General features: G+C 38.8%; 1 protein-coding gene across 1 annotated transcript; it reads left to right on the forward strand.

Moving 5' to 3' along the window:
* The first annotated feature begins 6,042 nt into the window (after window positions 1-6,042).
* LOC124258329 (probable G-protein coupled receptor 83) lies at window positions 6,043-24,550 on the forward strand. The gene is made up of 2 exons (XM_046692413.1): window positions 6,043-6,255; window positions 20,957-24,550. Coding segments are annotated over exons 1-2 (1,362 nt in total). The 5' UTR covers window positions 6,043-6,253; the 3' UTR covers window positions 22,317-24,550.
* The last annotated feature ends 47,539 nt before the right edge of the window (window positions 24,551-72,089 follow it).

Genomic DNA, 72,089 nt, shown 5'->3' on the forward strand with positions numbered 1-72,089 from the left:
ATGTTGTCGTTTTGCGACAAAAATGCATTTTCAAAATTAAGATACTCATATATTGCATATATTAGAAAATGTCTAATGCAGATGTCTGTCAAACAGAAGTTATGATGTCATATTACAATAAAAACATCATTGAGTTTGACCCTCTATTTGGTACCCGGTACCGACAATCTGAGGTGTCTGGTCCATGGACTATGACAGAAATGACTATTCAATGGAACTTGACTGTGACACGTTAACCATAGATAAATCCGTAACTCAAGAAGAAGGTCAACGACTGTATGTACTGTCTTTATCTGCATGTACTAAAATATTCAGCTTGGAAAGAAATTTTGCTCGTGTCCAAATGTAAGATGAATAGAGCTAACAAAATACATTCAAGTAACTACTGCCATTTTGAAAAAATAATGCATCTCAATATGACAATGATGGCGCTCTTTCACTGGTTTTGTTCGTTATTGCTCGTTCAGATGGATAGTTGAGGGCAAATGGTCACTATTAAATGGTATCAGACTATAAAATGATATCAGATCATTGATTTTCCTGAAACTGAAGTTAAACGTCTTGTAAACCTTACGCACATGAATAGGGTATGAATTATACTTGTCTGGAATATTGTCTGTGAGTATGAAGAGTTTTGAAGTGATTGTTAGGTATAATGGTCATGGTATTTGAGCGTTTGTCCTTTAGGACAGCGAGTCTTTGAATGACAGCTGGCTGGTAAGGAACAGAAGAATTCTATTTCAGTTCCATTTCCCCCTTTTCACTTTGTGCAGTCTGACCACATCACGCACTGGGTTGGCCCACTTCCAAAGCAATTGAAAGGTTCATCTCCATTGACGGCAATCTGGAAAGGGCTTCTTAAAATCTCGGAATTAACCTCCAAAGCACTTAACTCAACAACAACTGTTCAAATCTGCATCTGAAAACTCACGTACTCGGTTCCTAAACGAAGCAGCTCCTAGACGAAAGAGGGCCCTTCATAGGCCCTGAATTATACAGGCTTCATAAGCTTAAAACAGTTAAAACTACTATATATCAGGGTCGGATACATATTAATCTTGCCTTAAGGCGAAGCCTAACACTAAATCACCCAGTTGTCTTTTGATACAAACACCGTTTCAAATCGCCAGTCGAGGGCCAACCTGTGGCACTTTGGTCCTGTACTGAAAATGTCTATTAACATATTTAACTTAATACAATACAAAAGCAAGGGAAAATAACAGATACACTGAACATAAAAGATATTCGTTTTGATGTTTTTCTGAAATACACATTTCAGTTTTTGTGTTTAGGTTAATCCTTAATTCATGTCCATTGTTACAATGCATATGTCCGACGTTAATTATAGATATCTTCATTGATAATGAGGCTTCAATATGCCAGTTAAAGATATCGGTTGACTGTTTGAAGTGGTTCAAATGTCAATAAATGTCTCTAGTGACATGGCAGGTGTCACTCGTTTTGTCGATGTAATATTTTTTGCCCCTAAAATTTGAATAGCCGGTGTCACTCGCAACATGAAATGTGACGTTTTATTTCACATAAAGAACAAACGATGTTTAGATTATATGACCGACAGGCCTTTAGAGGGGGTCGAACACATACAATCGAAAGTCTTGCTGAGATTCAAGCTATATTTTCGTTGAAACATGTTTTCTGAGGTCAATGGACACAAACACCTGGACAATGTTGTTGTTGCATAAGCTTTTCAATGATTCGTGAACGTGCCCTTGTCATGTGATGTTAGGGGCAGTGGGGTAGCGTAGTGGTCTAAGCGTTCGCTCGTCACGCCGAAGTACCCCACATGGGTACAATTTGTGTAGCCCATTTCTGGTGTCCCCCGCCGTGATATTGCTAGAATATTGCTAAAAGCGGCATAAAACCATACTCACCCACTCACTCATCAGGTGTTACTGTGTTCAAAGTAGCTGAATGTCTTCTGAGAAGCATTGCTTCCTATGGATTTGTCGGATCGGCGGTTCATTTCAAGGGTCCTCTGCACTAATCCATGTTTGTTAGCTTGACCATGGTTTTAAGACTTGTCCTACTGTTCTGTTGCATTCTTAATGACCTCGTCTAATACTGTATACATTTTTATATGTAAAGTGAAGAGGATATCTCTCACAATCCCGATATATGTTTGCTTTATATGATCACATATAAACAGAATGGAAACAATGCCCAGTATACAGTTTGATAATTAATTGTGGGGCCTCATCGTGTAAGTGCCTCCCACATAAAGATGGCGCACCTCGATATGACTGAAGTACAGTCTGGAGCGACATTAAACCAGGTCCAGCCACTCGCTATTGACTAGCCTTATGTTTTGAAGTAGGTTCCTATCTTTGGAGATACAAAGAGAGAATCTCAACCGAGTGTCTTTTGATATCAAATATATCACCACGAGTTGATAAAGTTACAAATATCCCAGGCTTGCCGAGGGTATTTTTACTTTTATCAACGAGTGTTGATATATTTGATAACAGAAAGCACGAGGGTGAGATTAAATTTACCATCACAAATCACTCTTCATTAGTTTTCAATGCAAAACTGTGCATCTCTGAACACGGTACTGCCATAAGACTTGCAGTGCAGCGATGTCATAGCATTGTGACGTCATTAAGTTTCTGACGTCATAGCATTGTGAGTCATGTAATTGATGATGTCAGGGCATTCAAATTGTACAAAATCTACTGTCAAAACGAAATGTTCTAAGAGATAACGTTTGATCTCACACAAACAATATCTCCTGTGGAACACAGTTTTGGATGATAAATCTTCAAAATCCCCATTATCATATGCAAGACATTCCAACAAAGATCTTTCCCTCACCTTCTCATCCCTGGCAACTTTGTGCCGTTCAGCATCAGTTAGTTGACTTTCTGTGCGCTACGCCAGAGAATTGTGTTGTCCGTAATTTTCATTTTGTAGAATGATATTGTTATGCTCTTATCATGCGTTGATTTGTTATATGATATCTTCCATCAGTTTTGATTGTTTATTCAGCAGTATTCCAGCTATATGGCGGTGGTATGTAAATAATGGAATCTGGACCAAACAATCCAGTGATTAACAGCATGAACATCGATCTATGAGTTAGAATTGGTCTTCAACAACATATGTGTGTCGTAAGAGGCGACTAACGGGATGGGGTAGTCAGGCACGCTGACTTGGTTGACACATGTCACTGTATCCCAATTGTGTAGAATGTATTGGTCGGTTTTAATTAGCAGTCTGTGGATTTGCTGACTCTGTTGTTATAGATTGATGCTGTCGCCATCTTTTGGAAATGAATGGTGTTCGGGTTTACAGTTATTTTGAGTTGCATATTCGTTGGTTCTTCATTTATCAGAGATCCTTGCCACTACTGTGCTACTGTATGTGACGCATGCTACTTCTGTGTAGAAATGCGCATTGTACAGGGGCCGGATACAACCTCTTCTTGAGTTAAAGTTCAGTTCAGTTTATTTCTCTGAAAACCACCAGCGGTGGAACAACTGATGCCCATCACTCATGGCAAAAAGCAACATTTATTCTGCATATGACGTTGAAAATTAGCATTTGTTATTTTTTGACATGTCAGATTTGGTTTTATGAGTTGTGAATATGTAAATGTGTTTGGTTGAGTGACAATTAACATGACAGGCAACCTCGTGGGCTCAAATGTGAAACAAGTAATGAGTTCATAAAAAGGAAACCTCGTGTGAAATGTATCATGGCTCACATAAGGTTAATGTAGTTGGATTAACGCTTATAAATCTCAGTGCTTAACAGTTTGTTGTCAAACAGGCACGAAACAGGACACTATCGGAAATGCTAACTCGTTGTCGTAAATAATGCCAAGAGGCACGACAATGCTAGCCGGTTTGAGGCATTGGGAAATGTAACAACATGTTGTGTTCCGCTATAGTCTCTTAAACATGGAATGAAAGGAATCGAACAAAGTCATGACCCCACATTTCTTTGAATGAAATCCGAATATTTGTTAGCTGGCTCCGATGGGTCTTCATTGACAAAGAGCATCAATATTGATGAAATGCCATCTCGGTCTGCAGTCGATCGTTTGCTTTTTAGGGGAGGTGTTACGAGATTGGCCAGTACGACGCCATAGGATGTGTAGGCGACGGTGAGAGATTATTGTCAATAGAATTGGCCGAGAATTTAGATTTCTTCGTGAAGGAAATATTTCACATAAGAGTACAAAAGCTACAGGTTTATCAGTAGCAGAATTATGAGCTGATAAGCACAAACACATTTTTCAATTGGGTATATTGTCTCCTTGGACCAATTTCGTTCATATTACATTATGATTTGATATTCTATATGACTTTATCGTGAAAAAATATCATCATATTAACTATCATATTTATCACAGACATTGGTGCATTTATTTTCAGGACAACTCAGTACATCGTGGGCAGAAAATCTGCAATTCCATTTTGGGCCTTCTATCAATACGTCTGAATGATGTATGAGACCCAGGTTCAGACATAGTAGCAAACATCCGGTAAACAACTGCATAACAACAACAAAAATAGACAACAGAGAGAGAGAGTGAGGGAGGGAGATATATATATATAGAGAGAGAGAGAGAGAGGGAGGGAGATATATATATAGAGAGAGAGAGAAAGAGAGAGAGAGAGGGAGATATATATAGAGAGAGGAGAGAGTGAGAGAGAGGGAGAAAGAAGGAGGGAGATAGAGAGAGAGGGGGAGGGAGAGAACTGGCTTTCAGTGAGCAGAATAGGTAAGAGTGGGATACTCACTACTTTGTTATGATACAATATCGCCATAATTGCCAAATAATGTTTCTATAGGAGGTAAATCGACGAGAAATGACACGTCGCGAGGTACAAGACTAAAGCATACCTATATTTTCTGTTCTTGTAAAGTAAACATTGAATATATATGGAAAATATATGGTTTTCAAAAATAAAGTAGAAATGTTATAATAAAATGAGCATAGTGTATTCTCTTGACAAAATTATCTAGGGGTTGCTGTCTTTTGCATCAGATTGACAGTTGAACATATTATACTATGGCTGATGGTATTGCCAACATATTACTAGTATTCATAATTATTAGATCAAGGAATCCGTACAAATTTAAGCTTGAACACTAGATCCATCCTAGTTTTGACCCCCACCCCAATTATTTTTAGAAACAGTAAGTTTCTTTACAAGGGCACCTGAGCCTTAACAGAAACACTTTTCTTTTAAAACATCCCTGGAAAATCGTTGTCGATAGTCAAACGCTTCCTTTCTGCTCCCGTAATCCTCGTGCAAAGCAGGCAAGGTATTTCTACAGACACTATTCAAGATCGTTTTCAATAAGCTGGGAGCCAGTCACAGATCGATGAGGAAGGATCGTCGCAGCTTATGGTCGGACTAAACAGACATGTATTACAAAGCGGTAGCTCACAGAATACATCACGACAGTCTGCTGATTCCCTGCTGTGGTCGTAATATTTACTGTGGGGTAGCTGGAAGGGAACTATCGAATGTCATCTTTGGAAAGGTAGTTTAACGAGGAGGAATTAGTAGTTCAGTCACAAGAGTTTTACGTTGTCGTCAGGTTACCGTATGGTTCATAGCAATGATTATTGGGACTGAATGCCTCTTGTCGTAACTTTGTATTTAAGAGTTAGTAATTTAAGCTTTCGGTTGTTGAGATGTTTTATCGTGAAATTATTTTTCTGAATTTTCCATTTCCAGTTTCATTGATATGTCAATGTGTTTGTGATTGTATTATTTATTTATATTTCCATCTTGAAGTATTGTTGAATATATTTTTTCCATTGCCATGTTAAATAAGTTACGATAAGCAAGTGTCAATGAAAGTATTTTATCCCTTGTATGTTTTTCTTGTTATTGTTTCATTAACAGAAAAATATTTTTTTGAATGATATACACTTTTCAATTTCATTTAACGTATCATTAGACATGCACATCGTATAATATTCTGGATAGATCAATAAATGAATCTAAAACAAGATTTTATAACTGTGTTTAGGTTATTCGGTTGTCAACATCCAACGGTGCCTCCCCAGGGCATTAAGCCACCACCAGTGCACTTCCGTCAGCAGGCGTAAGACATCGCCTTATTGGCAGCGTGTCCAACGCGTCTGACCAGTCATAATGGATACATGCCATGTACATGAGACGGTGAAGGTGTTCCACTGCATATAGCAGATAGACTTGTGCCGTGTTTCTTGGCAGCAGGTTGTCTTGGATAGGACACAGCACCATATCACATGTAAGTATGATAGCGGACAAAATAGAATTTGTGTGTGTTGATTCATCGGTTAATGGCTAAACGAAGACCGTTCACCTTTTTGTCGTCTTCCATCGTGGTACAATGTGTAACCGAAATACACCCAAATGTGGCGTACAACCATTCAGCCTGGGTACTTTTAGATGTAAGGTAACTTTGTTAGATGTGTTATATTTGGGGAAATATTTGGGACAATATGTTGAAGCTGCTTTGGCTGAGTGGGTTAGATGGCTGACTCTGTGTGCTGGCGATAAGGTACCCGACTCTGAGAGTGTGGGTTCGAATCCCGGATCTGTAGTTTACTGAGAATTTGTAATCCCAAACATAACATGCGTTGCATCTGACCACTTTCTAAAATGAATTGTATATTCATATTTATGTAAGGCTTTACAGTTTATTGCATGTCAGTCACACATACACATGCAAACACAAATTCATTCGCTCTCTCTCTCGCTAGCCCGTAGCTGGTAAATACCCAGTTGGGCCAGTAAATTTCCACAGTCACTGGTCCGACTTGCTAGTGAATTTTCATGGGGGTCATATATCACTCTCTCCGACTTGTTAAGTTAATACACTTGCAATCATTGCAAGATTATGACCTGATAAATATGTTTATGATATTAGCAGCCTAATGATGAAACCCGTGTCTACATTCAAATTAGTGAATTATTTTATGGGCGAGTAACTTTCAGGCATAGCTAGCCCGACTGGCTAGCAAAATTTGGAAACTATTTCGCACACCGTTGTGCAACCACGTGCGGTATGTTTGCTGATGGCATTGCCTATGCATGGCATCCTGCAGAGACGCCATAAAATGATTCTGAGAGCCACGGGTTCCAACAAATGAACCCTCTTTGTATTCACACACACCCACATGTTAACTCTATGTGTCTTTAGCTCGAATAGAAGGCGACATGTATAATGGCTTTTTCAGACTTACGCGAAACAAATGGAATCGTTTCTAATGTTTTAGGCGGAATGGCGATAAGGAACTGATCAATCAGCATTAACTTCCTCGCAAGTAAGAATCGCTGTTGATTTCGTAGAAGACAATTGGACATGCAGTTTGAATCGTTTTCACTTGATTGCGTGATCGTATGAATTCGTACCAGATCATTTGAAATATCCAAGTCGTTGAATACATACATACACATAGCTCTGTATAAATGTACCCGTGAAGGTCCGGGTTAGAATGAACCTTCAGTAACCCATGCTTGTCGTAAGAGGCGACTAACGGGATCGGGTGGTCAGGCTCGCTGACTTGGTTGACACATGTCATCGGTTCCCAATTGCGCAGATCGATGCTCTTGCTGTTGATCACTGGATTGTCTGGTCCAGACTCGATTATTTACAGACAGCCGCCATATAGTTTTTCGGGAGGACTATTGACTAGCCTTTGCTTGTATGTTTGACACGGTCCCCAATATCAGGATTCGCTCACCTTTTCGCGATGAACTGGTATCAGCACTATTGAAAGTGATTCATAAACACAATCTAAACCTTGTTTGGGACTTTGATCCTTGTCACTAGTTAATGTAAGCTTGGTATAATGGGACTTGTTACCACGTGTTCTGGTATTACTATATTTCTATACTCTCCCAAAAAAGAAACGCATATATGAATTTCAACTGTATTTTTATGTTTATTTTGAAACATCTTGTAGGCTTTATGAGTCAATGAAATATAGCGAAATTGCACACTGGGAATGCAGACTTATCCGTCTTTGGCACCAACTCGAGGAAAGTCAGTTTGAGTGGCACATGGAGACGTGTGGTAGCGCTGAAGTCAATACCTCGTGTGACCACCGTGGGCATCCAGAACTGCACGGCATCGCCTCGGCATCGAACGAATAAGTCTCAGAATTTCGTGTTGCCCAATCGCAGCCCACTCTGCTTGTAGTGCCTGTGCGAGTTGCTGAAGTGTCTGGGGCTGAGGGTTACGGCGTCGCACCCGTCTGTCCAGGGCATCCCACAGCTGTTCGATCGGGTTTAGGTCCGGTGATCTTGAGGGCCAGGGGAGATGTGTGTGGTTCTGGAGGAAGTCCCTATTGTGACGTGCTGTGTGGGGCCTGGCATTGTCCTGTTGAAACAACTCCCTCTGGCGATCAATGATTGGAAGATGGGGTGGGGCGGCATAGATTTCGTCACAGTACCTTTGGGCTGTCAGGTTGCCCTGGATCATCACCAAATCACTTCTCCTACGGCAGGTGATCGCCCCCCACATCACAACACCGCCCCGGCCGAATCTGTCCACCTGGGGAACGCAAGCGTCGGCGAAACGTTCACGTCGACGTATGTACACCCGCATTCTTCCATCGCGTCGTTCCAATAGAAATCGTGATTCATCACTGAACCAGATTCTACGCCAATTCGGTAGGTTCCAGGTCTGAACGTTGGTGCACCATTGAACTCGATGTCGACGATGTTGTTGTCGAAGCACAGGGCCAAAATAAGGTCTTCTGGCACGTAAACCAGCCTCTCTCAACCTGTTCCTGACGGTCTGTGCAGAAAGCCTCCTCAATCCGGGTATTTGTCGAAGGTCGCCGTAGCTGTTCGATGACGCATGTGATGTACCCGGATGTCGATCCTGCGCCGCAGTGGTACTCGAGGTCGCCCACTACGAGGGGCATCTGCTACCGCATTCTGCCGGCGATATCTCTCCCAGAGCCGTGAAATGGTGCTTTGGTGAACATTCATGCGTCGGGCAACTGCACGTTGAGACTGGCCAGCTTCAAGCAAACCAATGGCGATATGACGGTTGGCTTCACTTAGACGTGGCATTTTGCGTTCGTCAACAATATTCCAAATACAGTGAATAATCGACAGACAGCGATCAACCTTTTATACCCATCATTGAGACTATCTGATCCCCAACTTTCACGTGCATTGCATGCGAATTGTGTATTCTGTGACACTACACGCCGAAATTGAAAATCATGCTGTTTAATACGGGTATTTTACGGATGGTGCGTTTTGTTGTGATGTTTCAAAACATAATCACCATAGGACTCATAAACAGAGCAAAACCTTTTGTAAAACGAATCACGTCTTAATTCATTGCTACATGAAATTGCTATTTTCATGATGCGTTGCTTTTTTGGGAGAGTATATTTAATGACACCCAGATCACAGGAACACAGTGAGTGAGTGAGTTAAGCTTTACGCCGCACTCAGCAATATTCCAGCTATATGGCGGCGGTCTGTAAATAATCGAGTCTGGACCAGACAATCCAGTGATCAACAGCATGAGCATCGATCTGCGCAATTGGGAACCGATGACATGTGTCAACCAAGTCAGCGAGCCTGACCACCCGATCCCGTTAGTCGCCTCTTACGACAAGCATAGTCGCCTTTTGTGGTAAGCGTGGGTTGCTGAAGACCTATTCTACCCCGGATCTTCACGGGCGCAGGAACACAGCTCTGTGACAGCTGCAGTTGTCAGTGACGGTATGCTGATCATCAATCAGGGTTTTTGGGTAGACCAGTGGGTAAATTGTCACGCCGAAAAACCTGGTTCGATTCCCCACTTGGGTACAATATGTGAAGCCCATTTCTGGTGTCCCCCCGCCGTGATAGTGTTGGAATATTGCTACCCATTCACTCACTCACTTATTATTCGAAATTTAATTATCTCCACTATATTATGTTAGACAGGACTCGTAATTCTTTAACACTGGTCATATGAATGTGTTTTCACATAAAGGAGTGTGCATACTGAAGATTTACCGACGAGATTAGTGATGCAGTCCTTTTATTTGTTATAATCATCGTAATACTTTGGAATAGTGTAGTGACATGCTCAAATCTTCTTCCTCCAGGGGAGTCTTTGTAAGTGCTTAAAGTTATGAATTTTACGAAAGCATTGGTTTATCAGTATTCTTATTATCATCACTGATATACTTCCATATATAAGGGGTAAGGAAATATGTACAAACAGCAGATATAGGAAAACGATCATGTCTCGAAAATGAAAAGACGGGAAAATCCAACGTATACATGATACAAGTCAGGTTTAATATGAATTAAATAATGAAATAAATATAAAAGTAAATTATGTTTTCACTTTCAACGACCTGTTTGGCTAAAAAAACTATTGATGAATTCAGCTGTTTGCAATTGCCACAACACTTTCTACTTTATCGCTACGTCTTAGAGATAATTTGTAGCTGGAAACTTAAAATTTTCATTTTGAAGCAATAGTTTGAAGCGCTGACATATCTCACCCGTTATTGCGTTTCCCTCGATTGTTAATGACAGTTTCAAATTAGATGAGAGTTCCAGAAGTTGTGTCAGTATTTTAGCTGATTTGTAAATAAATAAGAGTTAATGGATGTCATCAACTTTCAGCTCAGAGAATCAACCTTGCTGTATTGTGCTTCACGTGGGTGTTTTGATCGACGAGGTTGACATTTCTGATTGTCAGTTTAGTTTAACGTCATCGTTCCCGCGTAGAAAATATGAAGCTTTCTAAATCTTTTAACACTACACTGGTGTCCACGCTGCGATAAAGTATATTCAAATGAAAGGAATGGTTTCAGCTTGAGGGGGTGGTGTTGCTTTCGTTGCCACTGTCACGAAATGGTCAATGGTGTTCAAGATTGAGCCTAAATCAGGAAGACCATTAACTGGTACTAAGAACACTGTAGATAAGATACATGAATATAGATAACGTACATAACCGATGAAATAGTCATCTGTTATGGGAGATGGCAGAAATGAATATGACGTGACACAGGTTTCATTCCGCTTGGTCCCAAGGCTCAGACGTTTACCATTTTGGTGGACCTCACACACTCAGGTCGAACCGGGATTCGTTTCTGACACGCAATAGCCACGCAAGTAGCGTTGCGGCACCATCAGTGACTTAAATGATACAGATACACAAAGTAATTTACCATATGACGTCGGTGGCGAATAAACTTCCGAAAGAAACCTCAAGATTTTCGTTTATTGTGATCACGGGTGGCCCATTCGTCTCAGGCGCAGTAGTGCGTGAATGAGTGGGTGAGTGAGTGAGTTTAGTTTTACGCTGCTCTCAGTAACATTCCAGCTATATGGCGGCGGTCTGTAAACAATCGAGTCTGGACCAGACAATCCAGTGATCAACATCATGAGCATCGATCTGCTAGCTGACATGCGGCGTTAAAAGCCCTATTTACCCACCCATCCACTTTTTGTTTTTGGTAATAAAGTGAGAGTTTCAACTTTAACCGACTAGCGGTTTCAGTGACATCTAAAGGGGATCTTTTAAGCGCATCGATATGGCTGAGTGAGTGAGTTTAGTTTTACGCCGCTTTTAGCAAAATTCCAGCAATATCACGGCGGGGGACACCAGAAATGGTCTTCACACATTGTACCTATGTGGGGAATCGAACCCTGGTCTTCAGCGTGACGAGCGAACGCTTTATTCGATATGGCTTAAATACTGCCGATGTGACTATAGATTTTAACTCGTAGGAGCAAGTCTTGTCGTGACTAAAGCAATACAAATTACTACAAAGAGAACACTTGGAGCCAAGTCGTCATATTGTACCTCATATTTGGGTTGATGATGTTTGGAAGTGGGATGGGGGGTGGGTTGGGGTTGTTGGGTGATGGGTAGGAGCTTGTGTGGGTGGGATGGGCTTGTCGGTTTGGATGACTGAGTAGTCGGAGGGGGACATGCTCATGATCGTGTGCTAGGATTCCTGATTTTCTCGGTCTTTTATTAGGTTGTCCACAATATGCTCAGGCGCGTTCCTTTCATTAAGACTTCGATCTGCATTTGCATTGTGATTTGTGCCGAGTGGCACAGGTGGCCTTGGGGCAGGATACGCTCACCTTTTCCCGTACGTCTGGTAGAAACATCCTACGTGCATATGATACAGTCGGAGTTTTACACAATGTATAAATGTAAAGCAATGTATGAATATCAATATTGAAATGTTTTGTCCAACGAGCACTTTAATATTTCAGAATTACTCCCAAGTGATATTGATATTCCTTTGACGTCTTCTGCTTTATTTATCTAATGCACAGATCACGCCAACAGTAACACGGAAAACAGCATCCTTATCTTAAATACACAAAAAGCCATGAATAATATGAATGAAATTCCCAATCAATGGTTAATTAAGCGTTAATAACAACGAAACAGACCACAAGACGCCGGGTTTTACTGAAACCCGGATTTAACTTCCATACATGTCAACTAGTATTACTGGTATTCGGGTTTCAGATTGAGAAATGGGCAGATTAGTCTTTGCATTCCCTACTTTGTGGAATTGTTCTTGGACCAGGTCTGCAAATTTAGTTTTTTGGTATCCGTTCCGTAACCTAGCTACGGCTTCACTGAGGACGTGTGTGCGGACTTTACACTATTTTGGCAATGCAGGAACAATTCAAAAAGTCACTTAGCCATCAAGGTTTAACACAGGCTGTCACAAATATTCAAATTCAAAGTCACTTTTCCATGTTTTCCTAGAACATAGACGTAACATTTGTTATTCATTAGAATTATGTTTGTTTATAGAAAAAGGTAATCATTGCTTTGATTGGCATTGTTTGTCAAATATCTTGCGTTCAATGTAATCCTTGTCATATCAGTTTATATAGCAAGATGCTATTCATTGTATTTGCCTAATAATTTGCATGAGACTTATTTTCCAGTAGGTAGTTTGAAATATGTTCTTCATACGTTTTATGTGATTTAATAAGAAATATCTTTGTCTGAAGAAGAAATACCACATAAAAGAATCCTTTCTCTAAAGTGCACAATAACATGTGTCTGCATTTGTTTTGTAAATCGCATCCTATTTTCTAAATGAGTTTACAAAGTAGACAGGTATATACACATTATCAGGGGATCAGATGTACTTATGTAAATTACTGATAAAATTGTTTTGGGGAGTTTTTTTAAAGGATCACAATGTACGCAAACTGGGAGCTTGATTTCTTGATTTTTGCAGCTAAAAGGTAACGAATACGCCCATTACACAGACAGACCATCTCCACACATGGGTCCAAGAACCGCACATCTTTCGAAGAGTGCAATTCAATAGACCGTAACATGAATGAGTGTCTGAGGAATCTGGATGGTCGCAGAGCGCTGTTAAATAGCAGACCGCCTCCGTGGTGTAGTGGTTAGCGTCCGCTCGGAGAGCGGAAGGTCGCGGGTTCGATCCCCGGTCGCGCGATACCAAAAGACGTTAAAATATGGTACTTGTTGGTCTCTGTCTGGCGTTCGGCATTAATGGGTACAACAAGGACTGGTCGGTTCGGAGTCAGTATAATGTGTCTGAGTGGGGTATTCATGCTTCACTGCGGCATGGTATCTCAGTGAGCTAGCACTATAAAACCAGCTTAAGTCTGGGCTAGTACAAGCAGCCGCACATACACACACACACGCATGCACGTCGTCATATGAGCGAAATATTCTCAAGTACGACGTAAAACCCAATTTCACCTCACCTCACCTGTTAAATGGCACTGGTTCCTTCGATATCAACTTGCCTTTTCACTGAAAGTTACATTTATAATTTCTCGATGCAAAATCTGAAAACAACTCGTGGCGTTCTGTTCTGAAATGAACACCTCATTACTTAAGCATTATGATGTTTATCAGATTAATGTTTATGAGAAAAGACTGTGATGTGGTTGTTTATCATTACATTCTGTTCAACGGGATCTGTAATCGAGGGATCATGTGACGATATTCATCTTATGAAACAGCTACCTGACACTGTCTTTTAATGTCGGCGAACATTTTGGTGATTTTCAGATTTCCCGATTTTAGGTTTTTGATGCGCCAAGTTTTTACTAGTTGAAACCTGTGGTTAACAACATCCGTTCCTAACAAAATGTCGGGGCGTCAGAATTTCACAAATAACGTCAACGAACGAATGTTCAAAGAAATACGTAAACATTGTTGCAAAGAGTTTTGAGCGATAAAAATCATCTACACTCTTTCACAAACGAGACTCGAACCCACAACAATAGACTGAATGCGTGGCAGGCAGCTCACAATCCAAACAAAATGTCGAGGCATACTAACAAACAACCACACTTCTGGAAACTCATAATGCATATCCCCAACATGCAATGTTGCATAACAATCGAGTGAAATGCGAGATAAATTACTTCTGAAAATAGGCCAAATTAAAAACGTTGCCTGCGTCAAGGATGTCTATTTTAGCAAGCTGTTTCTAAAATTGCTCGATTTGACGTGACAGGTATGCCAGGAGTATAATGTTTGAGGTTCGCTGGGGGACATCGATTTCTTAATAGCACTATTCCTAACCCCAGAAATTAATCACTCTCATGTTGGTAATAGTGACACCAGTTACAAAAGAAAACTGTATTAGTTTGCTCGTTTACACAGTTTGACCGCGAACTCACCCAGGGAACAAACAAACTGGATTCCTTCATCAATCTGCTTGAATAGTTATCTGTGGGCATCGACTCATGTCAACACTTCAGACGCAGATTAAACCGTCTGATCATGATACCATTTAAGTTCAAGCTTCACGGCAACGTTTGGTTGTTAAAGAGATAGTTGATTGCTGCAAAATGTTCTGAGTGATGAAAGTTATCAAAGGTTTTCAAAACAAATAATGAACTTTAGGTCACCTATGTCACAATAACTTCTATCAATGTTCATATAATGTGTTTGAAAAGTGAGGGAAGTTTCAAATTACAAGTCATGAAAGCATACAGCTACTTCATAATCTGTTTAATGTCTGTGTTCATTTTTATTGTCCCAAACGACATTGTTTACACGAGGCTGATACATCGAGTTAAGGAATGCAAGACGAAAACATCAATAAAGATATATCAGATGCAGAGGACAGTTAATACATCGTGAAATATTCTCCTACAATTTATTATAATCAATTGAAATGTATAGTACCTTAACCGACGAAATCATTCAAACTACGAACTTGAGCGAGTTCGGTTTAATGTGGCATTTAACAGCATTTCATCACGGTATGTCAGATTAATGGGGTAGGAGAATCCGAAGTGATGCATGTCTCACCTTTCTTTGGTGAAACTCAACGGCGCGAGGCTCACTAAGCATAGTATTATTAATATTTCTAGTTGAAGGTTAGCAATACATACTAAGGGGGATCACTCTCATCTCAGTTCCTGTTCAAGGCTTTGTGCTCATAGCACCTGCCACTGTAAGCATCAAAGTTCGTAATAAAGCTTTCTAACACGAAACTCGACCTTGTAACTTCATTACAATAAGCACTTACATACATAATCAGGGCGAAACGGAATTAAAACCCAGCGTCATAGATTTGGAGTACCCAAGGGACGCAACTCTGAACAACGACATGTATTGACTAGACCAGCCTGAAATTCGAATTTTTACAGAAATGTTAATTTTAACGCCAAGCGAAAAATCGAAACTGCTTATTTTTCAGTGTTGACATTACGTATGGTATGAGTCATTAAATAATAGTGATGATTCCTGGTGTTCGCGAAAAGACATTACGAAAAGGAAAAATCGTTGTTTATTGTTAATTCACGCAATACTTCAGATATTTTGTTGGTTGAGTTCCATCGAGCGTCTACATGACAATGTGTATGATTTAAAAATTGAGGTGTGTTTGTAAAAAAAACAGTAATAACTTATTACTTTGAGTGAGTGGGTATGATTTTACGCCGCTTTTAACAATATACCAGCAACATCACGGCGGGGGACACTAGAGATGGGCTTCACACAGTGTACCCATGTGGGGAATCGAACCCGGGTCTTCATCGTTACGAGCGAACGTTTTCACTATCAGGCTACCCCCCCCGCCCTCTATTTCTTGAGTATATTTTCCCAAATTCAGAATGTAACAACCAGTATTTTGCCAACAAATAAAGATCGATTTTCTGTCTGTGATAGGCTTGTTTTAGTAATTGATTCCGTGCAATGGTAAATGTTAGTATACGGGAAACAAACATTGAAGGTATTTCTGTGTTGGATCTGCTTTGTGAGACAGACTTTCAGCAATTTCATTTTGTTTCTGATTGTGTTTTTTGAGAGATGGACCAGGAGTACACTCCTTTCGTTTTAGGTTACGTTTTTTGAGACAAGACAGGAACAGAATCCATCAGTTTTAGTTAGGTTTGGTGGAACAAGTCTCAAATAGATTCTTGTACTTTTAGGTGTCTTTTACACAAATACGGGTATTTGGAAACAGTTATGATTCTTAACATTGACCTGAGTTCCCCTGCCGGCAGCCCTCTGCCTTATCTGTGTGTTTATTAAAGTTGTATCTGGTTGCTTTTGATTGGCATTTTAGTTGTTCATTAATGATTGCAGAAGCAAGCCCTTTTTAATTGATGACAACTTCTTTATTATATATGGTGCAACGTTTCGGTTTAGATTCTTATACCGTTGTCAAGCTTGTCATATTCCGGTATAAGAATCTACAGCGAAACGTAGCATCAAATGCAATAAAGAAATTGTCATCCATTAAGTTTCTTGCGGTGTTTTTTTTTGTTGATCCGCAGTAGATTTCTTGTGTAACGTTTATTACGAGAGGTGCGACGTGTCGGGTTTTTGTGTGTGTCACTTTCATAAAGATTGATCCAAAATTGATTTCGTTGATGACATTTTCTGTGTTTTGTATCACTCATCCGAAAGACTTTCTGAGGTGAACGAAATGAAATTAAGATATATCCATGCTGCTGTTAAATGAGATTTAAACCAACACAATCTCCCGAGTTGAAGAGAAAGTATCAATTGTACCACCAATGATCTGAAAACAAAAATATAAAAACAGAGTATATGTGTAAGAAATTACACCCCCCCCCACACACACACCAACAAAATAACCACCACCCCAAAAAGAAAAGCAAAAGCCAAAGCAAAAAAGAAATAAAAAATATAACAACCCACCCCCCCGAAAACAACAAGAAACAAAAAAAGAACACCCAAAAAACCCAAAACAACAACAACACAAAACAATCAAATACACAAATATGAATACCTTATGTATTCATGCTACGAATATCATTTTCACTGATAAACCCAGGATCCCGCCTTCACCTGTAAAGTAACAAGCGCATAGACCAAGTTTCAATGACAAGAAAAGCATTCCTAATTCGCATGTGCATCTACTTTTCAGTCGTGTATATTTACACTCATACCTTACAAGAAGCTACAAGCGTACTGCAATAAATCACCTATCTTGGTTAAAAGCCATCTGATTGTTAGGCATTGAAAGGAGAAGACTAATAGCGGAATGTTCTAAGGTCTCGGAAGCTTACTTGGACCAAGAAATGAGACAGTGATTGATCTAACGTGGGTTTAGCATTACTTCAGTTCTACAGTGTCAGTGAGTACACACGCTGCAGTTGTTACACAAGGCACGGACGTCAGTGATCGTCTCGTAACCTTGTAAAACCTCACGATGACAGACGGTCAGAGAGACAATCACAGTTCATGGGGTTTATCCGATCATGGAACATACAGACAGGTCCCTGTCCCGGAAAACAAAACATGTTCCTAATACAAAATATTTACCTCTACAAAACTATATACAGATTAAATTACAAATGTCTATAATGTAATGTTTGTTGTTATATATTATTATAAAGGAACTGATGATGTGAATGGAGCTATCGTTGAGATGTGCATGCACAATACGGTTGTTGCATCTGAAGGAAGCATATAATCACAATAACGTGTCAAGTCAGGCACGTGCAAACAGCAATTGCTGTTGTTGCTGTTTTACGCTGCACTCATCAATATTCCAGCTATATGACGCGGTAGTCTGAACCAGACAATCCAGTGGTTCACATCATGAGCATCGATCTACAATAGCTTGTAAACTAAGTGGGCGGTGGGTAGCCTAATGGTTAAAGCGTCGGCTCGTCACGCTGACGACCCGGGTTCGAATCCCCACATGGGCACAATGTGTGTCCCCGCCGTGATATTTCTGGAATATTGCTAAAAGCGGCGTAAAACCCAACTCACTCACTCACTGTAAACTAAGTCTGCGAGCATATCGTCTAAACACCTTTAGTCGCCTCTTAAGACAGACATGGGTCGCTGGGGATCAAACTGACGCAGGGTTTCACGGATGCCAAACAGATGTGTTCGGCGCTATCTCGGAACTGTGCTGATGAGGTCAGGGTGTCATAAAATGAGGATAAATTACAAGGAAACTAAGTAAAGGTTAACAGTTGTATTATTGTCAGTTGGCAGTATCTGAATACAAGCTATATAATGGATGAATCCCCAATGAACACTGACCAGTATCGCTGGTTAACTGAGCGGGTGCCACTAGTGAAGCTGTCCAGCTAAGCAAAGGATAACCGCTATTACAACGACAAGACAATCGACAAGATGCATAGACATCCAATTTAGTCGGCCGTGACCAGTAATACCTAGCAGTTAATTAAATCGACACTCAAAAGAGCGAGTAAAACCCCAATATTTAAGGAGAAATCAGCACTAAGCCTGCCCCTAAAAATATTCCTCCTGGGCAATTAAGATCAGACGAACCCACCTAGATATAAGCCCTGTCTTACAGGATAAAGTCACTTAGACGGAGCACAAAAACTTGAACATACGGGAGCTCGCCCAAATGAGTCACATGACTTACGGCCAAAATAAGATACATGACCTAAACTAGCACTTCCGGAAAAAACGTTATCCACGGATTACAAGAAATAAGGAGAATGATATATAACAACCTACCCAATAAGTTTAGCTCGGTAACACCAGACGTAAGTCAGTACGAGGACACTGAATATTTACAAGCGATACTAAGAGTTGACCTGACCTCAAAGTAACACTGTGACTCTTTAGGGCCTAGCGATGCCTGGTGATGATAACGCTCGAAAGAGACCCGATTCTTACACCAGACAGGCGGACGTCTTGAGAAGACATTTTCCGTAAGCTAGCAGGGACCAATAAACAAACGACCCAGGGAATAACGAGATTTTTATTTTAAAAAACCCAAGTTAAACAGGAGTAGGAAACTAATTACATGTATATGCTGAACCAATAAGGGAGATCAAACTAAAGAGCTGAACATAAACTATCCAAACGCTCCGCAAAGAAAATAATAAGGAAAACAGGAGAAGAAAACTAATTACATACTCAACGAATAGGGGAAACTGTAAGGGCCAAACTGAAGTGCTGATCATGAATTCCATATAAAATAAAATTACAGCCAGATATGTTCTATTCGTAATAAACCATATCGTGCAAGAGCAAGATAAACCCGTTACTGCATAAGAATCAAAACTACTACAACAGCCTCAAAATATTAATTAAAATCTATTTGATTGAATAAATTCTGTTAATATTGTTCATGCGAATGTTAAATATTTGATGCTGATAACACATAGACACATTAATTTACGAAACTGACTTTTTTCAGCGATTCAAACACATGTGATCAAGAAATTCATGACCCCCGCTGTATTTCTCCACTTGTTTGATAAAGAACAACTATTTGTTTACCCAGTTAGGACATAGGATATAGATATCACAAATACGATTGTCAAGCAATGACTCCAACTTTACTACAGTCTTTCTATTTACGTTAACATCTTCAACATCTGTGGTACTATAGATCAGAAATGTCCTTCCTCCGAAGATTGAAAAGAACCTTACATTACCCTTCTTCAGGATTACAACAACGAAGGTCATAGTAATTCGAAAACGATCCACCCGTGAAGGTCCGGGTTAGAATATTGATCTTCAGTAACCCATGCTTGTCGTACGAGGCAACTAACAGGATCGGATGGTCAGGCTCGGTGACTTGTTTGACATATGTCATCGGTTCCCAATTGCGTAGATCGATGCTCATGCTGTTGATCACTGGGTTGACTGGTCCAGACTCAATTATTTACAGACCGCCGCCATATAGCTGGAATATGCGTTCAAGGGGTTTTATGGTAGGCATGTGGAAGACGTTCCCAATTTGGTGCTTCAGCAACAAAAGAGATGTCCTATGCAATTCCACATTTGGACTTTTATCATGTTTCCATGTTTGTTGAGGTATACACTTGATATGCCTTAACATGTGACGAGCATTTGCTATTATACCTATTTGAGAGTAACTAATGAACCCCATTGTGACACGTTTCAATTGTACAGTGGAATGTTTTTTAATTCTGAAATATGAAGTGAAACTGGCTATCACTGTCTTTTTGTCGTCCTATTTGTACATGTATCTTCACAAAAAAGTAAACAGAAATACGATTTACGCTCATGTCATTGTAGGTAACATTGTGTTAAAATATTGAATGGATAATTTAATGTGATTGGAGATATGTAATATATTCGTATGGAACGATCATATCTTTTCATCATGTGACTGGTTGGTTATGACGTAACTTTGTAAATTTGAATGTTTTTAAAATACTAAATTGATAACTTGATGAATTCGATGTTGTTGAAGATATGTGATACCTTTCTATGAAACAATATAATATGTTTTCATCATATGACTGGTTGGTTATGACATAACATTGTGAATTTTAATGCTTTAAAAAATACCGAATCGATAACTTCATGAATTCAATGTTGTTGAATATATGTAATATATGTGTCATCATAACACACCACTTACGCAATGTCCAAGAGACCCTACGAGTTTTCTCTTGAAGCAATGTGTACGCTCGTATATGTTTCGATATATCAGAGTTTGTTATAGTGTAATGTCTCAGGAATCACTGTTTGTGTGTTGCAGGGTTTTCCATGAAGCAATGGCGTACGACGATGTGTGGCATCTCTTGGGACTTGATGACAAGAATGTAACTCGCACCGACATTTCTCTATGGCTATCCAATCAGTCCAATGGGAGCTCTTTCAAGTCCCAATCCTTCAAACGTGACCAGACAGTAGAAAACATCATCATCGTCATCGCATACAGCATCTTAAGTCTCATCTCCTTCTTTGGAAACTCTCTGGTGTGTTATGTGATTCTGAAGAACAAGCGACTTCACACAGCGACCAACTTCTTCATTGCCAACTTAGCGGTCTCGGACCTTCTTATTACATGCATTAATGTTCCATTCAATATCCTCAGACACATCTTGGATGAATGGCCGTTGGGGGATTTTCTGTGTCACCTTGTGAACTTTTCGTTAATGACGTCTGTGTATGTGTCAACCTACACTCTGACTGCGATCGCCATTGACAGGCATCGAGTCATTCTGACTCCTCTAACAATTCGCATGTCCAAGCAACTGGCAATAACGGTTCTGGTGTTCATATGGGTATTGGCCATCTGCCTCTCCTTACCATATGGCATCTACACAAGCGTACAGGAGGTCAATCTTTTCACGTCAAAGCTCCGACGCTGTCGATCATCATTTCCGGATACCCTGGATTCATTTGAACAGTACCTGACTGTTGTCACCATCATCATGCAATACTGCATCCCTCTGGCCTTCATCGCCTTTGCGTACGGACGTATAGTACGTAAACTATGGGCAAGAACCCATGTCGGCGCTGTGACGGAAAATCAGCACCAATCCCAGCAACGTGCGAAAAGAAGGAGCATTAAGCTTTTGATCGCAGTTGTGATTGTGTTTGCCTTGTGTTGGCTGCCACTTATTCTGTACCACCTTCTGACTGACTTTCATCCCAATGCTGAAGTATTCCACCATGACAGTAGAGCCTTCTTCATCTGCCACTGGATCGCCATCAGCAGCACTTGTTATAACCCCTTTGTCTACTGTTGGCTGAACGAGAACTTCAGAGAGGAAGTGAAAGCAAGATTTCGTTGGTGTGGATACCGAGCCTTTAAAATTTACCCAGGGTGCTCCGAAGTAGATGGTGGGCTGTTGCGGAATGACCGTGGAGATCGAAAACGAGGAAGAGGCTTGCCGAGCATCACACGCTCAAGCATTGCATGCTCAAGTAGATCGACCAGTGTTAAAAGGGATACGTCTATATCGCCTGATGAAATTGAAAACTTTTGCCCCTTCAAATTAAACGGGTCTCCACCACGAATCGACGAGAAGGATACAATTAAGGAGGAGACGACAGAACTTATTCCCAAATGTGACATATCTAACGGAAAGGTCGAATTGCATTTGAAGTAATGGAAATCCCAGTACCACAGGTAATGGAGAAACATTAACTGTCAACAACGATATTTCTGGACATTGCTACCATGCTAGCAGGAGATATTAACATTGTCAGGTTGCAGTAAACTTGGAGTCATCCGTTTGATGGGGAAGTAAAAACTGAAAAAACAAGCAACGTCAATTTTTGGAGAAACTACGGATGAACGTCTCAGCATCTAAATTGTTGAATATATCTGTCGAAACTGCATGAAAACGGTTTGAGGAATCGGTGTTGATTCATAGATTTGCCGTGTCCTTCAAAGCCTCTGCACCAGCATGACTGACCGACACATTGGATGAAACTGGAATGACAAAGCCAATAACAGTTTGTTTGTTTTGCTTCTAACATGTTTCGGTGTTTATAACGTAATTGCCACTGGTTTAATGATTGTTAAAGGATTTTGCCATGGCAAGGGGAAAATACCAGTCCTTAATCGTGTGTACATAGATCATCTGGTGTATGATGTCATCACACCTTGTTTTTCCTGCACTTGAGATTCTAGAATGAGGAAATTCGTCGTGATGCTGTGTGGAGTTAATCATGAATACTCCCGTGAGGTGAAGCCATATACCACAATGGCCATTTGTCGAACAGAAATGAGAGGCAGGCTGGTCAAGTTGTTTAAGGAGCCGTGGTTTCATTTACAATTGAATTGCTACTTCTTATTTTTCCGTTAAGGTCACACGGAGTACAAGACTAGAAAAGTTGCGCAATGACAATAATTTAAATTTCTATTTTCAGTATACAATACATTTGTCGCTGATGAAACGTACTATATACAAATAAAAAAGAGCGTATTTTGAGTTCAAAATATAGTAACTCATTACAAAAACAACTACAAATTTGGTGATCAAAACCCTATTATTGTAAACATCCTTGATTATCCTCATATGTTACATGGGTATCAGTGTTGTCATTCTAGAGCAGTAGCGACTTCAACTACTAAATGCATATTGACAAATAAGTATCGGGTGGTTACAACCAGTGGCTAGTTGTCTCGAGACGTTATTTACGCTCAAGTTAGCAAACAGGTATTTGACAGGGTAAGACTTCAGGGTTATTCAGAGGCTGTTGTGATATAGTTGGATACTCTTTGCATGATATAATGCTATGAAGCAAGGGAACATATGGAAGCTGAATCAAATACCCATTTACATTGGATAAATATATATGATAAATACGTACATGGTCCTAAAGTAAATATAAATGTGTTTCATCAAAAATGCATACATATACAAGTTGGATTGACTTGAAGCATGCTACCGCTGCAAATTCGAAGCACCCTGTACTTTCTAAACTCGTATTCAACAATTTCTTGATGCATCAATAAATTCTAAATAGAGACCATCGCATCAACATATATACGCATATTTAACAATTTCTTGATAACAACATTACATTCCAAACAAACACCATTGCACTAACATTTAAACTCATATTCAACCATTTTTGATGCGTCATTGAATTCCAAACAAACACCATTGCACTAACATTTAAACTCATATTCAACCATGTTTGATGCGTCATTGAAATCCGAACAAACACCATTGCACCAGCATTTAAACTCATTTTCAACCATTTTTGATGCGTCATTGAATTCCAAACAAACACCATTGCACTAACATTTAAACTCATATTCAACCATTTTTGATGCGTCATTGAATTCCAAACAAACACCATTGCACTAACATTTAAACTCATTTTCAACCATTTTTGATGCGTCATTGAATTCCAAACAAACACCATTGCACTAACATTTAAACTCATATTCAACCATTTCTTGATGAAAAAGAGAACACTGCATCAACATTTAAACTCATTTTCAACAATTTTGTGATGTATCATTGAATTCCAAATAGACACAGTCTCACCAGGTGTGGCGAAGTCGGATTTTTGTTTGTCGTCCTTAATGAGCAATAGAGGAAGTTTGACCACTCTTACAGTGGCCGTTAGAGAGTGTAAGTGATACCTTATTATATTTGTTTAGTTGTGAAACGTTTACACAAACTGTGCCTTTGGTGTTGTACAACATGACTGTATTGACATGTACATTTGCTTGTATTGCTCGATTGTGCCAGATCCAAGCACGGGAGGTACCTTTAACTTCATATATGTTAATACATCTTGTTTTTGCATAACGTTTTTCTAGCTTTCCCATGTTAATATCGATTTGTCAGCATCTTACCCGTGTTTATTGGTATATTCAGAATAATATGTGGTGTATCCACTCCATATTATACGCGGGGAGGTGGGGTAGCCTAATGGTTAAAGCGTCCGCTCGTCGCACTGAAGACCCGGGTTCGATTCCCCACATGAGTACAATGTGTGAAGCCAATTTATGGTGTCCCCCGCCGTGATATTGCTGGAATATTGCTAAAAGCGGCGTAAAACCATACTCACTCACTCACTCACCATATTATACGCCTTTATAACACTGGAATGTTAGACAAACCCATATTACACCGAACTTGTGTAAACTACTTTGATTCGTTCGTGTAGGAGCAAGTATTTGTTCACATCATACACAGTATTCAATGAAAGGATAACATTTTCACAAAGCTGAAAATCATGATGTCAGCTTTTTAAGCAATATTCCCGTTTTATTACGATCCTCAACACAAAGAACAGGTTCCCTGCAAGAAGAATCTAACACTGGTCGTCAGTGTGTGAATTATACGTGAATTTATAGTCATGTGACAGAAGTGTGTACCCTAAAAGGCCCACCCCGATCAATAGCACAAGCATCTGTTATTTGCATCTGCAAATTAGACACACATAAAACTACGTGTATTGTATCTCTTGAAGATGACAATATGGGTTTTGTCATGAAATTCAGTTTCAAGTGTTACAACCTTACATGTAAGTCAAAAATATGTTTCACATATATCCATCATACAATCCCGAACTCAATTGCAATTATACCATGGACAATACGAAACCTCAATTTCGTCTCATTTATTACTTGTATTCTCATTTGGCAAATTCAAGTATATGGATAATAGGCATACAACCGAGTCGCTTCCACAGAGCTGGAAGATCACCCGCAAAACCGCTTCATTTGTTGAGTCAATATTTAGGTCTATGCATTATGAGTCAAGGTGGCAATAACAGCTCTACCAGACAATATATGACTAATAAATAGTTTCCAATTATGGATGCAATACTACAACAGTTCCATACATTGTCTAGTCCATTTAACAGCGCTTGTGATGTAATCAAGATTCTTTTTCTAAGAAGAATTCCAAGAGAGTCATATGACTCTTTGCTCGTTGGAGCAGGGAAAGAAGAAACAGGGACTGAGGGTTTTAAAACGTATGGTGGACATGTTCAAATTTAAAATCAGCGACCAAAATGATGCCCGATGTAATTGCCTTTCTCAGCTCGTGCAGTATGATCCGTGTTTTTGTAGGTGGACATGCCTCAGCATGCTTTCTTGACCTTTCAGCGAACAGCACAAATTGATAGCCCTTAGCAGAGATTTCACATGATTGGAAATGTGTTTGTCGTTTTTGTTTCAATTTTAGTGACAATAGTGCACTTTACAGATTTTAACAACAGCATGGCAGTCGTCTAAAGAGACTTAAGTTGCTGTATATATAGTCAGGTCATGATCTGCTGGTCGTTGGTTCGAATTCATATTGACCTAGGTTAATATGAGTCTTAACAGGCATATTACCACTTAGCCTTGCAGTTGACACGTGTGTTTCTCAAACAGTTGAAACAGACACTTTGGACGGTTCTCCTAAACTGATCTGTCACATCGTGATCTGAATAAAAGGCCGTTTACAGCGACTTGACGCAAAATGCTAAATTAGGCACGTTTAGTGGATTTTTCAAAAGCTAGTATTATACTTTCTCATTGTAGCACTCGGTTCACCGTAATTATCTTTCACAGTGCCAGGCACAAAGGGGTAATTTAGAGGTGTACATGTATGTTTATGGTGAAGCCTTTGGAAAAAGCACGCACAACTGAAACCTTTTGTTATATGTCAGGCGTCTGCCCATGTATTATAAACTTCATCACTTATTCGGTAGATGTTTGACCCGTCAACCATGTCATGAGTCGGCTTACATTTGTTAGACTGTGAATTGCTGCCGAATTGTTTCGTTCTGTGAATAAATTACGTTCTGGACATTCTCCATTTTGGAAGTTTGTTAAAACGCGAACTGTATTGAATTACTTCCTGAATATCTCTCGACACGAGGTTTTGTATTCTATAATGATATCGCGAACTGGGGCAAGAGACGAACCATAACCAATACGATAACTGAGGCAATATTGGATTTATTGTTGTTGTTAATTTGATCTTAGTGTGTTTATCGACAACATCGCTTCATATACCCGATAGGTAGACTTACACTATATCGTTAGAGAGCCGCCATGATCGACAGGTCAACCTGACTTCCAACAATGCAAGCAGGTTTCTTAATTAATGTCGAGACTGAAGATGTAATGTTATTAAGAATCGACAGGCCGTTCCCTAATTTCATTACCCATTACTTCCACAGTGCTGCACCCCAGTTAACACGTGGTCTGACAAATGTACCAGGGCCAATCAAGGGTTCCGGTTCCTCGGATATTTTTACTGACGTTAAACGTTAACGGCACCACAAATCGGAAATACGATTGTACATTCCATAGCACATAACCGAAGGGGTAATGGTTCAGGTTTTATCCATTCCCAATTCATCTGCAACCCTCTCACAGTATTGTTTCATGTCACACAAATGCCATTCATTATTTTATTTGAATAACAAACTACTGTGAAAATTTACACATGTTCAATATGTCTCTGTCTCATAATTGCAAAATGTCTTCATGACCCTTCTAAAAATGTGTAATTTGTTCATTATTCGGATCAAATTTGTGAATTTTGTGTATGTCAAAATTGATCGGTGAAATAATCCAGAAAGCGACAGTAATCTCCATTGACCTTACGTACCTGACCTTCTCTAAACTGTTCCTGTTGGGAACCATTGTGGTACCGTATATCCCCATGGTTCCAAGTGTGGCGGGATACTTTAGTTGATGGTAATTCATACCCAATAGTTATGTCCTTGTTGTTGACTGACAATTTGTTCTTTCAAATGTTCTCACATGCGTTGAATCGAATCTGTGATAATCTAGTTGTACTGTTAAACGATGATAGATTTTATTTAGTCTAAATACATTCATTATTGTTGTGTAAGTTCTCGTCACGATATGGCTGAAATATTGCCGATGTAATGTTAAATTTGAACACACTCACTCGAAATTGTTAATGATACCTCGAATATTCGTTACCATGTCCCTCCTTCTGCAGGACAGGTCAACAACTGAGCCACCGGGTAATCAATGACTTGTTAAATGCGCACACATGCTATTATTTTAATATCGTGAGCTTGGTGTTAGCGAATAATTTTCTCATCATCAATGATCTCATTCGAGCATAAATTGTATACGTAACTGTGTGTTATCCGTTTTGCGACGCATTGGTTTTTTGTGCATGAATAAAGCCTTAAATGTTGCAATGTCGTCATTTGTTACTGGAGAAGCATCTTCGGTGCTCGACCTCAACAATATTTCAAAAGATGGGTTACCTTTTGTGTTAACGTATCTTACCATACTCATCAATATTCATCTGTTCGCCCCGCGGGGATCCAGAGACAAACTAGATGCCGAGCATCCTATGTTTGTCGAAACTGACGGTTAGTCAGGCCCCGTGATTGGCTTATTTGGGTGATATCGGGCATCGGCGGTGTGGATAGCTGCTCATAATATCGATCACTGGATTGCATGGTTCACTCGTGATTCTAGTTGGCAAATTGGTAAGTGCAGAAATATAGAACTAAGCACCTCATTAGGTACGGTGGTTCTGTTTTACATGAGCCGCGCTTCATCTAGTAAAATAGAAATAGTACCGTTTGTTGTGAATGTGAGTGAGTGAGTTTAGTTTTTACGCCTCTCTTAGCAATATCATAGCAATATCACGGAGGGGAACATCAGAAATGGGCTTCAAACATTGTATCCACGTGGGGAGTCGAACCCGTGTCTTCGGTGTGACGAGCGAACGTTTTAACCACTAGGCTACCCAACCGCCTTTTGCGAATGTGAATCTCTCATGGCCGCCTCATACCGAATGACGTACACATATGCCCTGAATACAGATGGCCTTTTAGAAAGTGTTGATTATTACACTTTCTCAGTAAAGTGCAGATTCTAGAACAGTTTCGGGTTGAGTCCAATCGAGGATTCGAACATATGTCCTGTCGGACGCTTGAACGCAAGGGCATAAAACAAGGAATCGACTCGGAATCAGTATAGTATGTCTGGGAGGGGTGTAGTGTAAGTGAATGAGGATATGTTTACGCTCCTGTTAGGTTAGCAACATTGCAGCCGTATCATGACGGCGGGCCCTAGGAGGTTAGGGTATAAATAATGCTTATGGAGATGGTTTTGTCACTTATATCTCCATTATCTCAATCTCAACCAGTAAACCGGCATACGTTCGAACTACTGCGAAACAAGTTCGTCCTGAATATGTGACGATACAATTGAAAAATTGACAATCAAGAATGTACCGTTGGGTTCGTAAACAGTCAGCATAAACGTATTGATGGTAGCAGTTCCCTAAGTAGTTAATTTTGTGCAGATGTTTCCTGAATGTGATAGATACCGTCAAACCCGGATGTGTTGAAAAATACTTCGAATTATCCCAAGTTCGACACAACCTTGAAATGATGACTTATTCAGAAATACAGAAGGATCAGATCTTTACTTCGACACAACCTTAAAATGACGACTTATTCAGGAATACAGAAGGATCAGACTTATACTTCGACACAACCTTAAAATGACGACTAATTCAGGAATACAGAAGGATCAGACTTATACTACGACACAACCTTAAAATGACGACTAATTCAGGAATACAGAAGGATCAGGCTTATACTACGACACAACCTTAAAATGACGACTAATTCAGGAATACAGAAGGATCAGACTTATACTTCGACACAACCTTAAAATGACGACTAACTCAGGAATACAGAAGGATCAGACGTTTACTTCGACACAACGGTAGTTCGACAAAACAGGTTTTGACTATATACTAGTAATCAATCTCAACTATTATTCTATCTTCATTATTCATTCAACAAATTTCAACAGCTTCAACGATAATAATGCACGAATACATAACAATTCAAATAGATATCCAATATTTCAATTATATAACTGAAACTAACCGCTTTACGGAATTCAAGTAACAACCTATAAACATAAAATGCACTTGGTATCTTGTTCTTTATTTTATTTTCTTTATTTTTATTTTGTTTTGATTCATTCATTAATGTCCTAATGTCTGCTCCATAGAATTAAGTCAAGATAATAATGAATTATATGCGGAGAAGCATTGACATAGGCCATATGGCCTGTTTGCTAATCCTATTTCCATTTTGTTATGTTGTGTATTATGAAAAATGTAAACATTAATGGAAATAAAATACTGTTTAAATCATATCCAATGCTCTCTTGATGTAACTATAACGACATTCCCCAAACAGACACAGTCAGTAACTACCAGAGCTACCCGGATCAAAGTAGTTGTTTTAATATAGGTTTTGCCTTGGTTATGACCCACTACCTAAAAGCGCCATACCCGTACTCAGGTATCGCCTATGAATTGCTAAACGATTCGCCTTTGGTTATATTTGTGAGGGATCATCTTACCTACCATCACATAATTTCTGTTTAATTTTACGTTGCTTATTTATCGAATAGCAACAATTTAATCAACATGTGTACAGTGCCGTGAACTCCTTAAACATGGCGGCCTATGGGATTGTGCATTGTGGAACCATACGTAAGTTGATAAATGTGACATCATTGTATCTCTTATCAACAAACCGCGCCTGCACCCGAACACAAGAACTGATGTACACTGTCAACACAAACAACAATACACACGCCATTGACATACACTTTCAACACAAACAACAATGCATACGCCATTGACATACACTGTCAACACAAACAACAATACACACGCCCTTGACATACACTGTCAACATAAACAACAATACATACGCCATTGACATACACTGTCAACACAAACAACAATACATACGCCATTGACATACACTGTCAACACAAACAACACTACATACGCCGTTGACATACACTGTCAACACAAACAACAATACATACGCCATTGACATACACTGTCAACACAAACAACAATACATACGCCATTGACATACAAACAAAACAACAATACCTACGCCGTTGACATACACTGTCAACACAAACAACAATACATACGCCATTGACATACACTGTCTACACAAAAAACAATACATACGCCATTGACATACACTGTCAACACAAACAACAATACATACGCCGTTGACATACACTGTCAACACAAACAACAATACATACGCCATTGACATACACTGTCTACACAAACAACAATACATACGCCATTGACATACACTGTCTACACAAACAACAATACATACGCCATTGACATACACTGTCTACACAAACAACAATACATACGCCATTGACATACACTGTCTACACAAACAACACTACATACGCCATTGACATACACTGTCTACACAAACAACAATACATACGCCATTGACATACACTGTCAACACAAACAACACTACATACGCCATTGACATACACTGTCAACACAAACAACAATACATACGCCATTGACATACACTGTCAACACAAACAACAATACATACGCCATTGACATACACTGTCAACACAAACAACAATACATACGCCATTGACATACACTGTCAACACAAACAACAATACATACGCCATTGACATACACTGTCAACACAAACAACAATACATACGCCATTGACATACACTGTCAACACAAACAACAATACATACGCCATTGACATACACTGTCAACACAAACAACAATACATACGCCATTGACATACACTGTCAACACAAACAACACTACACGATACATACACTCAGTCAACAATACATACGCCATTGACATACACTGTCTACACAAACAACAATACATACGCCATTGACATACACTGTCAACACAAACAACACATACATACGCCACTTCAACACAAACAACAATACATACGCCATTGACATACACTGTCACATACAACAATACATGCCATAACGCATTACCGTCACATACATACGCCATTGACACTGTCACAAACAACAATACATACGCCATTGACATACACCGTCAACACAAACAACACTACATACGCCGTTGACATACACTGTCAACACAAACAACAATACATACGCCATTGACATACACTGTCAACAAAACAACAATACATACGCCATTGACATACACTGTCAACACAAACAACAATACATACGCCGTTGACATACACGCTGTCAACACAAACAACAATACATACGCCATTGACATACACTGTCAACACAAACAACAATACATACGCCATTGACATACACTGTCAACACAAACAACAATACATACGCCATTGACATACACTGTCAACACAAACAACAATACATACGCCATTGACATACACTGTCAACACAAACAACAATACATACGCCATTGACATACACTGTCACACAAACAACAATACATACGCCATTGACATACACTGTCTACACAAACAACAATACATACGCCATTGACATACACTGTCTACACAAACAACAATACATACGCCATTGACATACACTGTCAACACAAACAACAATACATACGCCATTGACATACACTGTCTACACAAACAACAATACATACGCCATTGACATACACTGTCAACACAAACAACAATACATACGCCATTGACATACACTGTCAACACAAACAACAATACATACGCCATTGACATACACTGTCAACACAAACAACAATACATACGCCATTGACATACACTGTCAACACAAACAACAATACATACGCCACGCCATACACCGTCAACACAAACAACAATACATACATACGCTTTGTCAACACAAACAACAATACATACGCCATTGACATACACTGTCAACACAAACAACATAATACATACGCCATTGACATACACCACTGTCAGCACAAAACAACAATACATACGCCATTGACATACACTGTCAACACAAACAACAATACATACGCCATTGACATACACCGTCAACACAAACAACACTACATACGCCATTGACATACACTGTCAACACAAACAACACTACATACGCCATTGACATACACCGTCAACACAAACAACAATACATACGCCATTGACATACACCGTCTACACAAACAACAATACATACGCCATTGACATACACTGTCAACACAAACAACAATACATACGCCGTTGACATACACCGTCAACACAAACAACACTACATACGCCATTGACATACACTGTCAACACAAACAACAATACACACGCCGTTGACATACACTGTCAACACAAACAACAATACATACGCCATTGACATACACTGTCAACACAAACAACAATACATACGCCGTTGACATACACTGTCAACACAAACAACAATACATACGCCATTGACATACACTGTCAACACAAACAACAATACACACGTCGTTGACATACACTGTCAACACAAACAACAATACATACGCCATTGACATACACTGTCAACACAAACAACAATACATACGCCGTTGACATACACTGTCAACACAAACAACAATACATTTGACGCCGGTGACATACACTGTCAACACAAACAACAATACATACGCCATTGACATACACTGTCTACACAGTTGTCACACAACAATTGACATACATTGTGTACACATACAAGAAGTGACATACACTGTCAAGACTGTACTGAATGCTGAGCTCATTTGTGTATAATAGTTATATTTTTTAAAGAGGCAAATCTAGCAAAGCGGACAGTACATGGACGCCAGTCTGTTATTTATATCTTTTAGATATCATTATTTAAACTATTAATTATTACCTTAGAGACTCGTGACAGCCAATGTCAACACATATAGCAATTCATACACCATCAACGCCCAAAGCCATCACAATTCAACTACATCGGTAACATACGTCACCATCACAGTGTCAAGACATGACGTCACCACGCGGCAGCTACATCTGATATCAACACACGTCGTCAAGACACGTCATCAACAGTTACGTCAACACACGACAGTATAACACAGTGTCAACACACGGCAGTATAACACAGTGTCAACACACGGCAGTATAACACAGTGTCAACACACGGCAGTATAACACAGTGTCAACACACGGCATTATAACACAGTGTCAACACACGGCATTATACCACAGTGTCAACACACGGCATTAAAACACAGTGTCAACACACGGCATTATACCACAGTGTCAACACGCGGCATTATAACACAGTGTCAACACACGGCATTATAACACAGTGTCAGCAGAAGGCATTACTTCATTACCACACCATTAACTCAAAACCCAAAACGTAAGGAGGGCCTTTGTACTTAGCAACTGAAGATAACGTTCGTTCATGTACAAGTATCTAATATATTGTATAATTTGTAAAGAAAATGATTCATATACGTATGCTTCCGCCAGGGTCCTTTTTAAAATGGAAATGCGGGTAGTGGTTGGATTGGCGGTAGATGTGGAGTTTATATTTAACCAAACAATTTTCCTCAAGATGCTGGAAAAAATTTTTTTTTTCTCGTTAGGAATTAAGATAAATGTTTTAGTAGTCACGCGCGCAATGACGATAAAAGATACTGAAAACAGCGTACTGACTACCAAAAGGAACCTACTAAGTAAAATATCAAATTATGGCTAACTTTATCGCCACAGATAAGTATAATGCATAGTCCAGTCATTGCCCTCAGGCAGAATCCTCTTTAATGCCAGACAACACAAGACCTTTCGTTCATTGCATGGATCTGTTGCTATGCATCGCAAGCATGCATCTTTAGCACCAGACATACAATTCATTAGCGTTGTTATTGCTATTACTGACTGGAATTAAACATTTGGATAATCTTACTTCCCAAAACACGCGATGTAGAATTAGCCTTAATTTAATATATTTCATGGGACATGAATAAAACAGTAAGGATGCCGAGTCGTGGTTATGTACATTGTTAATTCCTACTGCAAAAGGGATCATCACGACACATACATCCTACTAAGTTCAGACAGAGAAAATGCCAACAGAAATATTCACATGAAATAAGATTGTAGTCACATGAAATAAGATTTTTGTGTTAATTGACAAGAACCTGTGTATATGGCTTTATGTTCGAACCGATATACATGAACGCCTCTCTCAAGTTTGTCTTAAATATCTAGTATTCACTAAACATTGCAACAAAAGTCCAGCACGAAGTCCGTGTGATTCAAGTCATCTGTCTTGTGAGCAAAGCGTTTAACTCATTACGATCAATAACGATAAACTAGTTATTGTATTGATTTATCATCACGATGGCACTCAACGTACTAATTGCCTTGGGTTGTTAAAGGGATGGAACGCGGTAAAAATAAGTAGCGCAAATATCAATGAATAATGTTGTCATGCTAGAATAGCAATATCACAACACGTTGAAATATCCTTACAAGACATTTGTTAAAAAATAGCATGTAATTTAAATATTTTTCCTAACCATTATTTCGCGTTCTCATACGGATGGTATTTACCTATAACAGTTTCACTAGAAGAAACAACAAGAATTAAGACTTACAAGAAACCTGTCTGTCAAACAAATACAGCCTTACAGTGATCAAAGGAACCCGTACGTGATTAGAAACGTCACCTGCTGTGATCAGAGCAGTCCATACGAAATTAGAAACGTCAGCTGCTATGATCGGATCAGCCCATACGACATTAGAAACGTCAGCTGCTATGATCAGAGCAGTCCGTACGACATTAGAAACGTCAGCTGCTGTGATCACAGCAGCCCATACGCAGTGAGGGATATACACCCTATGCCTTTTCTAACGGAACGCAGTCTGACCAACGAAGCTAGTTGTTTTGAGTTTGAAACAATACATATTTGCTGCCCTTTACCGTGACAACTGGCGCCGATGCAAGCTACATGTATAACGCATGCCACGTAGCTCCTAAAGCAGAAGTGTTCACTCAGGACCTGACTGAGATCATGATAAATGTTTTGCAATATGGCAGATGGGTACAAATATACCCTGTTCATTTATTTATTCATCGGGTGTAACAATGCCACATGCTCTAGAAACATATGCACTTTAGTTTTTATCAAGTTTACATGTTAATAGTATTGATGTCCATATCACTTTATTAACGACTGAATTCCTCTTGTCATAGAGTCTATGGATGGTTTTTGTTTGGTCATATATATTTCTGGGAATAAAGTTCAGTGGCAAGGCGTTGAAGACGATTTGAAAATCATCAATATACAATGTACCTGAAACTTTAAGTTAAGGTTCTTGGCCAAATTCTCTTGCCGATCCGATCCGAAATTCCGATTAATATAGAGAAACAAATATGCAGATCAGCAAGAAGAGGTGCCTAAAACCATACTCTTCTAAATTGCACTTAGATGTTATCAGTGAACATCTCCAGTATTTCACGTAATGTTTTCCCAGTTAGTTTCAGTTTTCAGAAATTGTCCTGAACATTTGAAGACAGAAAAGTATCAATATTTATAATCACTATTACATCGAAACAAATGTCCCATTGAGTAATGGATACTTATTTCTTAAAGTTTAACGTGTGAGACAGTCGAGTACAAAGTTTAAATGTTCAAGCGTTTTAACACATACTCGAGATTGGACAATTTCCGAGAATATAAACCTTCAAGCAAACCGTTTGATAACCTACATGATATTAGTTCCTCCTGTCTCAAATAATTTCTGTAAATAAAGTAAGCCCTTGATTGCCGTTAACAATATCGTTGATATTTAACACGTTTCTGTCCTTGTGCCGATTTTTACAGATCATTGCAGTCCATTACAAAAGAGAAATGGTCGTGTGAAATGGTGATAGCACTGATGCATATCGAAGGCAGAATTCTTCTCCGGTTAACCAACTGGCCTTAAATGTAACATAACACCGCGCCCCCATACCCCTCTAAATTTCACTTAGATGTTATCAGTGAGCATCTCCAGTGTTTCTCGTAATGTTTTCCCAGTTAAGTTTAGTTAAAATTTGAAGACAGAGAAGATCTATATTTAGAATCGTAACATATGTCCCATTGAATAATGAATTACTTTATTTTTTTTTTCATAAAGTTCAACGTATGAGACAGTCGAGTACAAAGTGCTAATGTTTAATTAATTCCTCTTGTCTTTCTGTGATTATAAATGATGTAAGTCCTTGATTGTCGTTAAGACTATGGTTTATGTTTGACACGTTTCTGACCTTGCGCCAATTTTATAGAGCATTACAGTCCATTACGAAACAGAAATGGTTGTGTCAAATGGTGATAGCACTGATGCATAGCGAAGGCAGAATTCTTCTCCGGTTAACACACTGGCCTTAAATGTAACATAATTTCCTATGGCCTTTGTACTAAATTCTTTTAACAAACAATTACATTATAGTGACGCCTGTCAGTGGTTACAACTACATATTGTTCATGTAGAGCAGCCAAAGTTAGAGCTTGCCTGCCGCCTGTGACAAACTAGGTTTATTCAAATTCTGTCTCTTTTTTTTCCTGTTTGTGCATTCTGCCAATGACAACATCCCGCAACATCGTGCACCGACTTAACCAACTCATGTGGAGAGAATAAATCAAGGCATCAATGCCTTTATTTGTAGATTTCAAATTGAGGGAAACTTGTAGTCTTTTCAATTCAGTGGAGTCTGTTTCTGCTTGGGATAAAGTTTCAAAGCAATATCAAGAACTATTCCCTTGAGTCAATGCGTAGGCTCTTAATGTTTGTATACCATCAGTGGTATTTCTTGGCCTTTGATCTTCCTTGTGGTGGAGTCTTTGTGAAACAGACTCAATATTTTGAAGATGGCATTTCGTTGGCAGGAAAGGGCCGCCAATATATTTCGTCACTGCATCCATATGATATTGCTATACACAACAATTGAATACGATGATTATCTTTGAATATAAAAAATGTCAGGTGCATTTAAAGGATATTTAACAGATAGTACATTTTCGCTGAATATTCGAACAGAAGGTGGAGTGATTTGCATATATAGAAATGTTGATAGAAACACAGTTGGAAACATTTCTGTTGATGCCCAATTTTGATGGGTGACTCGTATTGATATCTCTACAACACAAATCAATACCATTCAGACGGTGAGTGTGTGCGTGTGCGTATGCGTTGATGTGTGCGTATTTAAGCATACACGCTTTGGGTTAAGCTGGATCCTTGTCACTATAAGGTTAATTACCAAATCATATTAATATGTTGTTTGATACTCAATTTCAGTATTTAACAAAATATCGATTTTCATTTGCAGAGCATGTTTTCGAAACCTTATATTGGGGTCTCTTTGGTTCTTAGAAACGAATAAATCACATAAATGGTCATTTTAGGGACACACAGAAACACATGTGACCTCATGTGGTTTTTCATTCTTATTGACACAAATCTGTTCCGTCATTACACAGACAGGATACAGTTGTCCATTAGCAGTCTGGAAATGTTGAGAAATGATGTAATCCGTGTAGACATGTAACATTATACATTTAATACTTCGACATTGATGGCCATTAAGTATGGCATTTTGAAGCCAGACCCCTTTATCTGTAATGCGTTTTCTCAACAGAAAGTGGAACTGTCATCATGTCATTTTTCTGACGCATCACTGACTACAATGGTCATTTCTAGACCATATGTTCCTGTGTTTGTTGACTTGCTGTAGATATCGTTGGAAAGGTACATTGGACTTTCACTGCACAGAGTTCTTGTAGCAATGGAAAAGATTTTGTTACATTAGTTCATTATTAGATGCAGATTAAAATTCATCAATGCAGCAAAGAGGGTTTGGATGATCCTTGTACGATCAGGGTGTTTAAGCGAGCCATGAGCTCGTGGCCCTTGTCTCCTCGACACAAAGCCCAGAGAGGGAATGGGACTTTTCGGAGAATGTGAAGACTCCTTAACACTGCAGCTTTCTACATCACCATGAGTGACAGAACAGCTGTGTCCATGGCAGTAAACCTGGGTACTCTCCCAGTGTCAGCTAAAGATATACATGCACGAAAGCTAAGTCACCACGAGCAAGGGGGTGCCGGAGAACTTGGTACTTGGGATGGAAGCATAAGATTTAGTGAGCGAGATCCGCATATTTGCTGTGTGTTCCTGGATCTTTTCAATCATATTAGTTTCAGAATGGACAGATAATTGTTTAATATACCTGATGTCATTGGATGTATAAAGTAGGAAAAGGTCAGGTTTGTTGGCCTGGATACGTTTGATGCCGTGAACGTATATTAATCATTTCCCTCAACATTTTCTGGGTCGTTCCATGAACACACCTCTTGAACGAATACAACAATCATGGCGAAGGCTGTAATAACAGGATCGAGCCACGCTATTATGTCTCCTAAGGTACCGATCTCTCATCCACCGACAATGTGTTGGATTTCAGGGCTACTTCAGGCGAAGGACTCTTGCTGTTCTTCTCAGTACACTGCACACAAACAAAGAAGGAGCGGTCGGGCTGTCCTTAGTATGACTCGAACACACGCTCGCACACGCACACACACACACACACACAGACAGACAGACAGACAGACAGAGAGACAGACAGACAGAGAGACGGTTCATATCTGTCCATAAGCAGCTTCAGCCAGGTCTACATTTCATTCTACTTTAATGGATATCAAGTAAACGTGAGTGACTCAACATTTAACGTCACCTCGGCAATATTTCATCCATTTAGTGACGAGAAAGGTTGTGCATAAACAATAAATACGAGTTGTTAAACAACCAGCCATCGAAGGACTGTAAAATAACTAGATTATCACCGATGGTGTTAAAACTATCCCTGTAAATCTAATACTATTTTATTTACGAAGACAATACAATATAAAAAGAGGCTATAGGTCGTCAATACCTGATGGCAGATCACCATACTAGGGACCATGTGGACTTACAGTGCTTTTGCTACCTGCATGGACCCTAGTTGGATTTACACCGTCCCTTCAGCCACTGGCATTGGAAGTACAAGTAAAAGAAGCTACCATTTTATAACTAAAAAATCGAGAAGTTAGTGTGTGTACTTTGTTAGGCCGAAACAGACTATGAAATCCTCTATTGTTTAAGGGACTATCGCGCATCAGTGAATTTTTATCAGGAACAAAAGCGGCCGGGAAAACGGGAACCCCCCGACTCATCCTAATATAGGATTATTCAACATTCATCTGAACACGGCAACTATGGCACTGGAAGTGGTGTTTGGGGACCGAATTATATTGTTAACACACAACAGAAACCATCATTTCAATTCAAGTTTTTCAAGTTAGAATTAGCAAGTGTGCCGCGTATGGATGCAATGCCAAAACAGTAGCTGTCATCCTGATGAAGACGTCGTCGGAAGAAAGGACGAATACCCAATGATACCACTGATTTGGAAGATGTGTGCCCCACAAACTCAGAATAGGACAGCATATTTGATACCTGCAAAAAGGGAACTGATGCTCTAAAGGTAAGTGACATTCCAACGCATACATCATTTCCCCTAATTATAGAACAATCTTATACATCTCAGGGCCCTCCAACGGTCTCTTTTACCAAGGGAAATCCCATGTTATCAACGTTGTTCAATTGAAGGAACTTGATGCAAAAATGGACCTTATCAGTTATTAACACAAGGAAACAGATATCCCCAATTGGGGTCATAACTTGAAGCATTACGTATGCCCAGTAACAAGCCAATATATCACAGCTGAACTTGTTGAAACAAACCTTTGCATAGTCTTAATTTAGGATTTCAGCTAAATTTATTTATCATGTTTTTCTTAGCAATGTCTTCATTCTTGTTTCAAAAATTGTCACTTGTTAATCTCTAAATATGAAGTGGCAGTGTAAACAATCATAAATGCATGTAAACATTCATGCATATGTAAATACTTAAACATAACATTTATGTCATACCAAATTGTGAAATGATCCGTTAAGATCCGGTTTAGAATAAAGGTCTTTAGTAACCCATGCTTGTCATAAGAGGGTGCTAACGGGATCGGGTTGTCATTCTCGCCGACTTAGTTAATACATGGCATTTGAGTAGGTTGATGAGTATGCTGTTGATAACTGAATTGTCTGGTGGAGACTAAGCTATTTACAGACATTGTGTATATAATATATATTATATTATATATAGTGCTATATTATATATGATATTGCTGGGTGCGGCGTTAAACAACAAAGCAGCCCACCCACATCTGAACTTATTCGCAAATCAGTTTCTGTTTCAATTCTGTTTCTCGCTCATTTACATTAATTATATATAACGAATGAACGCCTTTACGAGCACAGCAACCCTAAATAATCCCACTTTGGCTGAAGAGAAAAACGGAACATGGCTTAAATGGCACAAGTATAGATCACACGCGAACAGAATAATGATATATCATTACGAACATTATTTGTGTGCTGGAAATGTAACATCTGCTAATTTAATATCAGGAAAATATTCTGCAATTTCTCCATATTCTGTATAGTAGACGTTGCTTTGTCCGCCCATTTCACCCACAATGTAACCTGCTTATCACATGAAGTAATTCCCGTCAGATGTATGCGACGTTGCTGCTACTGCTGGCATGATTTGACAACTGAAGCTGGTTTTAGCAGCCTGCGTGTTCCTAGGAGAACTGAAATGATCTATTGGCTACGTGCTCTGAATGCTAACGATGAAAAAGACAGCTCAATTGGCAGGGTCGTTTCCACCGGTACGACAAACCATGGAAGCGTTTGTAACCCTCAAATCCCCGAGAGTACATAGAAATTGATTATCTTTTGGCTGGTAATCGAGACAATCACACAGAAACTAGTGGTTCTAAGACTTGAATTGCGCGGACGTGATAGAAAGCACCAAGACATCATGAAGTCTCAAACAAATGTTTGCTTGATTGGTTCGGGGTAAACCCTGCTTAAAAGATCAGATCTCTTGCTTGAATCAACATGTGTCAGTAGGTCTAATGGTTAATGTGTGGATCAATGTAAAGTTAATGAGACGATTATGATCTGAAGAAAGCGCTCAGAGGGTTATAATGACGTTTAACATTGCGAAAACGTTCCCGACATATAAGTTTTTAAGTGTTGTTTCTTATAGTAATGGGTGGTTGAACAACGTGTGTATACACAAGACGTGATGATAAAATAATAATATTTTTTTGTACTCATTTAGGTCGCATATAGCGCAAATTCTCTCTTATGCAATAAACTCATTTGAAGATCGAGAGCTTCAAAAGTCACATCAGAACAGCCGTGTCTTATCACAGAACCTTGATACTTCTGCGACTACAAGAGAGATGTGCTTTTTGCATAATTATACACGTTTATGTTGATAGAAAATGAGACAACCCAAAGGAACTGGGTTACTGCAGCAAGAGACAACCCAAAGGAATTCTGGAAAACATTAAAGCAATCAGGTTCAACCTCAACATGTGACACTACGTACGATATAAGCTGTGAAGACTGGTTCAGTCACTTCTCAGGGCTTCTAACTGAGAATTCTGGTAATGAGTATGACAGTGATATCAATTCAGAGTCCATCAAGGATGCAGAGCTAAAAACATTAAATTGTGACATTACTGGAAACGAAGTCTTACTTTACATTGATAAACTGGCAAAAAACAAGTCTCCTGGACCAGATGGTATTGCAATTGACTTTATTAAAGCTTCTAAGACTTTTATCAGCAATTATTTTACAGTGTTGTTTAACAAGATTTTCCAAGACAGTATTTTTCAGGTGCTTTGGGGTAGAAGCATTATCTGTCCTTTTTACAAATCTGGTGTAAAAAGTAACCCCAATAATTATAGAGGTGTCTCTCTTATTGATTCTGTGTGTAAAATATTCACTTCCATTCTCAACAGTAGGTTACAGGTTTGGTGTGAGGAGAAGAATATTATTCATGAAGCTCAGGCAGGATTCAGAAGTAATTATTCTACTACTGACCACATTTTCTCACTTCAAGCTATGGTACAGAAATATTCATGTAAGAAGAAAGGAAGGTTCTATTGACTGTTTATAGATTTCTCAAAGGCCTTTGATACAGTTAATCATAAAAGTCTTCTGTCAAGTCTAAAAAAAGTTGGTGTTGGTGGTAAATTCTATAACATCCTTGTATCAATGTATGGTAGGTTGTCAGCTTGTGTCAGAACATCTCAAGGTCTTTCAAGTTATTTTGATTGTAGTATAGGTACTGGGCAGGGTTGCATCCTCAGTCCCCAATTGTTTATTATCTTTATTAATCAGCTTATGGAAAGTATGGAGCAATTTGGTGGCCGTGGTATATTTATTACACCTGATGTTAATAATCTATATGCTCTAATGTTTGCGGATGATGTTTCCTCAGTCTCGGATACTGTTTTCCAGCTTCAGAAGAAGATTCATGGGCTTGAAAATTTTTGGCAACTCACCGGTATGAAGGTCAATATTAATAAGACTAAAGTTATTGTTTTCAGGAATAGCGGGCCCCTTAGACCGTATGAAAAGTGGTTTCTTAATGGGCAAAGGCTGGAAGTTGTCTCATACTACAGGTACTTGGGTATTGTGTTCACTCCTAGGCTAGTTTGGACTAAAGCTCACGCTACTCTTGCTTATGGCTATCTATAGATATAAAAAAGAGTAGGTTATCTGTCATGTGCGGATCTTTTTAAAGTATTTGATGCTATGGTTAAACCTATTCTTTGTTACGGTTCAGAAATTTGGGGTGTTACCCATTGTAAAATCATTGAACAAATCCAGATAAAGACATGTAAATATTTCTTAAAAGTTGGTAAAAATACATGCAACAATATGGTTCTTGGTGAATTTGGCAGATTCCCTCTTCAACTCACTTATATGTCAAGGGCAGTTAAATATTGGTGTAGGCTTTTAACTCTTCCAAGTTGTAGATTACCTCATCAGTTTTATTTAATGCTTAAGTCTTTGGATGAATCTGGACGGACATGGGCATCTCATATCAAGAATATTTTATTTAGATTTGGGATTGGCTTTGTTTGGATTTCACAGGATATTGGAGATATTGATGGTTTCATTTCTGTTTTTAAGCAAAGATTATCTGATAATCTTTCACAAGATTGGTACTCATCCCTACATTGCACGACCAAGTGTTCTAATTATATTCTTTTCAAGTCCCTCCTGAATGTTGAAACTTATCTCAGTTTAGGTATTGCCCCATATTTAAGAAATTGTTTAACAAAATTTAGATGCGGTAAATTTAAACTTAGTTCTGAGACCGGTAGATATAACAATGTTCCTTATTATTCAAGATTCTGTCCTTTTTGCTACAAAAATAATCTTAATTTAATTGAAGATGAAATACATGTTTTACTTTATTGTAAAGCCTACTTAGATATAAGGAATAAGTTTCTGGGTAAATATTTGAAACATCCTATTTCACAACACAGTTTTATAAACATAATGACTTCAACAAACATGAATGTTATAAATAATTTGTGCCTATTTTTATATAATGTTGGGAAAATAAGAGATTCTGATGTTTTTATGTAAAACCAGGTATATACTACAACATTATATAGTCTCCCTGGTAAAACGCATGTAACTTCTTATTATATTTATGAATGTATTTTGGGCCAGTGGCCTATTACTGAATACAATGTCTGTCTGTCTGTCTGAAAATGAGACAAGAGTATATTGCATATTTGAGTTTAAGGACAACTTGTTCCTCAAAAGAAATGTTTCATGTTAAGTGGTCTTGCATTGCATATCATTGTATCCTGTGCACTGTATGATGATTGTTGTATCTTAGCACTATGGGCCATGAGGCCTCAAATGCAAACAACACTTGTCACTTGTCACTTTTCTCACAAAATACTAAAGTCAGAGAAACTTATGTAACAGGGTGCAAAATACTGTATTTATTTTGGCATTGTTTTGGTGTTTGGTTTTAATTATCAGCTTTAAAATATTATTAATTTCATAATGAGGTGGTGACCCTCAGGACCACTCATTTGGAGCCTTGCCACCTATGTAAGGAAAGTTCACAGTTCATATGTTGTACCAACTGTGCTGATTGACCTTAAGTTTATGAAGAAGCTTTGAAACTTCTCATTGGCTGTAAGTTGCTGCTCATGCATTTCATGCAAGGCAAGATCCTCAGTATTTGTCATTCTGGCTGGCAACTTCACCAGGGACACATGTTGTGGTCTTGAAGAAACTGAAGGTTAGTTTTATGTATTAGAATGTATTTTATTAAGGATAAACATTACAAAAATATTTCATTTGGTTTATGGTATTTTAAAGTATTGTTGAAAGTATATGGAATGTTGAGATAAAATACTTTTTCAATATCTTGGTAATGTATTTGTGCAAAACAATTTGTGTCGCACTTGCGATGTATTTTATACTAGTGTTTTGCATAGCATTTATAATTTTGATATTGTGTTTAGATATACTTGTGAAGGCGTTCTGATGAAGCACCAGCCATTTGATTCAACCCGTACCTGGTAATTATGTGCAATTTGGTAGTTTTATCCATAATGCTATTTTCAATAATTATAATAGCTGTCACTGGCCACATGTGTATATATTTAATGTTTATGTAATGTTTAAAGATTATGTTGTGTTTAAATGGTTATTTTTTTTACACATGTACATGCACTATAACATGTTGCAGAATTGATCGTGCGAGTGTGTACAACTACATCTGGCTGGATCAAAAATAAAGAACTCTGTCCTATGGCTGGCCCTTGTCATCTATTGGACTAGCCCGTTTACACTTACATGTCATAATGTTTTTGTCAGGCCGGACTTTTGTTACAGATAACTTCGCCTGCCCAAGGAGATAAAATGAATAGCTCCTAATAAGGTTTCCATATCAAACGCCTTGTGAAGCTATTAACAAGTGTTAATAGACGCTTTTAAATTTACAGACGTACAAGAACGCTAGACATCGTTTCATTGGTACACCAATAAGAAGACATTTCGGTTCAGGCATACGTCCTACCCGTCTCCTTTGGACATCCTAATGTGAATGCCTTAATGTCTCTGCCTGTCTTAAGACACCAATAACGATGTCGTGGGTCAATGGAAAGTGACGACTATGTTGTGGAGAGTGATAAATGGATTCCTGTCTCTAATTACATTGCACAGCTCCTGCGGATACAGATACATAGACACCATTCATGGCTTATAAAAGACCTTTCGCCAGTTAACGCTACAAGTTAGCAATGTTAAAAAATGTGAACGGCGTGCATGGGAAGAATGAACCGTTATAGCCAATGTTCTTCGAGCTTGTTTTTGAAAATCGAACCAATTTATAACTATAAGCTTAACACAAACTTACCAAACAGTATTTCCCTCACAACATTATTATTAAATTATTTGAAGTCGATCGTATATGAAGAAACAACTGTTTGTGGGATCGATTGGAGATGTGCCACTAATATCTACTGATACATAATAAAACATTCTGGTAATGTCATGCGTCAAATTGATAAGAACGTCATTTCGGCTAATCGTTAATATTTCACCTTTATCGAAAGATATTTGAACAATGTCAACTCCAGAGAAACAAATTCAAAAGTTACAGAACTAAGTAGATTGTGGCTACCATTTCAACAAAACCAACAAATACATGATTTAGTTTCACATTATTTTGTGGTCTACTAACACTCAATTTTCTGGCTAGATTGCAGACTACCGTCGCATTGCAGGAGCACCTCTGCGGTGGGGAGGAAAAGGTATCCTTTCTATGTACATTTTTAGTGGCAGGTGATACACGTGGGACAAGACATACACTCAACTATTGTTGACTCTGCTCTTTGATATGGCCGTTACATCACAGCTAAATTCGCTTACCTCCTCGGTTTGATTGCTCTGTCGACATTGTTGATGAAAACAGTTGTGATGTGGTGGCAAACAGGAAATGTAACTGTGATTACTACAGAGTTCAATAAAATAGATTGTGTAATTAATTAATGCTTTTTATGCTTTTAAGAAAACCTCTGACCTTTTTGAGTGACCTGAAGGAAAAGTGACTGACTGAAAAATAACAGTGTTTAATATAAAGATAAATAAAACAGATACATTTGGTAATTAATTAATACTTCATTCAATATAAATTCACGAATAAATCGCCAACCTTTTTGAGGCAGCATATCGTTGCTGTACTGCTATGGCTGTTTCCAAATATGTCCTTCATAGAACATTTCGGGAAGAGATGGAACGACGCCATCAACAGGAGCAGAACCAGTTAGCGCAGTTCGAGCAATATTTGGCTACATATGGAGATATGGTACAACATCCCCCCAGGTTGTTTCATCTGAAGTCATCAATGCCAAGCTACCTCAACGTATCAACGTTAAAGATTGTCACAGTCGATGCTAGTGTTAATCCAATTGTTTCACTTCCCCCTTTTCCACCGCGTTTCGCTGCCTCATGTTACCAGGTAAAGGTTTTGTCAATGCATTTGTTGTGATAAAACATTGATTCACGAATGACCAAGTTTTTACACATTTTTTTTTGCATACTCCATACTACGTTTCGCTGGAAGGCAGTATGTACACGATGTGTTATAAGTGTTTTAACTACATAAAGGTCATTTGTGGGCCGTAAAAAAACTGTTCTCTCACCACCATGGATATAACTGAAACCACACACTGTTTAAATGGGATTGTTTATTCATAACTTGATATCTCATTCATTCATTATTCTATTCTACATCAAACTGCTTGTTAACTAACGTGGCTCTGAGCACCGAAAGGTGTCTTTGAAGTGACTCTGACTTTTAAAACAAACGTGATTTGTACACTAATTTCAACAAAAGCACAAGATCGGTCTGATGAGAATGAAGGCACCTGGGGTTAGGAACAGTTTGTTTCGAAGTACAAGGGTATAGTAATGGTGACATGTAATATATATGAGTACGAGTTTAGACTCAGAGAGTTATTTAAAGCTATACTTTATCACATGGTGGAGCGAAAACCGTGTCATAGATATACTGTTTGAAAAGAGAAGAATTTACTACCATTGTTTGAGGACTACTGAACGGAGAAGTAACATACTGCTATATAACAGAAGGAGAATTTATTTTCTTGAACACTTCTATCCGTATAAGTGAATACCCATATAAGGTCATTTGCCTACTTCACATGATGGCAGTTTTCGGGTATTTTGAATGTGAAATTGCCGTTAAATATTGAAAACATTTAAGTATTTGTATCATAATTCAAATCGAGAGGTTGTTATCAGATTGTGTGTTTTTTTCAGTTTATGTATGTATGTGTAAAATATAATACATCTTGTATATACATTTGGAATGTTAACACATATACAATGTATATTTGTAACGGTACAGTATTCTTGCACTTTTATAATTAATGTTACAACCGTGGCCCGATTCAAACAACTTCATTATGAATACCCAGGTTTTTCGACTGAAATTGTTATGAATGTGGAACACTGGCTCCCAACATACCTAACGTTATAAACGTGTCAATAAGATTTCCGCTTCATTATTACTTTCAGTTGTCATTTGGCTTTCATTATGACAATATATTTTTTGATGCTATGAATCTCCCACATTCGGAGACAGCAATATCCTTCAGGATCAAAATCATCAGAATCTGTGTGAAAAATATCTCCGAGGCTTTACGGTTAATGAGTAAAAGGAAATGATTTCCTATGTCGAGGTTTACACGTGTGAAAAGTAAATTCCCGGATTGGAAGAAATCTAAATGAGATTCATTATTTCTATTTTGAGGTATTTTGAGTAGGAATAAGTTCCATATGGCGCCTTATCAATTGGCGACTTGGCAACCGAAGTTCTCTAACATATATTAACAATGTTTCCACCGTTGTTATTCCAAAACTCGTTCAGGAAACTTATTAAGGTTGTGATAAACGTATCTTACAGCACTTCGGTTAGTATGAATATGATGCATGTTGGCAGGTGACTGTAATATATTTTGCAGAAAGAATTTGTTTAAGAAAACAAGAGTTTAACAGTGTAGGTTTGGTTGAAACAGAGGTGACTCTGTGGCATCGTTACCAGCATCACGAGTTCAGCCAAATATTCCGATGTAAACAGTGCCGAACCAAACACAGTTTGTCAATTTCAAATTAAACCTCATATAGGGAAACATCGAGGAAAATGCTTAATCGACAACCAACATAATATTGTGATATTTTATATGTTAATAGTCTGTAGCTAGGGAACACAATGCATATCGTTAACTGAGTGGTAGGAGGTGAGGCTGGTGATTTTCTGCAGTATTCTCGGCGTAAGTATTTTCTTCCAGGCCTTATGGTTGATGCTGGCCGACAGATTAGATCATACTGATCACGACCCAGTCAGTAGTTAACGTGGTTTCTGGCCATTCTCACGCCCTTGGGGTAAATTCAGACGTAAGGGTGCCGATTATCTCGTCTGCCTCGGTTGTCTTTGTGCAAGATAGAGAAAACTGCGCCGATTTTCTCTTCAAATCATCACAAAAGTGCGTGGAAAAAGGGGAGGAACACGGAAGAATGACTCGCAGGGTTTCACTCACTGAGCTACTGCAGAATCCGGAATCTTGGTTAATCAAGAAATTCAAAAACCGCTCCAACCTGCCGTCCCGTACCTAACCACGTTGTCGAATACATTTCTCATTTGAATGAAGTTGACAGTCCAAACCCTCAATTAGTTAACGCGGAAAAACGGTGGATTTGCAGAAATACATTCGAAGGCAAATTGTGTACACGTATTTGTAATTGTTACTAATAAATGAAAATCGATATGTTTTGGGTAATACAGAACATGATAGAAACATAAGTATTGACTTTGGGATGTATATTCCCACATTTTATGTTCATAAAAAATATAAAAGTACTATACATTTGAACGAAGATTGACGAATTATATATTTACGAATTATTATTTACTAAAATAGTATTACATTCAATCGTTTCAGGATTGTTTTGTTTGTCCTCTCAAATGCATCTGGATTTTCCCCAGCTTTCCAAGGAAACATTGCTTCCACCTGCTATCACCTTCAGACATTGTGGTACATGACACCAATTTGGCCAAGCTTTAGTTAACAGCTCATATTTATCATCTTAATGAAGTAAAGGTTTATTGTCGAAAAGTATTTTATTAGTCATGTCTCTGTCTATATATATTTCTAGGAACTGAAGAATGAAATTGTATGGAGGCATTCAATTATTACACTCCGCTGTGTAGTGGTCACTTTCCATTGGCATCTACATTATTCATGGTATTACAAGGAGGACACAGAGGTGCATTCACCTTCTGTACGAGGCATGAAGAACATATGTCAGGAACCTAATGTCTTTCCTGCATGAGTCTAGCATCCTCGCGCGTCTGTAAATATAATAGACCCCATAAACGTGTTTTACTATTCATTTGATGGAGGAGCCAGGTTCGGGCCATTTGTTTCATATCATTGGAAAGACGAAGGGGCCTCTCTGACCGATATGTCTGACCAGAGAAGAACTTATAGATCACTACGTTCTTTCTGTACATACTGTGTGAATATAAGCAGGAACTATATCATCAAGAACAAAGGCCACTATAGGTGTGTTATCACCTAAGAGAACTCATTTGGAGCCAATAAAGAAATCTGTTATGTGCTGTTGTAGCGATGAAGAAGCACATCTTTCACATGTAATCATGAACTTGTACTTTGGTCAGTCACTCATAAAACCTTTCGCTCTGATGTAATATGTGAACCGTCAAACGTTGATGAAGTCGGTTCCAAATGTATGAGAGTGATGTCATCAGAGACGTTAAACCATTATATCATCCCACAAGACTATGTAGTGTTGAAACAATAGAATTACGAAAAATCCAATTGGTCTTAAAATATAATCCAAGGCTTATACTCCGCACAAAACAACCTTATAAATCAATTACGATTAGAAAGGTAGTCCGTCAGAATTGAGTAGCCAATCATGTTTATGAAGTTGGCTATCACACAGTTGTTTGGTACTAGTTAAATCAAATCAAATTACCGCTGATTTAATCATCTACCAAACAATCAAACCCGCCTTTTGAACGGAGCATTGGCATGATCGCTAACAATTCAAAGGAATAGGACATGGTTGTTATGCATACAGACACACAGGTGATGGTTGGCCAGTGCAATAATTCATGTGCTTGTCAGTAAGGATAGTATTTAAGATGAATATGTATAATACGTAACTTCAAATATAACAGAGAGGTCCTTAGCGTCTATAAATGTCAGTGCTTCTTTTTGAGTGGCAGTACACTGAAAATATAACAATAATACTCATGAAGATGTCTGTATAACCATCAATATCTATTTAGATATGTCTTTTGAGAAACATGGCTCAATTATATGCCGCCTAAAGACCTGCACATCTGCATCTGACATGATGTGTATATATGTCATTGTTCACTGGCCGCCGTCGTATGACAGGAATATTGCTGGGTGCGGTGTCAGGCAGCAAATGTTTTTGTATGCAGACCATGTGACTGTTCTACTGGTAATGCTCAAGTCATGAGTAGCTTTTCTTCCTTAGGAATTCTTTTTGCGTGAAAAGTATGTGACTGGAGGTTTGTACCAATAATGCTGAAATAATGCTTATCCCTTTATTCTTTCAAATAATCGACAAAGTAGGCATCTCAGATTATAACATGGTGGGAGATTCAAAGGACGTTTAATTTCCAGTGTGTGAAAACATCTATCCAAACGAGAAAAATGACTGTTATCACATATGTTTTGCATATAATATATCAGCTTTCAGTTGAAAAATATGATATCAATGAAATATTATTGTTTAACTCCGAATCAGCAAGCAATCAATCTCTAAACTATCAGTCAAATATCACATTCAAGGTTAACAACTGATAAATTATTGTGTAGGACATTTTATGATCGAATTCTTTCAAATATGTTAGAATTAGGTTGTTAGAAAGTATTCCAAAAATGTCAGATAAGGGTGAAGTTAAGGGTGATATGAGCCACATGGAAATGCTCAGTAAGATGATTTTGATAAGTTCTTTCATACAGCTTGGCAGGACAAAGTCTTCCTGACGAGCTGGTTGACAAGAATCAAGTGTTTTAGTTAAGGTTCAATGCTACGAATCTTATTGAGCGTGTGTTCATTCCAGTTAAGCTCTCATTGATCCTCTTATAGTGTCTAACATCAGATTTAAAATTAGCGGATGGTATTCATGAGCTGTTTTTACTTAAGTTTGAAGATTTTCTTTGGAAAAACCATTACATCTAACTGTTAATCATTTTCATTATGAAGGTATTCATTTGATGTAACAAATGTATTAATAAAATTCATAATAAATCATATCCTATATTCCGAACCAATGACATTCCAATACACAATATCAAAAGGTTCGATTACACATAAACAACGTATATCTCCTCCAACGGACTTCCATATATTCTAAAGCGTAGGTCAATTAATTTCACTGATGAATTAGAAGACATTTGCTCTGTAGTCAAAAGATCGGTGTGCTGTCAACACATTAAATGTAGAATTGAATTCTTTAGACTGGCTTTGCGCAAATATGTGCGGCGAAACCTTGTACACTGAATCGCTCAGCTGCAAGTCGCTATTGAATGAATACTGAATCCATTTTATTAATCAATACCGTTTTGGTAACTTATTGTTTTTCCTATCAATATTACGACATCCGCCCGACGTAGATCATCACATCAACAGTCTTAATTGGGATGAATAGATGAATATCTATACTACAAACAAATAACATGGAAATGTGCTTGGCGTCTATTAATGTCCGTGCTTCATGTTTTTGGAGTGACAATACCTTTTTCGAGATGTATGAATGCATTTATTTGAGACATACTATGGAGGATATTTTTAAGAAACCAGAAAGGCTTCTTATCCTAAACACAGGGTGAAAGCGCTGTCCACGCGAAATGTGGAGTTGCCTCAAAAGCAACACCATTTCCTCGCTGGACAGTGAAAGAAGAACATGTGGCGCTAGAGTAATGGTAAGTTTTCCCTCGCATTTAAATTATTTTTCAACTATATCAGGTTTTGTCATTTGGCAGACGTGTCTAGAAATGTACAGATCTTTCTATAATAGCTTGACACCCTCTGTATTTATTGCAATTACGCCTTGAGCAAGGGCACCCTCCAGAGAGTCCAAACAAGATCGCGGAAAATGATCGTTTCAACACAAAATATGACAACCTCATCAGCAGACACGCCTTTTTTGCTGTCAATTCTTAGATACAGTTATTTTAGGTCTTCATTCACAGTTTAGGCTTTAATGCGTCAGTATTATTTCAGTTATCGTCGAAAAATCAAACTGTTCATTTTATAGGGAGTTGCTCACGTTTAGCAAGCAAACTGTCCATTGCGTTGTAATTTTACTGTCCAGGGAGTTGACAGTTTGTAGTTTTAACGTTATTCGAGAGATATTTGTAGTGAAGAAGAATGTTTTGTTGTAGACATGCCTACCTGGCCTATCATGTACGATCAGAAGTGTATTAACAATATACATCTACCCCAGGAATAACCAAGTCCTACGCCCCGTTTCACAAAGCTCTCATAAGCCTAAAATCTCGTAACTTTTTTCGTAGCATGTGTACTTACTATACAGTAACAATGACTTACGATAGTTGTAGCGCTACGAGAGCTGTGTGAAACGGGGCCCAGCTTATTCCAAAGTATGTACAATGTTCATACTATCACTCAGATATTAGTATTGCACATTCGAGTAAAGCACATCACTAAGCATCTGAAAACCAAGGGACATCTTACCAATGTTAAATGTGCGAACTCAAATACAATAATGACTTTCTTTGTTCCCACCGGTGGCACCAGCGATATGGACAAGTCAATGGCCGTTGTTAAAGCAGAAATCCAAATGACACAAGACGAGCAGCAGCCAGACCAGCTACAACTCCAACCACAAAGGGCCAGGAGAGCTGCAGTCAGGCACTCCTGGGTGCGGCCATGGCTCATAGAGGAGAGGGGATAACAGTTTGGTCAGTTCTCCAGCCTCCTAGACACCCTTTTGAGACTGGAGGATCCAGTACCGTTCCAAAACTACACAAGGTTAACATCACAACTCTTCGATGAAGTCTTGCATTGGGTGGCCCTAGTACCTAGTACTTACGATTTGTAAGCACGATTAGATGCGATATGTTCACTTTGTTATGATGCAATACTATCTGATGCGATGATCACGATTGACAATTAACTGTGTTGATCGTAGAATTTTTTTTAGCCCTCCAATTTTTTCTACGATCAACACGATTGCCACGACTGACCTCAAGATCTGATAAGATTGATAGGATCACCACGATTAGTCCACAATTAAGACCACGATTTCAGTCGTTGCGCGAATCGTGATAGTGTGAAGATAGCATTTAGGGGATCCATTACAACAACTACCTTTTCCATTGCCAAGTCTGTGGAAAAGGGTATCAACAAGTGTGGAATTTCGACAGTTCATCCTCTAAAATCCATGCAACTACATGGACAGTTACTTCAACGTTAACATTCAACGCAATGGACAGTTGCAATACAGGTCAAACTGTTGGTCGATATGCTCGAATTCTCACTTCTCTCAGCAGTGCTGTAGCAAATTGGCCACGTAGGTTAAACACCCGTATGAATCGGTCCTAAGCACGAGTGGTCACTCTTGGCCTTCTAATCCTGGAACGATCTTGGCGCGAATTGAATCTTGTATGCCGACACCATAATCGGGATATGGTGCTGTGGTGGACGTTGAAGTGTATTACAACGGCAGACTGGGACTCCCCTGCTTCCAAACGTCCAACGGCGATATTTCGGTGAGTAACATTCAATCTTGACATTGTTGATCTTCGTTTACGTCGTAAATTTCGTAATGAAATGATTAATTTGGTTTGGTTCTTCATAGTCGTTGTGTCTACTCATGTATCCGTGTTGTAACGTTTTCTGGATGCACTTTTCATGTATCGTTTTCAATTTTTATGACAAACGTTCACAAACACATTTTGGGATGCCTTTGCTGGCAATACATAACAACAACGAACTCGATCATTGGATGTCAATCTCAACGGCACATTGTATTATCAATCTCAACTCCCTGGGGAGTATACAACTCTTGCTACCACTAGGCGCACCGAGTTATTGTGGCTTTCTCATCCTAACGAGGTACCCATTCACAGCTGGGGTGGACTGGGACACCTAGTCACAGTACTTTGTCCAACTTCACTGCACGTTGCTGCACCCGCAACTAGGTGTTTTCACGTGTTCATGTGGCCACCATTTGGCCATATACCAACGGATTCGTGGGTTCTTTTAAGTGCACAGGGTTGTATACTGTACACTAGGGGTTGTGACAACACGGAAAGAGTCTGCACACAAAGTTGACTCCAAGGGTTTTACACCGGGTCACAGGTTGGCTCGATCCCCGCACCTCACCTCGCTGGATCAGTAGCCTGGCGCCTTAGCCAGCTCGCCCACCGCGCCCCCATGCCCCTCTAAATTTCACTTAGATGTTATCAGTGAGCATCTCCAGTGTTTCTCGTAATGTTTTCCCAGTTAAGTTTAGTTAAAATTTGAAGACAGAGAAGATCTATATTTAGAATCGTAACATATGTCCCATTGAATAATGAATTACTTTATTAATTTTTTTCTTAAAGTTCAACGTATGAGACAGTCGAGTACAAAGTGCTAATGTTTAATTAATTCCTCTTGTCTTTCTGTGATTATAAATAATGTAAGTCCTTGATTGTCGTTAAGACTATGGTTTATGTTTGACACGTTTCTGACCTTGCGTCAATTTTATAGAGCATTACAGTCCATTACGAAACAGAAATGGTTGTGTCAAATGGTGATAGCACTGATGCATAGCGAACTTAGATTTCTTCTCCGGTTGACATACTGGCCTTAAATGTGACATAATTTCATTTTTCCTTTACCTTATACCAGATTCTTTTAAAAAACAATAACAGGATACGTATTGTGACGCCTTACAACGGTTACAACTACATATTCTTCATGTAGAGCAGCCAAAGTTTGAGTCTGCTGTAGAAAAACAGGTTAATTCAAATTCTGTTTTCTCTTTTCGGTTAGTGCATTCTGCCAAAGACAACATCACGCAACATCGCGCACCGACTTCACCAACTCATCTGGGTAGAATAAATCAAAACATCAATGCTTTTATTTGTAGATTTCAAATTCAGGGAAACGTGCAGTCCTTTTAAATCAATGTAGTCTGTTTCTGCTGGGCTAAAGTTTCAAAGCAATATCAAGAACTATTCCCTTGAGTCGATGCGTAGGCTCTTAATGTTTGTAAACCATCAATGGTATTATTTGGCCTTGGATCTTCCTTGTGGCCGGTAACACATGGACGCGATGGACGAATTTACATTCTAGAACAGCCGGAGGGAGCAACTCATGTGATTTCGTGTGAGACCGACCTGAACAAATATAAATAGAACTTAATTGGATCACCTGGGCAATATGTGACTGTACTAAGTGTGTTATCCACTCAGGTGTACATATCCTGTAAGTAGACACAATGTAAATATGTATATGCGAAACTATTGATGTCCACAATGATGATTTAATGTCTTATGTTCCTTGTTCTATGTGTCGTTGGCTATTTGATAGTTCTTTGTGTTGTTAGGAATCCCTTGATATTTAGTCTCCTCCTCTCTATCTCTATCATACCATTCAAATCTCTTTGTTCTTACTCTATCAGCTCCATTCTTCAAGTACTATCAACCATCTGTAAAAGTTTACTTATCTGTACTCGTTCTATTTCCCCTATATATGATGTGAACCCACTCAAATTCAACATTTGTTCCCGACAACATGAAATAATAATACAATGTCTGTTTAATCTTATAATGTCATATCTTTATCTAATAATGTCTGGTGTCCCCTGCCGTGATATTGCTGGAATATTGCTAAAAGCGGCGTAAAACTAAACTCAGTCAGTCAGTCAGTAATAATGTCTGAGTATATACTATACTCCCAGTATTTACATGGGTAATGATATAATGCAACACCGTGTGGTGATTGGAGTATTTAATTGTGTAAAAATTAGAATACAGGTTGGATTCAAGAGCGTCACTAATGCGCATTTTTCATGTGGTAATGTAACTCTTTTTGTACGTGAATTGAAGTTCATGTTTGAGATTTTCTGTAACGAATGGAAAGCATGCACGGTGTTTCTTAGTGTCTGTTGTCTCCAGTCACGAGCTGGTAATGTTGACGTAATCCTTGTGTTACTATTGTTATTATTGATTGCTGGGGACGTGCAACCCAACCCAGGGCCACTGACCCATGACAACACTGTCTGTGACCATTCATTGTCTATTTTCCATCTAAATACTAGAAGTCTACGTAACAAGCTTTCTTATTTGAGTGAATTCTTATCAGATCACAATGTTGTTTGTTTTACGGAAACGCACTTAGACGACAGTATTGAAACTGAAATGCTAATCTGGGAAGACTTTCACGAGCCAGTGCGCAAAGACAGAAATATGTTTGGGGGTGGTTTACTAGTTTATGTTAATAAAAGCCTGACTTTTAAGAGAATTCCAGAACTTGAAAATGTCTACGATGAAACAATTTGGATTCAGATATATTTACCTCAAAATTCGCTGTTATTATGTACTGTATACCGACCAGAGTATAATTCTTTGGACTTTTGGGCTCGCTTAGATAATAGCGTTGAAAGTGCTCTTGATATGTCGTCTAAGGTTGTTATTGTTGGTGATATAAATGAAAATCTCTTATCCGCTAAAAAATTAATGTAAATGAACTCTTGGTTATAAAACATTTAAGAAATGTTATATCTGAACCTACTAGAGTTACCAAAACAACCAGTACTTTGCTTAATCCTGTAATTGTCAGTGAAGACATTGATGTTGTTGACAGTGGTGTTGTTGAGTTTGATAGCAATATAAGTGATCACAGAGGAACATATGTAAACATAAGTACACAGTTATGTAACAACATATCTTATAAGCGAGAAATCTGGTGTTACAATAAGGGTGATTATGAAATGCTCAATTATCTTATAGAAAATACAGAATGGAAGGATTTATATCATGGATGTTCAAATGTTAATGATGCTTGTTCACTATTTTATAACAAATTTACTCAACATGTGAAATCATGTATTCCTTCAAAAATAGTAACTATTCGTCCAAATGACAAACCATGGTATGACTCTAATTTGAGGAGGGAATCCCGTAAAAGAGACTGATTACGGAGAAAGGCCAAAAAAACAAAAAAAGAGAGCGACAAAAAAAGCTTATAAACATCAGAGAAATAGAGTAAACAACATGAAATGTTATGCGAAAGAAAACTTCTACTCTAATATTAATGGCCTACTTTTGGAATTATACTCTGAAAATAAATCTTCATATTGGAAATTATTACGTTATATTGTTAAAAACTCGGGCTCTACTTCGCATATTCCTCCTCTCAAGCAGAATGTTCATGATGAATTTCTAACGCTATTTTCTGATTTGGAAAAAGCTGAAAAACTTAATACATATTTCGAATCAATTTCCCGTTTGAATGATAAAGATGTACCATTACCACATTTTCCCTCAAGGACCAATATGCAGTTAGATAAAATAGTAATTTCTGAGAAGGAAGTATCTGATGTTATAAAATGTTTACAGTTAAACAAAGCTTCAGGGCCGGATAGAATAAGTCATAAATTATTACAGAATACCGTTTATTCCATATCCAAGCCCCTGTGTTTACTGTTCAACTTATCATTGCAATATAGTGTGTATCCAAATATGTGGAAAAGTGCATATGTCATGCCTCTGTTTAAGAAAGGTGATCACTCTATTATTTCCAATTATAGACCTATTTCTCTTATAAGTTGCATAGGAAAACTGTTTGAAAGAGTGGTATACAAACACTTGTATAACTATTTCCTTGTTAACAAACTTTTATATAAGTACCAATCAGGCTTTCAAGCAGGTCATTCAACTGTCCATCAATTAATTGAACTTTACCATCATATTTGTACATCTCTCGACAACAAAGAAAAATATTGTATGGTATTTTGCGATGTATCCAAAGCTTTTGATCGTGTGTGGCACAAAGGGCTTGTACGTAAACTAGAGATGTATGGTATTAGAGGCCAGCTTTTGCAATGGATATCGAGTTGCATAAGTGATCGCAGTCAACACCTCTTTGTAAACGGAGCTATATCCAAGCCCAGGTACTTAACAGCTGGCGTCCCCCAGGGATCAGTATTGGGACCCTTTTGTTCGTGGTCTATGTTAACGATATTGCTGATAAATTAGATTGTGTAACAAAACTTTTTGCTGACGATACCTCGCTTGGAAAATCATCGAAAAATACTAAAGAAATCGAAACTTCTCTTAATACCAATTTAGACATATTACATAACTGGAGCAAAAACTGGCTGGTCTCATATAATCCTGAAAAAACAGAAGCAGTGTTGTTTTCCATGATTGATGAAACTGAAGAATTGAAATTATTTTTTGACGGAAAGCAAATCAATTTGGTAAACAATCATAAACATCTCGGAATAACATTTGAAGCAAAAGGCAAATGGTCTTGTCATACTAATCAAATTATCAAGTCGTGCTCCAAAATGATATCATCAATGCGGAAATTGAAATACTTACTTAACAGAAATACAATCAATACTATTTATAAGATATTTATCAGACCACACTTTGAATATGCTTGTGAATTATGGGATGGCTGTACTGTAAAACAGAAAGAAAACTTAGAGAAACTTCAGTTAGAAGTTGCCAGAATAGTTACGAGTCTACCTAGATATACTTCACGTCAAATTCTATATTATGAGACAGGCTGGGAAAGGCTGGATGAACGAATAAAAAGAAGAAAACTTTGTCTATTCTACAAAATTCAAAATGATTTAGCCCCTGTATACTTAAAAGATATTACTCCAGATAGTGTTGGATCAAGATCTAATTATAACCTTAGGAATGCTAACAATATTATTCTACCTTCTGCAAGGTTAAGACTTTCATATAGTTCCTTTTTTCCATCAACTGTAAGAATGTGGAATAATATTTCTGATACCGAAAGAAATCGACCTTCATTACAAAGTTTCAAGTCGTACTTAAAGTGCGAGCAACCTGTAGCTCCATCATATTACTCGCTTGGAATTAGAAAATTAAATATTATACACACAAAGTTGAGATATATGAGTAGTCAGCTAAATTATGATCTGTATCGTTTCAACATGAAAGATTCAGCTTCTTGTTACTGTGGCAATACTTGTGAAAATGTACATCACTTCCTATTAGAATGTAAACTGTACAACATCCAAAGGGAAATATTAATGTTAAATTTAAAAAGTATTGTAAATCGAGACTCTCCAATCACATTGTCATTGATGTTATTTGGAAGTCCTGATATGACCATTCAACAGAATGAATACGTTTTTAAAGGTGTGCAAACTTTTATTCATCAATCAAAACGTTTTGTGTGATCACATGAGTTGTATCCCTTCCTCTACTTAACTTTCCTATCTCTTCTCTCTATTCTTTCCTAATATGTATAGAATTGAAAATGTATGTGTGTAAATATTAGGGAGCGGGTATTTTAAGTTGGATTACTTGTCCCCAATCCCTTTCACATTTGTGAATAAAATATGTTTAAATCAATCAACACATGTGTGCACTTAATAATTTGAAGATAGCATTTCGTTGGCAGGAAGGGGCCGCCACTATATTTTGTCACTGCATCCATGTGATATTGTTATATACAACAATTGAGTGCAATGATTATCTCTAGATTTCCCATAACGTTATGTAGACAGTATACTGTCTCTGAATATTCAAAATAGAAATAGTTCTGTTGATGCCCGATTTAAGGTGGCTGACTCGTATTGATATCTCTCCAACACAAATCCAACCTCAAATGGTACATTCAATACCATACAGATGTTTTGGTGAGTGTGTGCGTGTGTGTGTTTACGCGTACGTATACGCGCTTTGGTTTAAGCTAAAACTAAATCCTTGTCACTATAATCACTGTAAGGTTAATTACCTAATCATAGGAATATGTTGTACGACTTTTAGTTTCAGTATTTTATATGTTTTCGGAACCTTATATTAGGGTCCCTTTGTCCTTAGAAACGAATAAATCACATAAACAGTCATTTAGGGACACACAGAAACACACGTGACCTCATGTGGTTTTTCATTATTGTTGACACAAATGTGTTCCGTCATTATACAGACAGGATACAGTTGCCCATTAGCAGTCTGGAAATGTTGAGAAATGATGTAATCCGTGTAGACATGTAACATTATATATTTAATACTTCGCAGAGTTCTTGTAGCAATGGAAAGGATTTTGTTACATTAGTTCATTATTAGATGCAGATTAAAATTCATCAATGCAGCAAAGAGGGTTCGGATGATCCTTGTACGGTCAGGGTGTTTAGGCGAGTCATGAGCTCATTGCCCTTGTCTCCTCGACACAAGGCCCAGACCAGAGAGGGAATGGGACTTTTCGGAGAATGTGAAGACTCCTTAACACTGCAGCTTTCTACATCACCATGAGTGACAGAACAGCTGTGTTCATGGCAGTAAACCTGGGTACTCTCCCAGTGTCAGCTAAAGATATACATGCACGAAAGCTAAGTCACCACGAGCAAGGGGGTGCCGGAGAACTTGGTACTCGGGATGGAAGCATAAGATTTAGTGAGCGAGATCCGCATATTTGCTGTGTGTTCCTGGATCTTTTCAATCATATTAGTTTCAGAATGGACAGATAATTGTTTAATATACCTGATGTCGTTAGATGTATAAAGTAGGAAAAGGTCAGGTTTGTTGGCCTGGATACATGTACGGCTGATGCCGTGAACGGTCCTATTGTTCAGAATTTATAATAAACTCATTTCCCTCAACATATTCTGGGTCGTGCCATGAATACAGCTCTTGAGCAAATCAAACCATCATGGTGAAGGCGGTACACAAAGGAAGAAAGAGCAGTTGGACTCTCTCTCTCTCTCTCTCTCTCTCTCTCTCTCTCTCTCTCTCTATCTCTCTCTCTCTCTCTATCTCTCTATCTATCTATCTATCTATCTGTCACTACCACGCGTGATTGCATTATCAATCATGCGAAGATTTGTCGAACTTCTTTGGGGGTGATTCCCAAAAGTCTAAAGCTAACCTCGACTAGGGAGGGTAATATTTTAGGCAGGTTTATATTATAGGACGGGTCACCAAAGGTAAGGGTCCATTCGAAGTTGATTGCTCTAATCACCAAAGAAGATCACTCTCCTTAGTATGACTCGAACACACGCGCACGCGCACACAGAGACCTTCAGCCAGCTCTACATTTCATTCAACTTTAATGGATTTCAAGTAAAAGAAGCCGTCCTTTTATCACTTATAACGACCAAATGACGCAACTCTGAATAGAGATTTAGGGATGGGTAACGTGGCATCAGCTCACCGCTGAATTACAAAACGTGCCCTATTTTTGACTCATCCTAATATAGGATTATTCAACATTCAGCTGAACACGTAAACTATGGCACTGAAAGTCGTCTTTGGGGACCGAATTATGTTGTTTAGACACAACAGAAACCAACTTTTCAATTCGAATTTTTCAAGTCAGAATTTTCACAGCAAGTGTGCAGTGTATGGATGCAATGCCAAAACAGTAGCTGTCAACAGCAACACACTGTGTTTGTCTCCGTCATTGTGATGAATACGTTGTCGGAAGAAAAGCTGAAGGACGAATGATACCACTGATTTTGGGGATGTGTACCCCAGAGATGTGTAACTCCGAATAGGATAGCATTATCCAGGGAACTGATGCTTTAAAGGTAAGTGACATTGAGAGGCAAAAATCATTTCCCCTAATTATACAACAATCGTTTACCTTTCAGGGTCCTACAAGGGTCTTTTTCACCGAGGGAAATCCCATTTTGTGATGCAAAAATGGACGTCATCACTTATTAACACAAGGAAATAAATTTACATTAATTGTATGTTACGAATGAACGCCTTTACAAGAACAGTCCCACTTTGTCTGAAGAGAAAAACGAAACATGGTTTAAATGGCACAAGTATATAGATCACACGCGGACAGAATACAAAATATCATTACGAACATTATTTGTGTGCTGGAAATGTAACACCTGCTAATTTAATATCAGGAAAATATGTTGCAATTTGTCCATATTCTCTACAGTAGACGTTGCTTTGTCCGCCCATTTCACTCATAATGTGATCTGCCTATCACATGAAGTAATTCCCGTCAGATGTAGCGACGTTGCTGCTACTGCTGGCATGATTTGACAAGTGAAGCTGGTTTCAGCAGCCCGCGTGTTCCTAGGAGAATTGAAATGATCTATTGGCTACGTGCTCTGAATGTTAACGATGAAAAAGACAGCTCAATTGGCAGGGTCGTTTCCACCGGTACGACAAACCATGGAAGCGTTTGTAACCCTCAAATCCCCGAGAGTACATAGAAATTGATTATCTTTTGGCTGGTAATCGAGACAATCACACAGAAACTAGTGGTTCTAAGACTTGAATTGCGCGGACGTGATAGAAAGCACCAAGACATCATGAAGTCTCAAACAAATGTTTGCTTGATTGGTTCGGGGTAAACCCTGCTTAAAAGATCAGATCTCTTGCTTGAATCAACATGTGTCAGTAGGTCTAATGGTTAATGTGTGGATCAATGTAAAGTTAATGAGACGATTATGATCTAAAGAAAGCGCTCAGAGGGTTATAATGACGTTTAACATTGCGAAAACATTCCTGAGATATAAGTTTTTAAGTGTTCCTTCTTACTATATACATAATGCATCATAGTATTGAGTGGTTTAACAACGTGTGATGATGAAATAATACTTGTATGCACTGATTTAGGTCGCATAAAGCGTTTATTCTCTTGTCATCTCAGATTGAGAGCTTCAAAAATCACATCAGAACAGCCATGTCTTATCACAGAACCTTGATACTTCTGCGATTACAAGAGAGGGACAGAGATGTGCTTATTGCATCATTCTACACATTAATGTTGATAGAAAATGACACAAGAGTATATTGCATATTTGAGAGTTCACTACAACTTTTCTCACAAAATACTAAAGTCAGAGAAACTTACATGTCTTAATTTTTTGACAGCCCGGGCACTTTTTACAGACACCTTCGCCTGCCCAAAGGAGATAAAATGAATAGCTCCTAATAAGGTTTCCGTATCAAACGCCTTGTGAAGCTATTAGCAAGAGTTGATAGACGCTATTAAATTTACAGACGTACAAGAACGCTAGACATCGTTTCTTTGGAACACCTATAAGAAAGACATTTCGGTTCAGGCATACGTCCTACCCGTCTCCTTTGGACATCCTAATGTGAATGGCCTAATGTGTCTGCCTGTCTTAAGACACCAATAACGATGTCGTTGGTCAATGGAAAGTGACGACTATGTTGTGGAGAGTGATAAATGGATTCCTGTCTCTAATTACATTGCACAGCTCCTGCGGATATAGATACATAGACACCATCCATGGGTTATAAAAGATCTTTCGCCAGTAAACGCTATAAGTTAGCAATGTTAAAAAATGTGAACGGCGTGCATGGGAAATGAACCGTTATAGCCAATGATCTTCGAGCTTGTTTTTGAACATCGAACCAATTTATAACTATAAGCTTGATACAAACTTTCCAAACAGTATTTCCCTCACAACATTATTATTAAATTATTTGAAGTCGATCGTATATGAAGAAATAACTGTTTGTGGGAACGATTGGAGATGTGCCACTAATATCTACTGATACATAATAAAACATACTGGTAATGTCATACATACAAATTGATAAGAGCGTCATCTCGGCTAATCGTTAATATTTCACCTTTATCGAAAGATGTTTGAACAATGTCAACTCCAGAGCAACAAGTTCAAAAGTTACAGAACAAAGTAGACAAATTGTGGCTACCATTTCAACAAAACCAACAAATACATGGTTTAGTTTCACATGGTCAGCTAACACTTAATTTTCTGGCTTGATTGCAGACTATCGTCGCATTGCAGGAGCACCTCTGCGGTGGGAGAGGAAAAGGTATCCTTTCTATGTAAATGTTTCTGTGGCAGGTGATACACGTGGGACAAGACATACACTCATTTTGCATGAATACCTTATTGATTTCAGTGATCCATTTGTACACGTCTCCAATTTGCGTTTAAAGCCCAGTACATAGGTAATAGAGACTGATTATTCTCTTGCGTTGACGTTTTATATGTTTCAACATTTTATTCCGAAATTATTGTTTACTCGGCTCTTTGATGTGGCCGTTACATCACAGCTAAATTCGCTTGCCTCCTCGGTTTGATTGCTCTGTAGACATTGTTGATGAAAACAGTTGTGATGTGGTGGCAAACAGGAAATAGATTGTGTAATTAATTAATGCTTTTTATGCTTTTAAGAAAAAACCCTGACCTTTTTGAGTAACCTGAAGGAAAAGTGACTAACTGAAAAATAACAGTGTATAAAGATAAATAAAACAGATACATTTGGTAATTAATTAATACTTCATTCAATATAAATTCACGAATAAGTCGCCAACCTTTTTGAAGCAGCATATCGTTGCTGTACTGCTATGGCTGTTTCCAAATATGTCCTTCATAGAACATTTCGGGAAGAGATGGAGCGACGCCAACAACAGGAGCAGAATCAGGTAGCGCAGTTCGAGCTATATTTGGCTACATATGGCGATATGGAACAACATACCCCAGGCTGTTTCATCTGAAGTCATCAATGCCATGCTAACTCAACGTATCAACGTAAAAGGTTGTCACAGTCGATGCTAGTGTTAATCCAATTGTTTCACTTCCCCCTTTTCCACTGCGTTTCGCTGCCTCAAGTTACCAGGTAAGGGTTTTGTCAATGCATTTGTTGTGATATAACATTGATTCAAGAATGACCAAGTATTTACACTATTTGTTTTTTGCATACTCCATACTGCGTCTCGCTGGAAGGCAGTATGTACACTTTGTCTTATACGTGTTTTAACTACATATAGGTCATTGTCGGCCGTAAAAACCTGTTCCCTCACCACCATGGATAAAACTGAAACCACACACTTTTTAAATGGGATTGTTTAATCATAACGTGATATCTTAATTAATGATTACTGATCATTTGTGTGTATTGTGGCATACATTGTTCTATTCTACATCAAATCCCCATGGTCCCTAGTTTTGTGATCTACCTTCAGTTGTTGGCAATATATAGCCTGTTTTTTATAGTGTAGTGTCTTCTATAGTTGAAACGTTTTAGTTTTTCATAATAGTTTTATAGCTATATCTGTGATCCTCTAGTTATTTTACTGTCCTTCGTTGACAGGATTTTTATAATTTACCATTGCTTACTATGTATACCAATTAATTGTTCTCGTCACGTTATGGCTGAGATATTGCCGATGTGACGATAAATTGTAACTCACTCACTCACTCACTATACATCACACTGCTTGTTAACTAACGTGGCTCTTTGTACACTAATTTCAACAAAAGCACAAGATCGGTCTGATGAGAATTAAGGCACATGGGGCTAGGAACAGTTTATTTCGAAGTACAAGGGTGCAGTAGACGTGATATGTAATATATACTAGGCACATAAAGAAACTGTGCATACAAAAATTTAAAATCGAAATTTATCAAACCTGTGTAGACACATTAGGATTTAAACTCAGAGATTAGTGACATGTATCCAACATGCATGCACGTGCCACGTTCCGTGACGTCAGTGGTTTCGTCCTTGAGACGTGCAATACGTTTTTGCACGTGCATTCCGGGAAAGAGAAACAGAGCAAGTGAATGCCACACAATACTGTCACTTTGGAAAGCTCAACCCCTGCCCTTGCGATCGTTCAAAAAATTAAACGGCTATTGAAACGCATAGCATGCCAAGGCTCACGTCTGCACAACGTCATGAGGCCATTGGGATGGTCCGTGGGGGAATGTCTCAACGACAAGTGGCTGCACACTTCCACTGCCACCGGAACACCATTTCTGCACAAATATGACGTCATCGATCGGCCCCGTTCTGGACGTCCACGTGTAACAACGCCAAGACAGGACAGATGGATAAGGGTGAACCATCTGCGCCACAGGTTTCAGACTGCAGTGATGACTGCCCGAACCATCTCAGAACTTCGCCGTATCCACCCCAACACAGTTCGACAATGTCCACGACGTTCCGCCATACAGCCTATCCTGACACAACGTCATCGACAAGCTCGCCGAATGTGGTGCCGAAATCATGTTCGCAGACCCTTGTTTTGGTGGAGAAATGTTGTTTTACAGATGAGTCCAGGTTTAACATTTCCCATAGTGATGGACGTCAACGTGCCTATGGACGCGTGGGAGAACGGTATGCACAGGTCTGTGTCTTGGAGAGGAATCGCTTTGGTGGTGGTTCCGCGATGATTTGGGGTAGAATAACAGCACGCCAAAGAACTCCTTTGGTGATTGTTCAGGGCAACTGAACTTGGGTGGGCTACAGGGATCAGATTCTTCGACCTGTGGCAATTCCTTTTCTGCAACGTCATGGCCCTGGGTTAACATTCCAACAGGACAATGCCCGCCCTCATACGGCAAGTGTTGCTATGGATTTCTTGCAACACGACAACGTTGACTTACTGTCTTGGCCTGCAAATTCACCGGATCTCTCCCCGATAGAGCATGTTTGAGACGAGATGGATCGACGTCTACGCCGTCTTCCTCATCCGCCAGATAACGTCCTTGACCTTGCAACAGAACTTGAGAGAATCTGGCGTGACATCCCACAAGCCTTCCTTGCACGTTTGATAGGCTCTATGCGTCGTCGATGCACTGCTGTTCTCAATGCCGATGGTGGACATACCCGTTATTGGGCTTGGGACATGGTCGTTTGACCCCTGTCCCGCTTGTGGACTCGTGACGTCATTGTGATTGACTTTTCAAATTGAAATTCTCCCGACTTGTTATGGTCTCATGATCCCTCCATTAAAGTTTATATGTACCTTTGACATTGTTATCGTACTTATCAACTTTGGATAATATTTTGACAATGCACAGTTTCTTTATGTGGCTAGTATATATGGACACGGGTTTAGACTCAGAGAGTTATTTACGGTTTTATCACATTGTTGAGCGAAAATCGTGTCCCGCTCATAGATATACAGTTTGAAAAGAGAAGAATTTGCTACCATTGTTTGAGGACTACTGAACGGAGAAGTAACAGAAGGAGAAATAATTTTCCTTAGCACTGCGATCCGTGAATCAGTGAATACTCATATAAGGTAATTTGCCTCCATCACATGATGTCAGTTTTTCAGGCATTTTGAATGTGAAATTGCTGTCAAATATCTGAAATATGTAAGTATTTGTGTCATAATACAAATCGTGAGGATGTTATCAGATTGTATTTTTTCAGTTTATGTATGTGTAAAATGTGACATCGTGTATATATATTTGGTATATATTTAACAGTACAATATTCTTGCACTTTTAAAATTAATGTTACAACCGTGGCTCGATTCAAACATCCGAGTGAATATCCGAGTTGTTCGATTGAAATTGTTACGAATGTGGAACACTGGCTCCCAACATACCTAACGTTATAAACGTGTCAATAAGATTTCCGCTTCATTATTACTTTCAGTTGTCATTTGGCTTTCATTATGACAATATATTTTTGATGCTATGAATCTCCCACATTCGGAGACAGCAATATCCTTCAAGATCGAAATCATCAGAATCTGTGTGAAAAATATCTCCGAGGCTTTACGGTTAATGAGTAAAAGGAAATGATTTCCTATGTCGAGGTTTACAAGTGTGAAAAGTAGGTCCGAAAAGTAAATTCCCGGATTGGAAGAAATCTAAATGAAATTCATTATTTCTATTTTGAGGTATTTTTCAGTAGGAATAAGTTCCATATGGCGCCTTATCAACTGGCGATTAGGCCACCGAAGCTCTCTAACATACATTAATAATATGTTTCCAACGTCTTTGTTTGAAAACGTTCAGGAAAGATATTAATGTTCAGATAAACGAGGGGAAAACGTATCTTACGGCACTTCAGTTTGTATGAATATGATGCATTTTGGCAGGTGACTGTAATATATTTGGCAGAAAGAGTTCGCATAAGTAAATAAGAGTTGAACAGTGTAGTGTTCTGGTTCTGGGGCATCGTTACCGGACCAAACACAGTTTGTCAATTTCAAATTAAAACCTCAAAGGAAAACATATAGTATCCAGGAAAATAAAAAAAATCGACAACCAACAAAAATAATTTATATGAGAATGTCACAGAAATTACGTTTAAATCTTACAGATGCTGCAGAATTCTCCGCGAAATTATTTTCTTCCTGGTCCAATGCTTGATGCTGGTCGGCAAATTAGATACGGATCACGAAGGATATTCATAAACCTGTCGTACCCTCCCGTCCCGTACCTAACCACGTTGAACACATTTTTCATTTGAAGGAAGTTAACAGTCCCAACACTCATTTTGTTCATGCGGGAAGCCATGTAGAAATACCTGCTAACGCAAAGTTAAACATATTTGTAATTGCTACTTATTAATGAAAAATATTTTTGGGTAATACAGAACATAATATACTGAGTCAAAAAAGAAACTTCACATTCTTTCTTCAGGGCACTATAAAAGAACAAGAGATGGTAAGATGGTTAAATTGTTATAATTTCATTGCTGAGATATGTGTGATGTACTCGATACACTGACAGTGCCATAATCAGTTCCATTAGGCTACACCGCAGTTCCAAAACATGGGTATACAGAATGTCAAGTCACAAGAATAAAAATGCGAAATTTCTCAGTTCAGTATCGTGTATGGCCGCCCCGCGCATTCACCACTGCCAAACACCGTCTCCTCATCGACTGCCTGATGTTTGTGAACACGTGGTTGGGGATTCTGCGCCATTGCTCCTGCAAGGCAGCGCAAAGTTCCTGCAAATTCTGAGGTTGGTTCCTAAGACCACGAAGCCTTCTCCCAAGTGCATCCGAAACGTGCTCTATTGGATTAAGGTCAGGGGACCTCGATGGCCAGTCCATGACGTTGATTCCAGCGTTTTGAAGGAAATTTCGTGTCAACATCGCGGTATGCGGCCGAACATTATCATGCTGGAACTGTAGACCTGGGCCATGAGCCGCCATGAAAGGAACGAGTTCAGGAGTGAGCACCTGGTCGCGGTAAGCAGCAGCTGTGAGGTTTCCACGGATGACCAGAAGTCGGGAACGGTTGTTCCCACAGAAAGCACCCCACACCATGCAACTTCCGCCCCCGAATCTGTCGACTTCCTGTACACAACATTGGGCATACCGTTCACGACGTCGTCTCCAGACTCTATGCCTGCCGTCCACGAATCTGAGGGTAAACCTGGATTCATCGATTCCAGTCTCTCTGGGTCCACGTTGGGCCCACAGCAGACGTTGACGTTGATGAAACGGCGTCAATATTGGCCCACGATATGGACGTCGAGAATTGAGATTGGCAGCCCGCAACCGATTTCGAATGGTTTGTGAGTGACAGTCGACCTCTAAACATCTCAGCCCTGGTTCGTGTAGCCGGCAGAAATCTGTCACGTAGGTGATGTAGGACGATTTGACGGTCTTCTGCTCGTGACGTCGCACGTGGACGACCCGACCTTGGGCGATCAGAAGTGGTGCCAGTTTGTTGTAGACGACCTCGCAAGTCATACACAGTACGACGGCTGCATCCCATTGCTCTTGCGACATCAATAACTGATCCTCCCGCTTGCAACATGCCCGCTTGCACATTTGACAATCGTGGCATTTCAAGTACCGTTAGAACTGGGGTTTAAAAGTGTTTTTTCAATTCTTGAGGCCAATGCAAACACGTGCATATGAAGAAAACTTCGATGCGAAGATCACGTGATCGACTGCACGTGCAAAACCTGATTTGGCACTAACGTCATTTGCACGACGAATGGATGGGTTTGAGTGGGTTTTGCTAACGTTTTTCTAGAGTCGAAAGATAGGGATCCCATTTCGGATACATAGATGTATTATCAGAGAAAAATTATTCATTATTTTTCAAATTACATTTTGTGAAGTTTCTTTTTTGACTCAGTATAGAATCACGATAAGTATTGACTTAGGGATATATTTTCCCATATTTCGTTTAAACGTATTATACATTTGAACGAAAATTAAATAATGCTTTACTAAATAACATTACATTCAATCATTTCAGGATTGTTTTGTTTGTCATCTGATATGGTTCCTGAAGGTTATCTCTTCCCTAAAGACTGACATATGGGATTTGAAAGAGGATACGTTGACGAAGGGCGTCATGGTTTTCTCCAGCTTTCCAAGGTAACATAGCTTCCACCTGCTATCACCTTCAGACACTGTGCGCACCAATTTGGCCAACAAGCTTTTCTTTACAGCTCATATTTTCTGCATCAGTAAAGTAAAAGTCTAATGTCTAAAGGTAATTTATGACACATTAATCGTGTCTATATAATCTCTGACTATATATATATATATATATGAACTGAAGAATGATTTTGTACGGAGGCATTCAATTATTACACTCCGCTGTGTAGTGGTCACTTTCCATTGGCATCTACATTATTCATGGTATTACAAGGCGGACACAGAGGTGCATTCACCTTAAGGCGTCTACATGAGGCATGAAGAACATATGTCAGGACCTTAATGTCTTTCCTGCATGAGTCTAGCATCCTCGCGCGTCTGTAAATATAATAGACCCTATAAACGTGTTTTACTATTCATTTGATGGAGGAACCAGGTTCGGGCCATTTGTTTTATATCATTGGGAAGACGAAGGGGCCTCTCTGACCGATGTGTCTGACCAAAGAAGAATGTATAGATCATTACGTTCTTTCATTATATACTGTGTGAATATAAGCAGGAACTATATCATCAAGAACAAAGGCCACTATAGGTGTGTTATCACCTAAGAGAACTCATTTGGAGCCAATAAAGAAATCTGTTATGTGCTGTTGTAGCGATGAAGAAGCACATCTTTCACATGTAATCACGAACGTGTACTTTGGTCAGTCACTCATAAGACCTTTTGCTGTGATGTGATGTATTAACCGTCAAAGGTTGATGAAGTCGGTTCCAAATGTATGAGAGTGATGTCATCAGAGACATTAAACCATTATATCATCCCAGTGAGAAACCACAGGAGTATTAAATATTGATAGCGTCCGTATTTGCACATGTTAATAAGTCTCTAAACACATTGAAGCACTACTTTTTGTTATTTTACGTGGGAGTCAGAAATATATAACGGCAGCCTGCAAACTAGTCGAGGACCGAATAGACATTGACTGATAAGCATGTCAAACGAAAGGCTGATTTAATCATCTACCAAACAATTTAACCTTCCTTGCTTTGGAACGGAGCATTGGTATGATTGCCAACCTTTCCAAAGAATAGGACATTGGTTGTTATGCATACAGACGCACAGACACACATATGATGGTTGGCTAGCGCAATAATTCGTTTGTTTGTCAGTAAGGATAGTATTTAAAATGAATATGTATAATACGTAACTCAAATTTATCAGGAAGGTCCTTGGCGTCTATACATGTCCGTGCTTCTTTTTGAGTGGCAGTACCACTTTTTAAATGTATGTGTTT

The sequence above is a fragment of the Haliotis rubra genome, unplaced genomic scaffold (genome assembly GCF_003918875.1).
Source record: "Haliotis rubra isolate DU_JTF1 unplaced genomic scaffold, ASM391887v1 Scf69, whole genome shotgun sequence".
NCBI classification, from domain to species: domain Eukaryota; kingdom Metazoa; phylum Mollusca; class Gastropoda; order Lepetellida; family Haliotidae; genus Haliotis; species Haliotis rubra.